Source organism: Coptis chinensis, chromosome 2, assembly GCF_015680905.1.
Source record: "Coptis chinensis isolate HL-2020 chromosome 2, ASM1568090v1, whole genome shotgun sequence".
Taxonomy (NCBI): Eukaryota; Viridiplantae; Streptophyta; class Magnoliopsida; order Ranunculales; family Ranunculaceae; genus Coptis; species Coptis chinensis.
The window spans coordinates 25822697-25894785 of NC_141457.1; the positions used below are offsets into that span (position 1 = coordinate 25822697).

The following is a 72089-nucleotide window of genomic DNA, read 5'->3' on the forward strand; positions in this document are numbered from 1 at the left end:
ACCAGTCGTCTCTTTTCTTCTTCTCTTTCTTCTTATACGCCCTTTCACTCTCCCAAATCTCCCATAATTTGAATTGCTCTCCCTTTAAAAAAAAAATTAAACTGAAAGCCACAAAAAAAAAAAAAAAAACATATATCTTTAATTGATTGTCTCTCTACGGCCGATTCTAACGCCGATTATTGTTAGAAGTAAAGCAAAAAAAAATCTGAGTCAAAAGGTAATATATTCTCCTGTATCTGAGTCAAAAGGTAATATATTTATCCTTTTTTTCAAGAATCGGAGTTTGAAACTTGTGATATATGATGAAATTCTCTGAACATGTTGGCTCTCAAAGGTCAGAGATGAAGATGGTACCACTAGATGGAGGGTTTTCTTGGAAGTCGTACAATGAAGAACATGTTCCGTATGATGACAATTCAAACACAGTGATAGAACTGTTGGAGCAAATAAATATCACAAGAGATGCCTCGAACTATCTGTGGTACTCAACAGAGTGAGTAATTATGACAAACCATTGTCGTCTTTCTGTTTCTGAGACATTAATTGATAAAAGAAAAAGGTCATTTATCTAATATATTATTCTACTTGGATTGTCCTGATTTGAACTCATGGTCTCAAGTTAGACTTGGAAAAACTGAGACCGCCTGTTGAGCGATACATTGTGACACGGATCAAATATCAAATGTAATTTCTGGTTTGGTCACTCCGAAAATAGAGATGTTGGCTCACATTTTTCTAAGAGAATGCAAGTTTGAACTTGATTTGTTATCTTATGTAGCTGTTTTTTTTTTATTGATTCTTTTCTCTCAACATTCAGTGTTAAGATAGATCCAGATGAAGCCTTCTTGAATAATGAACAATATCATGTACTCATGGTGTTGTCAGCAGGTCATGCTTTGCATGTCTTTCTTAATGAACAATTATCAGGTAAGCAAGGTCTGTTTTACCTTTTATGGAAACTAATTACACAAACAAAGAGATCATTACTATAGCTTATATTCTTAATTTTTCATTGCTTTCGGTCTTCTTGGTGAGGCGTGTATGGGAGTTTAGAAAACCACAAACTGACATTCATTAGTAGCTAGAAGCTGGCATTAACAAGATTTCCTTACTTAGTATAGTTGTTGGCCTCCGGTTTGTTCTTACTCTTTCACTGAATTTTCCTTATACTTTGTGAAGCACGTTTGTTGCAAGGAATATTATCGTTGTTGTTGTTGTTGTTTCTTTTTTTTTTTTTTTTTTTTTTTTTTTTTTTTAAAGAATAGTGGTCCACATTTTGAGACATGGAATGCTGGGGTTCTTGGCCCTGTCATGTTAAATGGTCTTAATGAGGGGAGATGAGACTTGTCATGGCAAAAATGGTCTTACAAGGTCTGTCTTGCTATTAGTTCCTTTAAATTTCCATTGTTACCACCAAATAGAGGCTGACTCTTTAGATTTTTACCCAGATTGGTTTAGAAGGAGAAGTGTTGAGTCTTCATTCACTTTCGGTGGAAGTTCCTCTGTTAAGTGGGTACAAGGATCTTTTGTGGCTCAAAAGCAACCGCTAACATGGTAAAAGGTGAGAATTTTCAACATTATTAGTGCCACTTCTTTTTTAAGGATTTCAAAGCCTATATCAACCATCCTTTTCTAATGGCCTGATATGATGTATTTTCCTTTGTTGTGATGCTTTTAGACTACATTCAATTTAACATATGGGAATGATCCCTTGGCTTTAGATATGGGTAGCATGGGTAAAGGTCAGGTATGGATAAATGAGCAGAGCATTGGGCGTTACTGGCCTGCATACTGATAAGTGCTCAAAAAGTGCTATTTAACCCTCGATTATGCCTCTTGTTTAGCCATCTTAGTGGACTAATACTGTTTATAAGTTGTGTTTTAAGATTCTACAGGTGAAAAAGAGAGTTTTGTAGAATATTAGAGAAAATGGGGTAAAACGAAGCAATTCGGAGCATTAAGGATCACATGGGAGGCCCGTGGACAATCATGGAGAAGGCAAAGGAATTGGAGCTGTTAAAGATGCGACTTGGACCTATTTTAAAGTCTATTTGGAAGCCCAAGGCCAAAGAATTCGTTGTTTGGACCAAAGCCCGCAAAAGATGACAGAAGGATAGAAGCGTAAGAGAAAAATCGGCTTATCGTCTGCGGACGATGTATCGGCGCCCAGACGCATTGAGTGCATCTGGGACGCATAAATCGAGCGTCCAGACGCATTGATTAAGTCTGGGACGCATGAATAATGCGTCCAGACGCATGAATCAACACTGTAGCCAATTCCTTTTTAGTTTTGAAGACGAAGTCGGACTCTGGAAGAAGTCTATTTGTATTAGGAAACAAATGATGGTTTGGAATGCTTCTAGAGCTCATTGTAACCCCTATAAATAGAGGACCTAAGTGCCTCATGTAGAGAGCCAATTCACTTATATTCTTGTCTCCAGAACTTGAGGCAGAGAGAGATTAATAATAAAAGATCGGTTTTAACTAGCTGAGTCTTAATAAATTAGTCTTTCTAGTCTTATGTTCTTCGACTCTTCTTCTTCTCGTTCTTCGTGTTCTTCCTTCTATATGGAAGGCTAATCTTCTCCTTCAAGGGAGGAGATGAAGCCCGGTGCTTAAGGTTTAATGATTTTTTCTCGGTTTATGGTGTTCTTCAATCAAAGTTAGTTCTTTATGTTTTTAGTTATTAGTTCCATTGCCCACACCGGGGGATGGAAGTATAGATTAAGGTTTTATTTATTACAATTGAATATCATGCTAGTTTAGGGTTTTATTTATTGCAATTGAATATTTGCTAGTAACATGCTTTTATTTATTGCAATTGAATATAATGCTAGAATAGAGTTTTATTTATTGTAATTGAATATTATACTATTATTCTCTACTTTTCTTCTAATTGTGTAGTGTTTTAGAGTAAGGGAAGTATTCCTTGTGTTTGCCTTAGATGGTGATTCATTGAATAGCTGCCAAGCTCGCATAAAAGGAAAGAAGATACTAGTAATATGAACATAGGAACAACCTTAAGTAGAGTTAATTGTTAACGATGTTTCATCCAAGAGGCATCGGCGACTCACTTGATTGCCCGACAGAGTCTACTTGGAGAACAACATGAAGCAAAAGGTCATGAATCAAAAGCATTGGTGGATTTGAATCTCTTGAATCTATCTCTCTCATATTCTCTCCCTATTTCCAATTCTTAGTTTTTGTATAAGTTTAGTTAGTTAGTTTAGTTTAGTTTAGTTTAACATTAGAATCTACAATATCTATAATAATAGTTTTAATCCCTCAAACCCCCTTTCCAATCATGTCCTTCATATAAACATACACTTAAAAGTGGAACGATACCCTACTCATCCTTTACTTATTGAGGGATAATTAGGTTTTGATACGCTTCTTTTTGTTCAAACGACCATCATCTATCTACATCATCCATATACCACATCATACATACACAAAAAGAGGCTGGTCAAATGGCGCCGCTGCCGTTTTAAGTTGTTTATGTTTAATGTTTTCTTTCAAGATTAGAAGTTTGGATCTTAAGGTAATTTTAGCCGTATCATCCATCTTTTTGAGAAAGAGAGAAGCTTGAAGGACATCTCGAAGACAAGATCTACCATCCAGGTTAGTCGAATCTTCATTCTTTTTATTTCATTCTTAGTTTAGTTGCATCATAATTAGTTTAGTTTTATTACTTTCTAGTATAATTGCATTTAGGATCTTTTCAACAATTGAAGTTGTAAGTCAACACAGTGAAATATCAAACTCTAGTGTTTCTTGTCTGAATCTTGACAAACGGACTATCGTCTGTAGGATGTGGTACTTAAGCAATCAAAGTGATTCACCATAACCCTAGAAGAGACAGCTTTAGACAACGGGCGAGATACTAGCTGCAAAGCCCAACCAAGTTGAAGGAAAGTAGTTTTTCATATTAGTATAATTTATAATAGTTGCATATTAGTTTAAATGCATTCAAGCATAATAGGATAGTTTTCATCATCTTCGCATAGCAAGAATACTAGACAGGATTGATATAATGCACGCACGCAATGATGGAGGTGTTTTGGATACCAATAATCCTGAAGCTATCCCACCCATGCAAGCACAACAGAGGAAGAAGTTAAGCGATTTCTATTCGCCAATCATTGGAGACCCACCCAGCAGTATTGTTTTTCCAGAAACAGAAGCTAACCAGTTTGAGCTTAGAGCATCAGTAATCTCTATGCTTCCAAAGTTCAACGGTTCGCATAATGTTGACTTTTATGTTCACATGAACAAATTTCTATCAGTCCTCAGAACTTTCAAGAACCAGAATATCAGGGATGAGAGTATCAAAATCATTCTGTTCCCACTCTCACTCGAAGGTAAAACATCTGAATGGTTAACTGCACAGCCGATCAATTCAATAGACAACTGGGAGAAGTTGAGAACAAAGTTTATGAACAAGTTCTACCCACCCCAGAAGACAGATGCCATGCAAAGAAACCATCAACAATTTCAAAGGGAAGGTGACTGAAGAATATCATCAAAGCTGGGAGAAATTCAATAATCTGCTAGTCTCATGTCCACATCATGGATACGATAAGAGCACACTTGCTCATTTTTTCTATCGAGGACTCTCGATGATGAACAAGCAGATGATATAGTCAATGCACAAAGGCAAGTTTACATCGATGGATGGAGAGGAAGCTTACAACTTTCTCGAGAATTTAGCTGAAGAAACACAATAGTGGACTACTAGCAGCGAGGATGTCGCTAGCATGGAGGGGGAGCCAAAGCAATTTGGCTACCAAGCACATGAACAATCAAATCAAGAACTGAAGTCTACATTGGCCAGCCTGGCCACCAGCATTGAAACTCGAGTAAGAAATTTAATCGGGTTCTCTATGAATCCCTCCAAGTTCAACAAGTCTCAAGCTAAATCTCTCCCGGTCATGCAAGCTAGCCAATCTGCGAAGTCCGTTTGGGACACTTCTCATGCAACTCTAGAATGTCCTAGTTACTATCAACATGCATTAGTTGGAGCGTACAATATAAACTCATTTCAGAGGCCCAACCAAGGTGGTAATAACTTTCAAGGTAATTATTAGAGACAGAATGCTGGACCCCTAGGTTCTCAAGATCAAAGTTATATTCCACAGACAAGTCAAGTTTCACAGTTGGTCCCTCAACAACAATTATACTCTCAACAAAATTCCAATACAAGTGGAGAGTTAGTGCCTGATCCTAGGAGAAATTATGCCACACCTGCCAACCTGGAGAATGCAATTACTTTGCTATCATAGAAAAATCAGAAGTTTGAAAGTGTTCTAGAGCTTCTTGCACAGTCTCAGCTCAATCTCCAGCAATCTCAGGCAACTAAATGTTCTAGAATGGAGTCTCTAGAGGCTAAGGTCGACCAACTCACCACTGCTTTGTCTGTAAAGACACAAGCCCACTCAACCTAGCTTATTGGAACCAATATTGAAGAGTGAAGATGTATGCCACATTGGGACAACTTCTAGTATTGATCACCTCCATGATCATGTTAGCTCGATTATTACTACTCGGATCGGGGATTGAAGATAGACAACAAGGTTGACTTACCTTCTCATGATGACATTGCTACAGAGCAATCGGTCAAGATTTCAAATGAAGTTCAAAAGGAAGTGGGGGAAATCCTTTCCACTCCCATTTGTCAAGATGACCAAGACAAGATATTCAAGAATGCCAAAGAGAAAGAAGAGCGCACACATCTTTGATGTGTTTGTACCGAAGGCACCTTTTCCTATATTTTTTGCTCAAAGCAAAAAGGACAAGCAATTTTTAGAGATGAAGGAGGCATTTGAGAAAGATAACATCAATATCCCCTTTCTCAAAGTGATCAAGCAGTTGCCATCATATGCCAAATTCTTGAAGGATGCATGCAACATAAAGAGAAGTACTCATGTTCCAAAGCGGCGTTTCTAATTTGGACAAACAACATCTATTATCCATCAACAAGCTCCAGTCAAGCTCAAAGATCCAGGAAGTCCTACAATATCATGCAAGATAGGAGAAAAATTCACGGGTAATGCTCTTTTAGACCTTAGTGTTAATCTCTTGCCTTATCATGTGTACCAAGCGTTGGGCCTGGAAAACCTAAAGCCTACACAAGTCAAATTGAAGTTAGCTGACCGTTCTACCAAGATTCCCAGAGGCATAGTTGAGGATGTTCTTGTTCAAGTAGCCGATTTCTACTATCCAGTGGATTTCATTGTAATAGACACCAAGGAGGCCTTTGATAAAATTCCAATTATTCTAGGCCGACCTTTCCTCGCTACCGCAAAAGCTTTGATAAATTGTCACAATGGTGAAATGAAGATCAACTTTGGTAAGATGTCCATGGACATAAATATCTTTCAATTGCCAGATAAGGATTATGATGAAGTGAAGGTGGAGAGGTGTACTTCCTTGATAGCATGATACAAGAATTCGTCCCATTCGAAGATACAATTGAGAGTGCTCAATCTACGAAAACCTGCGGATGAACCCGGAACCCCACCACGAGGTGTTGCTAGCCATATTCTTAGAATCTCTGCAGAAAATTCAGGATTTAAGTGAGCAGAATGGAAAATTGGCAGAGAAAGTATCATACCTTGAGAAAATGAACTCTACATTTCAGGATGAACAACAGACTTCTGCCTAGAAAAATCAGTTACTAGAGAATCAGCTTTAAAGAAGTTTTTGGAAAACAAATGTAATCTAGAAACCTGAAATGAGTCTTCTAAAGCAGAAAGTGAACCATATTGATAAGGAGAATTGCGCTGTTGAAGCTTCTTCTACACCATCATTGTCTGAACAAGAGAAGTATGTGAACCAGTCTACTACCCACCCTGAACGTAGTCAGTCAAACATCCATTATCATCACTGTGGTGGTAAAGGGCATATCAGATATTATTGTCCTGTTAGAAAGAAAGATTTTCGTCAATCTTCTACACAGAGGAACCACAAGGCCTATCACAAAATCATCAGACCTGAAATAGTTCAAGGTAGAGAAGCAACTTCACCATCAATCTTTCCGACATATCAAGGAGTATTTTTGACAACCCACAAGGTGAGACCTCCTCGTCCTCCAAACATTCGTCAGATTTGGGTAAGAAAATCTGATCTCCTCACTCCAAATTGATAATGCATGATATACTAGTCTTGAGGATCTGACTATAAAGGACTCAAAAGTCTTGAGAATCTGACTTTAAAAGACTCACATTACGTCTTAGGGATCTGACGTAAAAAGACCTAAAAATTCGACATCAATGGTAACATCTTCCCTTTTTCTCATTCATTTCATTTACTTAATTTCTATACATTGAGGACAATGCATATGTTAAGTTGGGGGAGGGTGTACTTGTGAAATGAACTTTGAAAATTAGTTTTCACAAACAAAAATATTTTGTTTCTATATCAAAGATGAGAAAAATGAATTTTAATGATGAGTCTGGGATATATATTCTATACTGCTTAGTGTTGAGTTTGATAGATAGTTGATATTATTGATTTCATTACCGCTTAGACTATTTATTATGCTCGGACATAGTTCTTGTTGATAAAATTCTTTATCAAGGCATCACCATAGTACTTGGTCAGTTTTGTGTACTTTTGCTAGAAGAGAGATTTAAACCCCTAGTAAACTGGAAGTAGAGTTTTTAGACTTAGCCTGTGAGACTTAAGCTTTATACCCATTTTTTGGAGAGTTCTTATGAGAAAAATCCGAGTCTTAGTGACTCAACATCTTTCAGTTCTTTATGTCGTTGTAATATAGTCTCATTATTTTGTTGATTTGGTTAATCACGAAGTGACATCAACTGGGGAGATAGCCATTTAGGTCTTGTAGTCTATTCAAACAGAGTATCATAATCTTGATAAAGTCAAGTAGTAAACCCATTCAGCCTTTATCCCACCTAGTAGGACCATCATGTTAAACCCTTTTGCTTTATAATAAGCCATTTTCTTTCATAAAACCCTCTACCCTTTACCCAACTCGGACAAGGAGTATAGCCAAAATCTTTATCACCCATACCCATATGTTTTCGAGAATACGAGGCACAAGGAGGAAGAAAGAGCACAAAAAAGGAAGATTACAAGGAAATATCATAGAGATACAATGAAGACCATCATTCGTTTCAAAGTGAAAGAAGCTAGTGGAAAACAAGTATATCCAAGATTAATCAAGGATATACCCATCGAAGTCTTAAAAAAAAAAAAAAAAAAAGTTGTTGCGAGAATGGATGGAACGGAAAAAGACAAAGGAAGAATTTTTTCTCTGCAATACGTAATTTAAAGAAATCTTCCAAAGAAAGAAGCAAAACCCTTAGTGTTTTTCTTTAAACAACCTTAGAATCCTTTTACCTTTCCTTCATAAACCAATACCCAAGCCAAGTTACAACCCATGACTTATCACTACAGTATGGTACGAAGTCTAGAATAGGTGAGAAGATGCTAAAGTGAAGGACCCGACACTTCATATGTGATTGACATTCTTTCCATGAGACTACTTTTATTCAGAAGTTTGTTTTTCAAAGTAGTATGTGGGATGTTCATATGCATTATTCTTTTCCCCACATACATGAGGTAAAATAGTAGACCATCTTCTGAGAGATTCTTTTCTGAGAGTATGACCGGTGAGGATTGAAAGTCGAGATTATCTACCTATGGTAAACTAGGGATTCCGTTTCTTGGATAGGAGAGTATAGGAGATTAAGTAAGTACACACATAAGCCTTGATTGAGAATTTTGTCAATTTTTACTATCCCCCATCATAATCTATGAGTCTTTGCAGCAATGTAGTTAGTAATGGAGACTGTCTATTGGAGTAAGCACTAAGTAGGTAAGGAATTTCTCTCTCTGAAAAATATCATCATTCTTGAACATGCTATTGATTGATTTTGTGGGTATATCACCTGAAAACCCTCACGAGACTATAACTCGTCCTTTTTGGGGAACATAAAGGTTTAAAGCCTTGTTGCATATGGTAAATGCAATCGCGATGCCTGCGAAAATGAGTTAGGATTTTATTTTTGTTATTAGGATGTGATTTTGATCACTTATCTATTTTTTATCTTATTTGCTAAGAGACTAGCAAAAGGCTAGTTGGGAGTTGTGATAAGTGCTCAAAAAGTGCTATTTAACCCTCGATTATGCCTCTTGTTTAGCCATCTTAGTGGACTAATACTGTTTATAAGTTGTGTTTTAAGATTCTACAGGTGAAAAAGAGAGTTTTCTAGAATATTAGAGAAAATGGGGTAAAATGAAGCAATTCGGAGCATTAAGGATCACATGGGAGGCCCGTGGACAATCATGGAGAAGGCCAAGGAATTGGAGCTGTTAAAGATGCGACTTGGACCTATTTTAAAGTCTATTTGGAAGCCCAAGGCCAAAGGATTCGTTGTTTGGACCAAAGCCCACAAAAGATGATGAAGGATAGAAGCGTAAGAGAGAAAAATCGGCTTACGCTGTGGGGGACGATGTATCGGGCGCCAGACGCATTGAGTGCATCTGGGACGATAAATCGAAAGGCCCGTCGGACGCATTGATTAAGTTTGGGACACATGAATAATGCGCCCGTGACGCATGAATCGAATCGTAGCCAATTCCTTTTCAGTTTTGAAGACGAAAGCCGGACTCGGAAGAAGTCTATTTGTATTAGGAAACAAATGATGGTTTGGAATGCTTCTAGAGCTCATTGTAACCCCTATAAATAGAGGACCTAAGTGCCTCATGTAGAGAGCCAATTCACTTATATTCTTGTCTCCAGAACTTGAGGCAGAGAGAGATTAATAATAAAAGATCGGTTTTAACTAGCTGAGTCTTAATAAATTAGTCTTTCTAGTCTTATGTTCTTCGACTCTTCTTCTTCTCGTTCTTCGTGTTCTTCCTTCTATATGGAAGGCTAATCTTCTCCTTCAAGGGAGGAGATGAAGCCGGTGCTTAAGGTTTAATGATTTTTCTGGTTTATGGTGTTCTTTATGTTTTTAGTTATTAGTTCCATTGCCCACACCAGGGGATGGAAGTATAGATTAAGGTTTTTATTTATTACAATTGAATATCATGCTAGTTTAGGGTTTTATTTATTGCAATTGAATATTTGCTAGTAACATGCTTTTATTTATTGCAATTGAATATAATGCTAGAATAGAGTTTTATTTATTGTAATTGAATATTATACTATTATTCTCTACTTTTCTTCTAATTGTGTAGTGCTTTAGAGTAAGGGAAGTATTCCTTGTGTTTGCCTTAGATGGTGATTCATTGAATAGCTGCCCAAGTTCGCATAAAAGGAAAGAAGATACTAATAATATGAACATAGGAACAACCTTAAGTAGAGTTAATTGTTAACGATGTTTCATCCAAGAGGGCATCGACACTCGCTTGATTGCCTGGACAGTAGTCTACTTGGAGAACAACATGAAGCAAAAGGTCATTGAATCAAAAGTATTGGTGGATTTGAATCTCTTGAATCTATCTCTCTCATATTCTCTCCCTATTTCCAATTCTTAGTTTTAGTATAAGTTTAGTTAGTTAGTTTAGTTTAGTTTAGTTTAACATTAGAATCTACAATATCTATAATAATAGTTTTAATCCCTCAAACCCCCTTTCCAATCATGTCCTTCATATAAACATACACTTAAAAGTGGAACGATACCCTACTCATCCTTTACTTATTGAGGGATAATTAGGTTTTGATACGCTTCTTTTTGTTCAAACGACCATCATCTATCTACATCATCCATATACCACATCATACATACACAAAAAGAGAAAGTGTCACATACAAAGCATCTAGTACTTGTGGTAGTTGCAGTTATACTGGAACATATGACGAGAAGAAATGCCTAAGCAATTGCGGAGATGCCTCCCAGAGATGGTGAGGCAAAGGTGACCTTTCCTAATTACATAGTTTATGTTAATCAATGTTACCTAATCAATCTTTTATGTTCGATGCAGGTATCATGTCCCCCGCTCATGGCTGAATCCAAGCGGTAACCTTTTAGTCATATTTGAAGAATGGGGCGGTGACCCAAATGGAATTTCTTTGGTTATCCGAACCATTGACAGTGTTTGTGCTGATATATTTGAATTGCAACCGACGTTGTTAAGTTATCAGAGGCAAGTCTCTGGAACAATCAACCAGCCATTAAGGCCCAAAGCTCATTTAAGGTGTTCTTCTGGGCAGAAAATTTCGTCTATAAAGTTTGCTAGCTTTGGAACTCCCCAAGGGGTCTGCGGCAGCTTCAAGGAGGGGAGCTGTCATGCCCATAAGTCATATGATGCTTTTGAAAAGGTAGAAAATTCGCATGAGAATGCCCTACTCACCACTTTTTTTTTTCTTTGTTTGAGTAGTCTATTTTTTTCATGGTTACTTTTTATGTTATAATTGTATGAAAAGCTAATATTTTTGTTTCTTCATCTAGATTATAGTTACTGATTTCATCCCATTGGTTGGAGTTCATTTTATGACGATTCATAGGTAATGGATTCACCATAAAATTACTATTCTCAATATCTCCCCCTATAATTTCTTGAAGTCCTTGGTATCAAATCGATACTTCTCAATTTGTTTGGAGTTCGTCTTCATTCCAGGCGTATGATTTTTGTATTTATGTTGAAACAATTTAAGATGTAATGAAGCATTTTTTTCCTGCTTAATTTATAAAGCGGTAGTATAAATTTATTAAGCACGCTTTACATTAAAATTAAGTATTTTTGTTAATATTAGTGTCATAATTAAATAATTATAATATGAAGGCCTCTAATTAAATATTGATAAGGTTCAAAAATGATCTACAAAAGCTACTATATGAGATGAGAATTTGGTTGTCTCATCTCACAAGTAGTGCTTCTACGGCTAACCTTGTGCATTGAAATTTATAAATTTCTTTTTGTATGGTAGCATGAGTCTGAGGACAATGTAGAAATGACATACCCAAATATTCACTTTGTATTTACTTCCCTTCCTACTTGCTAATTGATTTGTATTAGAAGCTGTTTTTGTTTCAAACATGCCAGGACTAATTAGGGGTATAAGATCTTATGGGAAACATATATTTTATCTGAATGTTGTGAAGTTCTGATATCCTTTCCATCTAAACTTTCTATGTATCTATTGTATATATATGTTGTAGTAAAATCAGGAACTGACATGAAATGCCCCTGTTCTTATTTGTGAGGGAGATACTATGCTTATGCAGAAAGTTTTCCTTGATTAACTTCTTCACTAACAATTTTGCAGGTTGACACAACACTTTTTGTTAATCTGACATTGATATATGATTTTGTATATGCACTTAAACGTTAATAGTATTATTTGACTGTTTGTTTTCTAGTTGATTTAAGCGCATGCGCTGCACATGTTGACAAGTCAAAATGTGTATTCTTGAGTACATTCAAATACCAATAAAAGATTGACCAAATGTAATTTTACACGTTTCCTATGGAGCACAATTAAGAAAATTTTCAGTGATGAAGATGGGAAGACCTTTACCTTGCTGATGACAAGGCTGTAGTACTTCAACTTACACAATGAAGGAGCCTGTAGGACGAACGTAATTGTGGGCTATTAGATAACCTATAGCATAAAATAAACCTTACTGACTAGCCTTCCTGACCATCGTCCTATTTTTTTTGTACTGTTTAAATGTTTCTTTCTGCAACATAATTACTTGGATACATATGCCTCTTCTTTTTGTTGTCACAGTACTTACTCCTATCCTTCTTCATATGGTTAGGTGAAACCTCTTAAGCACTCTTCAGATTTGCCACCTCCAGGAAACAAAAGGTCGTACTTATATTTGCGGTACATGACGATTTTCCTGCGCCCCACTAGTGGAGCCGAAGCAAGTAATGAAGAAGTGGATTGAAGAACTCGTGGTCAGCCATGGTCGGAAAAGCCAAGTCTAACGACCAACCCGCTTTCAACTGGGCTTTGAATAAAACCGTTGGGATGTGTACTCAATTTTTTTTCTCTTGCTATTTTCCCACATTTTATATTTTTGCTGTATAGTGTGTTTGATTTGAATTGGAATGGGAGAAATGTTTGATGGAGTGAGTATACGATAGTTGTCCATTTATTATAAATAAACCATTCTGTTTTTAGGATAACGAAAAGGAAATAACATCTCTTAAAATAGAAATGTTATTCCTCATTCTCGACTGGAGTTCAAGATGAAAAATGATATACTTGAGATGGATCCTTGGGATTGTTCAGTCTGTGTAACCGGTAGCTGATTTACAATTTGAACCACTTTATTTATGAGTTCATGATGCTAGAATTACAAAAGGAAAATGGAGATAAATAACTGGAGAGCAAATTCGGTCCTTATGGCGCTACTATTCATTAGAATGAATAAATAGAGAAGCAAAAATTCTCCCAAACTCATGAGGTGAAAGTGATATACTTAGGTTCATCATTTGGCTGATCGTCAAGAAAGTCAGTCAAATCGGGATGATCTGGATCACATCATTAGCAAACAACTTCTGAAACTGTCACCTTTGTGGCTTTGCCTCATCTGTTTCTCCTTGAATAGTGCGTGATTTTTTATGTTTACTTTTCCGGGTGCCGGGTCGATTCAGTATTTGCTGCCACAAGTGGCATTCCCTTCGAGGAGGGTTGTACTTTAAGAATCGGACATGGGTCCAGAAACCAAGGGGCAGCATGTTATCATCCATAATAATTACATTATTGGTTCCGACAAGAAAATAAAGCATTTTCATGATTTTGGACTCGTTGGTGGATGATCGGCACAAGAATCCCCCTTGGCAGAGTATAGAATGACCTTATTCACCAAACAAAGTACATTTTTTTTTGTCCACTAAGCCAATTGCCGTGTCACCGGGTTTTTGATGTTAAAAGGGTCCAATTTGCATACCTTTGAAAATTCAGTAGATAATAGGCAATTATATTCATCATTGGTCCTGTGGTGTCTTATTTGCTATTTCCTTCCGTGCTTATGAGAGATACAAGGTGTGAATGTTAACCTGGAAGGAATTGAAGCAGCTTTCTCTTGCAGATCAAGTAGGAGTTAGTTCCTTTTTTAACCAGTATATAATTATACTTGCTGGACTTCATTAAAAGAGGCCGTCTATGCCAATGCATCCAAAACCCTTTAACAACTCCATAACCCAATACATCTAGGAATAACACCATGTGAAATGTTTAGAATTGATTCCAATGTTGTAGATTCATTGATTTGGAAGTATGGGGTTATGGAGTTGTTAACTGTATGCCTTGCTTATAAGAATGATATTGAAGGACGAAGCAAGGTCTGAAATCTGAAGTATGGACTGAAACAAAATTTAAATGTCGTAATACGTACTCTTAAGTTTAATTATTATTTAGGTTGACTATTAATTAAGTTTAATAAATATTGAGCTTGCTCTCTTTCTTTCATTGCAGCATTGTGATGGGACGGAGAAAGAAATGGGCTATAGAGTTTCATAGAGACAACAAAGCAAATTTGTAGAGGCACGTATCCTTTGCTACCTTTTTTTTTTTTTTTTTTTTTTTTTTTTTTTTGTAAAAAAAAATAATCTTAAAGAAAAAAAGGTCATCGGGTTAGTTGTAGGCGATTGATTATGCGGTGTAGACATATTACCATAGGTCTAAACTTTTTAATTGGTTTTTCTTTGGAATTTTCCTGCTTTTGGTAAAATCATATCCATTAACACAAAGCCTGTGAGAGGCCTTCATGTATAGGCTTCTTTCATCCAAGCATTTTGAAATATGTGTAATTGCAAGCAAGCTCTTTGTAAATTTAGAAAAACCTTATAAATATGTCAATTCCACTTTTTCCTGGTTTATTTTCATGAGAAATAAATTAACTTTCTTCTTTGTTAACACTTTAGATTGTGTTTGATCGGTGAGAACAAATATATCTGACCGTTTATTTTTAAACATTTCCTCTTCTATAAGCATGAAATGTTGGTAGGCCATTACCATAGGTTTCTTGAGTTGATCCAAGCGCTAACGTAGATCAAGCTCTTTGGGCTATAAAAGCAAGAAAGCGAACAACCGGCAATCGAAAGTGTTACACTTCACCTCATCAAGCTAGCGTCATCATCCCACCATATTCTATCATGTTGAGAGGCGGCTCCTTTATTGCCATATTTATTTTCTCCGAAGTTCAACCCTCTCCATGTTGTGAGAGACGTCGAATTGTTGATACTTTGACCGACAAAGAGGCTCGTCTTCTTAGATCTTGGCTCCTAAGGCAAATTGCCAGAATTTTAGCGTGTTTGTAAAGCGTTAGGACAAGTTCTTGATGTGTATGGGCAATGCAGCCATATCAATTGACTTCACTTGTGAAGGTGGTTACAATGAGCAGATGGTTGTAGCTTCTTCATTTACCAACTAGACAACACCATCATTGTTACTGCATAAGAGAACTCACGCAACATTGTCATTGCTACTGAGACGAGGATGTCAGAGTGACTAACGCATGCACTCATTCTTATTGTTGTAATCTCCTCTGTGAATTCAGTATGACCCTTTGTAATACATAGAAATGTTGCATAGATGCTAATATGCTATTGTAATATATTCTTTGCAGTTTGCATGAATGGTTGACAAACCAACTATATGTAGTGGAGTTTGCATCCTCTTTAATTTGCTTTATTTATTATCCATGTGCAAAGCACGTGCATTTTGGCTAGTTAGTATAATCATACCAAATATTTCTAAACAGTGATCCGAGATACAACAAAAAATATCAAATTCTCATAATCACATCTAACTAGCTCAATTTTGGAGTACTACAGATATGTCAACTATAAAAATTACGTTAAATATTTAAAGAAATAAGGAGATTGAGAAGCGATAATATTTATTAGAGAGATAATATAATAATTTGTATATTTAACTTTCGTTAAGGAAGAAAAAATAAGTAAACTCTTAGCTTTTTGTATTGATTGAGTTCTATTATTATTAATACGGTTTAAGAATCTAATTCGTTAATTTTATGTATTTTTTTGGATGGGAAACCAATATTTTTAATATTTTTTTTTCTTGATTTAGCGAGAAATCGGTCAATTCGGTGATTAAATCGGTTCAGTGAGAAAAATTAAAAAATCGATAAAAATTAATCGGTTTACGAGCGATACGCGATTAATCGGCGATTAATCCGATATTGATAACATAGCTCCATAGCAGAGTACAAAATATTGCAATATTTATCGAGATTATATATAAATATCACAATATATTTAGAAATATATAAGATTGCAAATATTGATGATATTTGTGATATTTAGAGACATATGTTGATATTTGGTTTAGATAACAATTTTATTTAATATTTACCATTGTATTTCAAATAAATATAAATGATGTATCGTGATATATCAAAAAATATATGTGATATTTGTCAATATTTTAAATATACCCACGATATTTTAGATATATCCACGATATTTGCATATGAAACAATGTAAAATATCTTCAAAAAATAGATATATCCACAATACATATCAAAAAATTGAGTATCGATAAATACACATATCCCGATATTTTATATTATGCTCCAAAATACTTTCATCATGTTGATGCCAAAGTAGGACTAAGGTGTGGCCTCTTTTTTTTTTTTCTAAGTTCATTGGTATTGAAATACACTTTGAGGTTAGGGCATGCATCCCAGAGGTTAGTTAGATATTGCAACTTCAAGGATACATCCACTTTGAACAATTCTTAATTTCAAATACATTTAATAGTATGCATAAGAGACTTGAATTTCGAGATGGCCAAAATTTCACACTTGTATGTTCAACTAAAACTAAATGTTCAGACTCAATATTGGCAAAAAAAAAAAAAAATTAAAACAAAAAAATAAATAATAACAATAATGATAATAATAAAAATGCTGGCGTTCAAGTTTGAGAGCAACGTTTTTGTGATTAACTGATAGGTAAGAAGCCTAAAAGGTGTATGGTAGTCCGAGAAATTGGTTCACTGGTTGCCACCTCTTTTCTTCTAGTAGCTTGCTATCCATGCGACCATGCTACAAACCACCAATTTCATTCTCTTTATGCTAATCAGTTAACACAACACTTGAATTGAGTCCTCTTAATTGGTTCAGCCACTCATCTCGAGCTCTAATTTTCTTTTGTCTACTTGTAGCTTTTGAGTCCTCATTGCACCAAATAATGTACACGTGCACCACTATTCACTACCCTCTCCAGTTACTGATCTCGCTTAATTTCAACACTTGTAACACTTTCACGCACGAATATCCATTACTGTAAAGATCAATACAAATGAAATAAGTTAAATCAAACCATTAAAATAAACAGACTAACAAATATAAAATTGACCATAAATATGTATCATTTACGTGTTTATCATTTATCTAACAATAGTTATTAATAAAGAATATATTCTTACTGATTATATTGTTCTAATTGACATATATGAACTGCATTCAAGAAGGATTAATACCTACAAAATATTTTGAAAAAATAATTCAAAATCTTTCAAATGCTAGTGGTGTTAAAATGCATATTGTATATAAATTAGCAAGATGTGCACGGGAGCAAGTCGCTCCAAGAGCTTATAGCGATTAATCGGCGATTAATCGGGGATTAATCGCTTTAGTTAATCTATAATACATATGTCGCATAATCATAATACAACAAAGTGAATAGCTTGTAAACCGTTTAATGTATCAAATATCAGGTTGTTAGGCAAGATAATTTTGTTCAATTTTTTCAATTATCAAATATTTGGAAAAGATTAGTTTGTTGAATTTTTTTCCCCTTCGTTTAGCATACCACTTAATGAATTTATACTGCAATGATAAATATCAGTGGCGGTTTTGATTGTGTTTTCCTCGGTGAGCGAAACGTTTTCAGTATGGATTTGTGGGTTTTTCTGTTTTGGGTTTTTTTGTAGACTTAAATTTAAAAAACAAGCATACAAAACTGGCACAACTATTAAGCGATACTTTTGTTATGCCGATTTATCGGAAATTGGCCGATTAAGCGAAACAAATTGCCCTATTTGTGGCACCCGCTCAGACCTCTAATTTTTTGTTCCGGATCGGTCGAGTGGCGCATAGCTCTTATGCACTGATTAAACGATGATTAATAGGCGTTTAAACTGCCCAGTTAACAAGTGTATTAATTTGCATATCTTAAACTTTCCTTATTGTAAAAGATTTTACTCAGCAAATTATGAAAAAACTCTTTCCGACTAAGGCAAGACCTAATCAAATGAAAGCAGATTATCTAGAACTGTGTCAGAAAGAAATCCAAAATCTATTGGATCGAAAACTAATTACTAAAAGTAAATTACAATGGAGTTGTACATCATTTTATATAAATAAAACAGCTGAAAAGGAAGGAAAGAGGAGTTCCTAGATTGGTTATAAATTACAAACCATTAAATGATGCTTTAAAAATGGATTACGTATCCCATTCCTAACAAGAAAGATCTTTTAGATCGTTTATTTTAGAGGTAATATTTTCTAAATTTGACCTTAAATCAGGATGACGAATGCTAGTGAGCCTGTCAAGTTTGTGATGGGCTTCGAAACATGAGATGCCACAACACAAAAAAAAAAATGATCTCTCTCTCTCTCTCTCATGGCATCAATTGTGGCTCGCACCATCATGGTTTTGCTAACCTAAGAGCTCATCTTCTTCCCCATCTTTCATTCTCACTCCCATTACCAATTCTCTCTTTATCTTTATACCATAGAAAATTAGATACACCAATTGTCATTCTCGACAATTTAGACAACAATCCATCCATATTGTGGTGAACTTCAATCAAGTGAGAATTTCATCAAAAATCAATTACGTGCCACTAAATATCAAATATGGATATATGTTTGAGCGTAAATTTTTTGTATTGGCATGTTGTGTTTCACTTCTTGATATATTATTGTGGGTTGTTTTTCTTCTAATTATATTATCTGCCTTCTAATAATAATTGGAATTAATATTCTTTTAGAGACAGATTTGATACTAGGAAAAACTGAGGGTAAAGAAGAAAATCCAATGCACAGATCTGATCATTAAATTAAAGAAATCTATGACTTTAAATTGAAGCAGAAAAACCAGGTAAAAAGGCAAACTTTACCCATAGCTTATGATTGGAAATTTAGAATAATGTGGGGGAGCAAAATTTGAGATAGTTGGGGTGAAGAAAATTATAAAGGAAGTGAATATAGAAGGAGCTGATGTGGTACGTAATGAAGCTCCGTACTTTGTTTGAGTTGGATTTTGGAAGAGCGGAAAGAAATAAAAGGGGGATGAGAGAGAATAAGGGATTGTGTGTAAAAGATTGAGGCCGGTATTCAGTCTGTTTTGTTTGTCATTTTTTAGAGAGTTTCGGGGCTCGCTAGCATTCCTCAATCAGGATATTGGCAAATACAAAAAATAACATGATAAAATTTAGGATCTCTGTTAGCTTTAATTGGGCATGTGGTATAAGAATTTCAAATAGGAGTAATGACAGAAGAACCTACTTTAGTTAAGGAACTGATGAATCAAAACAGAGTTTCAGTTTTTGAGCTAATTTCACTGGGAAGAAAACACTCAATGACAAGTACAAATTTAATACTTTTATAATAGTTATTTACCAAGTCATTTAATATAATTGTGAGTACTTAGCTTGAATAAAATTATTCTTTCAATAGCAACTAAAATTATTCAAAATACTGCAGCTAAACCACATGAATAACATAGATGTTGACGGAAAAAATTGCGGATCGATGAATGTTGGAATGATGATTAGTCAAAAATTAACTAATGCGTGGAATACAATTGAGCAAAATAGACTTTGTTACTACAGGATAAACAAGAATATTATTTCTTATGAAGACTACAAGGGATTGACAGATAAGGTGAGTTGATGTGTGGTATAAGAATTTCAAATAAGAATTGAGTTATTCTATAAATTATGACTAAAATTGACAAGAAATAATGCAGGTCAATTACATGGAAAGCCTAGATAATGATGGAGACTGTTACGAAAACACAATCATCAATAGTGATTCACCACTACGACATTATTCAATGATACTTGAACAAAAAAAATTGATATATCTGTTAATATAGAGCATAATCGATTGTGCTACATTGACTTCCCAAATCGTTATATTTAGAACAAGAAGAAGAAGGTATTTCGTTTTTTTTTTTGAAAATAATTTTTATCTATAGTTTAATTTTTATTTATAGTTACGTATTAGGAACGGATTTGAAAAGACACAGAGAAGATAAGTAGTTCAACAAAGTATTTTTGTCAACTATCATAGTTTTATTTTTAATTTTATTTATGTATTAGGAATAGATTCAAAAAGAAACAAACAAGATCAGTAGCACTGATTATTCAACGCTGACAATCGAAGATAAAATATTAAAAGAATACATGAATGAAGATATACAAATCACTCAATGGGCATAATGTACAACATACTATACATGTTTTTGCAATTTAGACTATGACTCAATTCTAGTTGATCAATGCTGATGTGGCCATCGTAATACACAACATGTCCGTTCATTTCATAATATTAAAAGAACTGTAGTGCTCTGTACAATTAGTTTTTTTGCACTTTTAGACTATGACTCAATTCTAGTCGATCAATGCTGATGTGGCCACCATAATACACAACGTGTCCGTTCATTTCATTAGGCGGCATTAATAAAGCATGTGAGAAACACATTTTTTTTTCTTAAAAACTGAAAAAAGAAATTAAATACCAAATTCACAACTTCTTATTCTCCACGAAACCAGTTCACATAAACCCTATTGCATAAACGAAACAAACATGACACACAAAAACTAAACATGACACTTGCACAAAAGAAAACAACCATAATAAGTCTTGACTGTTAAATTAAAACATGACACATTTGATGATAAGCACCCAAAATTGTAATATTAAACCCTATTGAGACATATCAATTTGGTTAATTATGTGTTTCATAATCATGAAATAATTATATTTTTGTACTTTTGCAGGTGTTCGTAGTGGACATGAAAATAATGGTTAAACCTACATTAAAGCACGGGAATGATGTATATCTGAAGTCTTCCAAATCAGCCGTGGGAAGCTCAATGAGGACGAGGAAGAAAAGCGTCAACTTTCGAAACTCATATCTCTTGAACCTGGACTCAGATTTCGGCAAGTAAGCTGTCCAGATGATTAGTACGACTAGCTCTATCTCAGGCCAGAATTTATAGAAATCGACATCTAGGCCCACTAATGGACATAGAAAATTAATAGACCTATATTTCGGGCCCACAAGAAGAGATGAGTCATCAATCATGGAGCATGTCAAGACAAAAGTGTCAAATTATTAGCACAAATGGACACCTTGCATGTGGTTAAATGTATGGTTATCCCAAATAGTGATTTTTTTTTGCATGATTTGGTTTAAGATAGGTTTGTAATAAATGTAATAAAGAGGGGGGAGGTGATTTCACGTGGGAGAAAGGAGAGAAAACTTAAGTGTGGGTGGATTTTGGAATTAACTCCTTAGACCACATTTCATGATTCTCTCATTTTTTCACTTTTGAACTTATATTTTTCTTCTCTTTTCTAAGTTTAGTAGTTTTCTTGTAATGGTGAAACACTTGTGTTCTTCCAAATAAATCAACATTTTCCTTAAGGCAAGGTTAGTTTTTTCTTTCATTCTTCATCTTTCACTTTTATAATATCATAAAACATATTATATGATCATTATAATCATATGATCATGAGCTAAACCCTCCGTTTGTGGAGGGTTAATGATGCTCATGTGAGGAATAACTTTTGTAATTGATTCTAGTTAGTTGTTTAGGACCATAAGCTAGGCTTTATATCCTACTCCAAAATGGTAGTTAGTGTAGAGTTTAGTTAGGAATTAAGGTGATGACTTAGAGATAGGTCATTGCTTTGGTTTCTCATGCTAGCAATATGATCGTAGAGATGAGTTATATTGTTAGGGGTCAAAAATATAATATTTATTAAAGTTTGTATAGGAATTTTAAGAAAGATTAAGATGCAATAAACTAGAGTAAAGCAATAGAGGTTTTTCTTAACATGAGTAGATTTACTCCCTCCACACCTTTCCATATATCAATTTTTACTTTGTTTTAGTGTGCATGTTTACGTAACCTTAAGAATCTAAAAATAAGTTAAGTAGTTTTAGTATAACTAAATCATAAAAAGAACTTACTCACTAGTTTCCTAAAGAGCATAATCAAGTTATATGTTGTCCTAGACTTTAGGTGGAACGAATCCCTACTCGAACTAAACACATGAAGACACGTGAGTAAGGAACTTGAATTTTGATACGAAAATGGATATAGAAACCAACCAATTCTAAAGCCCGTAATAGTGGTAAGATCAAATGGCGCCACTGCCATTCTAAAGACCCAAGGACCATTGCATACAAACTGGAATTGCTCCAAGGGGAAACCTCCCACTCTCATTCCTTTCCTTCATTTCATTTTCTTTCGTTTTCATCATTTTTTTTTTGAAATTTCCCGCGTTTCGGTACTGATCCGAGATTTGATTTTTCGTGGCACATACAAGAACCAAAAGTTAGGACCTAGAGCATAATCTATACATTGACACAAGACTTCTATGAAAAAATTGGCCGATTGTACACGATTCTTGCGCGTGCGCGATACCTGACTCGCGTCCGCCAGCTCCACCTCGCGTGTGTTGGTGATTTGTCTATGTTTTTGATCATTTTTCAACGGAAGCACCTCCTGTTCTATCTGGTTCTAGTACTAGGCCTAATTCTCTGCACCTGTTAAAAATACTTTAACTATCTTCTGAATTCAGGACGTTTGCGGGTTGAAACGACAGTTTCATTTCTTTGGCGGATTTGCGGGACACTGTAGGTTCCAAATTTGATAATACGTTTGCATGATTCACATGTATGTAGTTATTATGTCGTAGGTAATAGACTATTATTTGTGTATTAGGTTAGAAATATGCATGAATCATGTGAATACACTGGTTAATAGATATATACGGTTAAGTGATTATGAATTGTATCTAAATGTATATGTACATGTCCGTGGTACTGTTTTGCATGGTTATATCTATATATATATGTATAAGTAACTGTTGTTGCATGCTTAGTATTTATCTACGTATAAGTAAACTGTCTTGTTTAATAATTAAGTCGATTTTGTCATGAAAGAGGAGAACATTCCAACGAGGGTTAACATCTAAGTTGGGTAAGTTGTTTCTAAACCCTGCGGGGCGAAGCTGCTCTTTATATGACATCGCAATCTCAATGAGTATTGATGAAATCGAATTATTATGCAAAACACGAGTAGTATATTAGTATTTGCATAATACGTTGCCTGTTTAGTTTTTACGTATCTGTTACGTCTTTGCCTATTAGTATATATGCGCGTACGTATAGTATCTTCGCATGCTACCGTATCTAGATACATATGAGTAATTACAATTTGCCTGTTAGTGTAGATATACGTATATGTAATATATATCTACCTATTAGCATACATATACGTATTACTGATGTGTATTTGCTTGTACGTAGTATCGAAGTATTTATTGATGATACAACCTTGCCTATTCGTATTTCTATACGTATGAGTAGAGTATCTTCACATGCCGTTGTATCTAGTAATGTATGAGTAGGTTAAAATTGCATGATTGTACTTAAATTCTATTCGTATGAGTTGTATTTGCATAATTGCATGATTGTACTTTATCCCTTGCATAAATTTTAATTAAAAAAAAATAGTAGGATCTTGCATAAATTTTAAATAATAATAATAATAATATTAATCTGTAGTGGCTTTATCCTTTGCATAAAAAAAAATAAAAAATCATCAAATAAATCTTAATTATATTCCAACAGTGTCTAGGAAACTTGAAAGATTGATGTTACTTAATTAGAACCGTGCTTGCACGAAAATCTTCTATCATATCTTTTTTGTGACTTGGCTATTGGTTTATGTACACGTATTCCTAGCTTTACTGCTATGTTAGCAGCAGCTTAGGCCTACGTTGTTCACTTCTAATACTTCAAAAAATAATGAAATTTAAGTAATAATAAGCTCCATCTGTGCATTAGATCTAATTTTATGCTTGCATGAGATTAATGTCTGGTATTAATAAAGAATTTGAACATACCTATCATAGGAGAAAATACGATAAGCAATTACGTAAGTTCTCACCTCAGCAAAGTTCTTCATATGTTAATAAAACTCATAAAGATCCCCTGTCACCATTAACTTCATTCGTTATGGCTGACAAAACTCCACCAGCTGAGAAGCCCCTTTTGGACTTCTATACTGCATTACAGGAAGGACCTTCTTCCTGCATCAAACTCAAGGATATTGCTGGCGATTTTTGAATCCCGCCTAACGTTTTTGGATTGTTACCCGTTTATCACGGTTTAGATCATGAGAAACCGTACAATCACCTCCATAGGATTCAACAAGTAGCCACCACATTTCACCATCCCGCAGTCTCTACCGAACAAATCTTGTTAAGGTTGTTTCCTTTTACTTTAGCTGATAAAGCGTCAGTTTGGCTAGCAGGCCAACCGCCACAATCCATAGACACATGGAATAAACTTGTGCAAGCTTTCATGCTACAATTTTATACTCAGAAGAAAACTATTGAAATGCTTTAGAAAATCCAATTCTTTCGTCAAAATCCTCATGAATCTTTTACGGAAGCATGGAGTCGATTTACTGATCTTCTTTTAGAATATCCTCATCATCAACTCGACACCATTGTCCTTGTTCGTTCATTCTTTAATGGGCTTTCCGATCAGCAAAAATAAACACTTGATATAATGAATGGCGGTTGCTTCATGGACAAAGGAGTGAATGAAGCATATACTTTTCTTGAAAAACAAGCAACAAGAGGTACACATTGGGGTAGCACTGATTCTTCTAGGTCATCTAAGGATACTGCTACAAATGCTACATCTATTTTTGAGGTAAAACCTGATCCCGAAATAAAAACTCTAATAGAATCCCTCACTAAAAAAGTAGATGCCCTCGCAGTTCAAGTAAATGATCAACTCCCAAAACAGGTCATGAACGTTAACACCTCCCAGTGTGTTCTTTGTCTCAGTCCTGACCATCCTGATATTTATTGTCCCTTGTTATATGCTTCCCCTTCCCAACCATTGGAAGAGGCATGTGCATTCAACATTCCTAATGCACCTTGGAGACAACATTGGAATTTCGCTTGGCGCCCGAATACACAACAGATGGCTCCCCCAGGTTTCGCCAATCCACCTGTTCGACCACCTAATAACTTCATTCCATACCGCTAATGAAATAATTAGCAATACCAACAAAGTCAAAATCAGTTTCAAAGTAATTCAAATGCTAACTACCAGAACAATCGCATCCTTGTTCCAGTCAATCCCAATTCTGGCTACTCCAAACCAAGGTGAGGTGCACACAATCACTACTCTTCGACCTGGCAAAACTGTAGACAATCAAATAAAAATGCCAGATGAGCGCCCAAAGGTATCCGAAGGTTCCAATGAATCTGTTCCTGATAATAAACCTCCGATGGAAACACCAAGTCCATCTAAGTCACCGAATCAAAAAGTGGGAAATGAGCAAGCGGATCCTTATGCCAAATTCCGTCCTAAGGCATCGTTTCCTGCCCGTTTGGCAAAGAATAAACCTGACAAAAATTTTGATGAAATTCGAGAAACTTTTAAGAATTTGACAATCAACTTACCTTTTCTAGCTAAATACCTTCAAACTATTGCCAAAACAAGCAAAGTTTCTGAAAGATATGTGCATCACAAAAAGGAGAACCAATGTTCCTAAACAAGCATTCCTCACCGAACAGTTTTCATCCATCACCGAACACAATGGTATAGTCAAATACAAGGACCCCAGTAGACCAACGATAAGTGCTCAAAAAGTGCATTTTAACCCTCGATTATACCTCTTGTTTAGCCATCTTAGTGGACTAATAGTGTTTGTAAGTTATGTTTTATGATTCTACAGGTGAAAAAGAGAGTTTTGTGGAATATTAGAGAAAAAAGGGTAAAACGGCGCAATTCGGAGTATTATGGATCACATGGGAAGCCCATGGACAATCATGGAGAAGGCCAAGGAATTGAAGCTATTGAAGATGCGACTTGGACCTATTTTAAAGCCTATTTGGAAGCCCAAGGCAAAAGGATTCGTTGCTTGGACAAAAGCCTACAAAAGAGAAAAGTAGGATAGAGCAAAAGAGGGAAAACAGACTCTCGCATTTGGGATGCAAGGATCGTGCGTCCAGACGCAACGCTCGCATCTGAGACGCAAGGATCATGCATCCAGATGCAACGCTCGCGTCTAAGACGCAAGGATCGTGCGTCCAGACGCATGAACCGACACTGTAGCCACTTCCTTCTCAGTTTTGGAGACGAAGTTGGACTATAAAAAAAGTTGATTTGTATTAGGAAACAAATGGCGGTTTGGAATGCTTCTAGAACTCATTGTAACCCCTATAAATAGAGGACCTAAGTACCTCATGAAACTTGCCAATTTACTTACATTCTTGTCTCCAAAACTTGAGGCAGAGAAAGATTAATAATAAAAGATTCGGTTTTAACTAGTCGAGTCTTAATAAATTAGTCTTTCTAGTCTTATGTTCTTCGACTCTGCTTCTTCTCGTTCTTCGTGTTCTTCCTTCTTTATGGAAGGCTAATCTTCTTTTTCAAGGGAGAAGATGAAGCCGGTGCTTAAGGTTCGTTGATTCTTTTGGTTCATGGTATTCTCCAATCAGGTTAATTCTTTATGTTTTTAGTTATTAGTTCCATTGCCCAGACCAGGGGATGGAAGTATAGATTAAGGTTTTTATTTATTGTAATCGAATATCATACTAGTTTAGGGTTTTATTTATTGCAATTGAATATTTGCTAGTGACATGCTTTTATTTATTGCAATTGAATATAATGCTAGAATAGGGTTTTATTTATTGTAATTGAATATTATACTATTATTATATACTTTTCTTCTAGTTGTGTAGTGTTTTAGAGTAAGAGAAGTATTCATTTTTTTTTTGGTTGGTAAGGGAAGTATTCCTTGTGTTTGCCTTACTCCAAAATTGATAATGCATGATGTAATATATAGTCTTAGGGATCTGACTTAAAAAGACCAAACTAAAAAAAAAAATCTTGGTAAAAGGAAATGTTCTTATTTTTTGGATTAATTTTGATTTGGACTAATTATACATGATTTTCTCTATTTTTGTGAGCTTAACCTTTATTTGATAGAGAAAGAATCATGTAATGATATTCGGTATCAATGGTAACATCTTCCCTTTTTCTCATTCATTTCATTTACTTAATTTTTATACATTAAGGACAATGCATATGTTAAGTTGGGGGAGGGTGTACTTGATAAATGAATTTCGAAAATTGGTTTTGAAAATAAAAATCTTTTTGTTTTCTTTTATATCATTAGCATGAGAAAAATGATGAGTATGTGATATATATTCTATACTGCTTAGTGTTGAGTTTGATAGATAATTGATATTATTGATTTCATTACCACTTAGACTATTTATTATGCTCATACATAGTTCTTGTTGATAGAATTCTTTATCAAGGCACCACCATAGTACTTGGTCAATTTTGTGTACGTTTGTTAGAAGAGAGATTTAAACCCTAGTAAACTGGAAGTAGATTTTTTAGACTTAGCCCATGAGACTTGAGCTTTATACCCATTCTTTGGAGAGTTCTTACAAAAAATCCGAGTCTGCATGACTCAACCTCTTTCAGTTCTTTATGTCGTTGTAATATAGTCTCATTATTCGTTGATTTGGTTAATCATGAAGTGACATCAACTGGGGATATAGCCATTAGTTCTTGTAGTCTATTCAAAATAGAGTATCATACTGATAAGTCAAGTAGTGAACCCATTCAGCCATTATCCCACCTAGTAAGACCATCATGTTAAACCCTTTTGAGCCTTATAATAAGTCGTTTTCTTTCATAAAACCCTTTACCCTTTACCCAACTCCAGACAAGGAGTATAGCCAAAAACCTTTATCAGCCATACCCATATATTTATGAAGACCATCATTCTGCTCTAAGTGAAAGAAGCTAGTGGAAAACAAGCATATCCAGTACTAATTAAGGATATACCACCGAGCTAAAGAAAAAAAAAAGAAAAAAGAAAAAAAAAAGAATAAGTTGAACAGAATATATGGAAAAGCCAAGACAAAGGAAGAATTTTCTTTGCAATATAGAATTTGAAGAAATCTTCCAAAGAAAGAAGCAAAACCCTTAGTGTTTTCAGAAACAACCTTTGAATCATTTTTATCTTTCCTTCATAAACCAATACCCAAGCCAAGTTATAACCCATGACTTATCACTACAGTATGGTACGAAGTCTAGAATAGGTGAGAGGATGCTAAAGTGATGGACCCGACACTTCATATGTGATTGAAATTCTTTCCATGAGACTACTGTCATCTAGAAGTTCGTTTTTCAAGGTAGTATGTGGGATGTTCGTATTTATTATTCTTTTCCCCACATACATGAGGTAAATTAGTAGACCATCTTATGAGAGATTCTTTTATGAGAGTATGACCGATGAGGATTGAAAGTCGAGATTATCTGTCTAAAGGTAAACTAGGATAGGAGAGTATATGAGATTGACTAAGTACACACATAAGCCTTGATTGAGAATTTTATCAATTTTTACTATCTCTTATCATAATCTATGAGTCTTTGCAGCAATGTAGTTAGCAATGGAGACCGTCTATTGGAATAAGCACTAAGTGGGTAAGGAATTTCTCTCTCTGAAAAATATTATCATTCTTGAACATGATATTGATTGATTTTGTGGGTATATCACCTGAAAACCCTCACGAGACTATAACTCATCCTTTTTGGGGAACTTAAAGGTTTAAAGCCTAGTTGCATATGGTAAATGAAATCGCGATACCTGCGAAAGTGAGTTAGGATTTTATTTTTGTTATTAGGATGTGATTTTGATCACTTATCTATTTTTTATCTTATTTGCTAAGAGACTAGCAAAAGGCTAGTTGGGGGTTGTGATAAGTGCTCAAAAAGTGCATTTTAACTTTCGATTATACCTCTTGTTTAGCCATCTTAGTGGACTAATAGTGTTTGTAAGTTATGTTTTATGATTCTATAGGTGAAAAAGAGAATTTTGTGGAATATTAGAGAAAAAAGGGTAAAACGGAGCAATTCGGAGTATTATGGATCACATGGGAAGCCCGTGGACAACCATGGAGAAAGCCAAGGAATTGAAGCTATTGAAGATGCGACTTGGACCTATTTTAAAGTCTATTTGGAAACCCAATACAAAAAGATTCATTGCTTGGACAAAAGCCCGCAAAAGAGGAAAGAAGGATAGAGCAAAAGAGGGAAAACAGACTCTCGTGTCTGGGATGCAAGGATCATGCGTCCAGATGCAACGCTCGTGTCTGCGACGCAAGGATCGTGCGTCCAGACGCATGAACCGACACTGTAGCCATATCCTTCTCAGTTTTGGAGACGAAGTTGGACTCTGAAAGAAGTTGATTTGTATTAGGAAACAAATGGCGGTTTGGAATGCTTATAGAACTCATTGTAATCCCTATAAATAGAGGACCTAAGTGCCTCATGAAACTTGCCAATTTACTTACATTCTTGTCTCCAGAACTTGAGGCAAAGAGAGATTAATAATAAAAGATTTGGTTTTAACTAGTCGAGTCTTAATAAATTAGTCTTTTTAGTCTTATGTTCTTCGACTCTTATTCTTCTCGTTCTTCGTGTTCTTCCTTCTTTATGGAAGGCTAATCTTTTTCTTCAAGAGAGAATATAGCCGATGCTTAGGGTTCGTTGATTCTTTTGGTTCATGGTATTCTCCAATCAAGTTAGTTCTTTATGTTTTTAGTTATTAATTCCATTGCCCATACCAGGGGATGAAAGTATAGATTAAGATTTTTATTTATTGCAATCGAATATCATGCTAGTTTAGGGTTTTATTTATTGCAATTGAATATTTGCTAGTGACATGCTTTTATTTATTACAATTGAATATAATGCTAGAATAGGGTTTTATTTATTGTAATTGAATATTATACTATTATTCTCTACTTTTCTTCTAGTTGTGTAGTGTTTTAGAGTAAAAAAAGTATTCCTTATGTTTGCCTTAAATGGTGATTCATTGAATAGCTGCCCAAGCTTACATAAAAAGAATGAATATATTAGTAACATAAACTTAGGAACAACCTTGAGTAGAGTTAATTGTTAACGATATTTCATCCAAGAAGGCATCGGCACTCACTTGATTGCCTAATTGTAGTCTACTAGTGAGAACAACCATGAAGCAGAAAGTCATAGATCTAAGGTATCGGTGGATTCTAATATCTTGAATTCCCTCTCTTATAAATTCTTAATAGTTTAGTTAGTTTAGTTTAGTTTAGCATTAGAATCTAAAATCTCTACAATCATAGTTTTTAATCCCTCAAACCCCCTTTCCAGTCCTGTCCTTCACGTAACATACACTTAAAAGTGGAACGATACCCTACTCATCCTTTACTTATTGAGGGATAATTAGGTTTTGATACGCTTCTGTTTTATTTAACGACCATCATCCATCATTCATCTACACATTCCATATAACATCCTATTCATCTCATACACACAAAAAGGCTACGTGTCAACCAACATACAGTTCCATGCACCTTAGGTGACAAATATACGACTACTGCGCTACTAGACCTTGGAGGTAGTGTGAACATACTTCCATATTACTTGTTCAAACAACTAGGTCTTCATGAGCTTAAATCTACCACCACGACTCTGCAGTTAGCTGATCGTTCCATTAATTATCTGATAAGAGCCCAAAACTATAGTTTTAACTCAACAATAATACTTTTAGACCAATTATGCGAGTAATAAATAAGAGTTAATGCTAATTACTTGATTTTATATATTTCAGGCATTGAAGTCAATTATGTGCAGAAATGGGCCACTTTGGCGATATAAAGGAGTAAGGGTTGGTTGCTAAGAAGTTATGTGATTAAAGGCCAAGACGGGCAGAAACAACACATAAAAGTTAGCAGAACTTCCGAAGATCGTATCTTTGGACTCAGGCCTCGGAATTGGGCATACCTTATGTCAAAACGAATGGCTTGGAAAGAGCTTTCCAATAGTCTAACCCTTGACCTAATCAGAGGAGCAAAAGTGGATGAAAATCCTATTGATGTCAAAGCTAGCTGAAAAAGGCCCTGTGGATTGAAGAAATTGGGCTTTGGGCTCGATTTTTCGGCCCAAAACATGGACTCTCAGCTCATGCACGAAAATGTGGATCTGGTCTCCTCCATTTCAACACACAAGACTTAGCTCTAAAATATCAATTAGCGGAGGATAAAGAGTAGCCATTAGATTAGCCATTAAACCTTAGTTCTAGATCTAGTTTTTCAATTAATTAATTAGTTGTTATTCTTGTTTTAATTTCAGTTTTGAATGATTGTTATTTAGTTGTTAGATCAATAAAGTATTTAGTTCTTGATAATCTAATTTTGTTTTCCATTAATTATTAGTTTCAATTCTTAGATTTACTTATTTGTCATTATTAGTTTAAATCAATTATTGCATGAGTAGTTTCCATTTGAGTTTAAATAAGCAAAGTTCCACTCTTTTTATGATGTCTAGTGTTAAATCATATGAAAATAATAGTTTGATGAATCAAGGCTAAACCTCCATTAGAGGGGTTTAATGAAAACTTGATTGTGTAGTGCAGAATCGTTGTAAGAGTCTATTCCACTCTAGAAGGTCGTTGATTCGCCATGAGAATGGGTGGACGTCCTCACATACTAGTTATGAATTGGTAGAGATGCCATGTATAATTAGGGATTAGAACGATCCAATTCTTATCGTAAGAACGTGAGAATTGGATTACAACAATCTATGCTAGTCTATTAAGTTGGATTCAGGGTGGATTCAATTCCCCCTTAATTCTTATTCTAGATTCAAACCTTAGTATCCCGTAGCATTTCGTAGTTGAATCATTATAGTTAGTATCTTGTTCTTAGAATTCACTTCGTAAAACTCTCGTTAGACTTTGGATAGATTCGCAATTATAGAAAACTTTAATGCTAAAGAACTAGGAGTGGAACGAATCTTCTATTCCAACTCTACTTCAATAGTATCGAGAGTAGAAATCTTTGATAATCACGAGTATAGTACAGTTTTAGTTTTACTTGCGTTTAGAGTTTCATCGCTTTATTCATTAGTAAAACTATATCAATTTTACGTTTATCAAATGGTGTCGCTGCCATCTTAGTTCCCTTTAGTATTGTTTTCTTTAGAATTTATAGTTTTCCAAAGTCCCATAACCCACCCACCCTTGTTTGATTCTCACTGTGGTTGTCCGTTTCAGCACTAAAAAATTTTCTTCGAAGAATTACATGGAGCGACCCACAGGCAAGCTAAATTGAGCTACACCGCGCCCAAGCTGGAACTCAACTTTTTGGCTGAGCGCGACCCGTGCCTTGCCAAGGCAAAATACGAGCCCCCCCGCGCTGAAGCGCCTGGACCTCGAGGTTTTCCTTGAGCGCGACCCGCACCCTACCAAGGCTTAATTGGAGCGCGACCTGCTCCCAAATGCCTGGAACTCCAGCTTGAACCTGAGCGCTACCTGCGCCCTACCTAGGCCTATTATGAGCGCGACCTGCGCCCTCTGCTGAAACTGCCCGATTTCCATAGGTTTGTTTCAAATTTCCATTTCTTCATAGTTTTCAGTGTTTTAACTTGTTATACACACTGAGCACGCATAAACAAGACGCTATTCATAAGCGAAGCAAGGAGGCATTCAGGTACTCTTCTCTTCCACACCTCGCATCTTCTGTTAGAGGTTCATACTAGTATATCAGGATTATTTGGAGTGTTGTTGTGTTTCGTTAAAATTGACTTAGCCTTGCATGAGATTAAGGTCAGGCCGAAGAAAAACGCCTAACGTAATCAACTGGCAACGTCAACAAACACGCCTTTCTAGTATACCATTCACTACACCTCTAGCTAATATACCACACACACCACCAGAAGTAATGGCTGAAGAAAGAGAGTCTCCTCTCTCTGACTTTTACAAAGCCTTGAACGATAGCCCTAAATCTTGCATTGTTCTATCAGACCCAGTGGGGGATTTCCGAATCCCCCCAAATATATTTAATTTGTTACCCGTTTTTCATGGGTTAGGCCATGAAAAGCCTTATCAGCACATACATAGGATTGACCAAGTCCTTACTACATTCCACCATCCTACGGTTGGTGCTGAACAAATTAAACTAAGGGTATTTCCTTTCACTTTAGCCGATAAGGCGGCGTCTTGGTTAATTGCCTAAGCGCCTAATTTTGTGGACTCGTGGGCTAAACTTGTTCAACTATTTATAGAACATTTTTACCCACCATTTCGACAGAATTCTCATGAATCATTTTCAGAGGCTTGGAATTGTTTCACCGATCTTCTTATAGAGTGTCCACACCATAACCTCGCGAAAGACACGCTAGTTCGTGCCTTTTCAAAGGAATTCTACACCACCATAAAGAAGTCATTGACATAATGAATGGGGGTAGTTTCCTAAGTAAGGGAGCCTCAGAGGCTTATAAATTTTTAGAAGATCAAACTAAGCGTAATAATAACTGGGGGGGGGGGGGGGGAGGTAGTGACGATTTCTCCCGTTCCGCTAGTTTTTCTACAATAGTTAAAGCCGCCGGTATGTTTGAGATGAAACCCGATCTGGAACTTAAAAATTTAATCGAATCTCTAACTAAAAAGGTAGAGGCTATTTCTGTTTAACAAATGCCTATCCCCGTCATGAATGTCAACTCCAATCCATGTAATTTCTGTTTGAGTCTAGAGCATCCTGACTCCTATTGTCCTCTCGCCTATGAACAACAACAGTCACAATATGATAATGTTTGCTCGATTAATAGTTTTCCTATTCCTAACGCCCCTTGGAGCCAACATCCTAACTTCAGTTGGAGAAATAATCAACAAGTAACACCTCTAGGGTTTAATAATCAAAATGTTAGGCCAACAAACAATTATAACTAAGGCCCACCACGACAAGGTCAATGACAAGGTCAGGGTAATTATAATTATAGCAACCAAGCTCAACCACGACAAGGACAAGGTCAGGGTAATTATAGTAATTTTAACAATAATAATTATAATACTAATAGAGGTATCGTTCCGGTCAATAATAACTATCAAAATCCACCAATTAATAATAAACGTGACATAGTTCCTATCACACAACTTATAGCTAACACTCCGCCACAACTGGATCGTTTCGATACCTTTATGCAATCTCAACAACAGATTTTACAAGCCATCCAACTTTCCTTACAGCAGTTAGCTCAAGAGAAAGTACAACCTAAAGGTGTGTTTCCAGGTCCAGCGATAGCTAATCTTAAAACAACAAACACAGCCTTTGAGGTAAATGGCAATACTAATACGGAAAATGAAAACATAGGTGAGCTAAATGCCATCTCCACTCTCCGTTCTGGGAGAGTGGTTGATACCAAAGTAACTATGCTTATAGTTACCCCACCAGTTATCCCTACACTGGAGATTGTACTAGATACCGTAATAGAAACTGAATAGCCTACCCCTGTAGAGGTACCAGTTAAACCACAACCTAAGAAACCGAAAGCAAAGGTTAGACATCCAGTTGATCCATACACTAAATATAGAGAGAAACCACCGTTTCCCCATAAATTAGCTATGTTAAACAGGGATACAAACTTCGACGAGATTAGGGAAGTTTTAAAAAATCTAACGATAAACTTACCTTTTCTGGACGTAATTAAAAAATTACCTCACCATGCTAAGTTTCTCAAAGAGTTGTGCACTAAAAGGTGTAAGACAAATATTCCTAAAGACGCCTTTTTAACTGAACAGTTTCCAACTTTAACGGAACACAATGGAATCGTTAAGTACAAGGACCCTGGTTGTCCTACTGTACAATGCACCTTAGGAGATTCCCACACGACGACCGCTTTATTAGACCTGGGGGCAAGTGTTAACTTACTCTCGTATTATATATACAGACAAATAGGTCTACAAGAGATGCAACCTACTAAAATGACGTTGCAATTAGCGGATCGATCTATTAAGTACCCTAAGGGTGTGGTTGAAAACGTGCTTGTTAAGGTCTAGGATTTCTACTATCCTGCTGATTTTGTTATCCTCGATACAGAAGTCGCTAACGACTCTGTTCCAATCATCTTAGGGCGTCCTTTCTTGGCGACTGCCAACGCGCTTATAAACTGCCGTGATGGTTCGATGTCCTTGTCTTTTGGCCATCTTTTGGTTGAGGTAAATGTTTTTAAAATGATGAAACAGTTACCAGATTTGTCTATAGATGGAGAGGTTAGCATGATCGAGAGCTTAGCTCAAGATTACTTTAATAACACGTTTCCAGAAAAACCATATGCATAAATTCCTTTCTTTTGGAAGTTCAGATTTTGTCGATGACTCCTACGTAGAGGAAGCCAACACCATCTTCGAGTCTACACAAATCGTAGACCCTTCGATTGCTCCATATACAGAGTTTGAAGACTTGCTGCCTAAGCAAATATTCATTACTCAAGATGAGGACCCTCCAGAAGCATTTATCGATATTCTTTTCACCCCGGTGCTTAAACCTCTTCCTCCTGAGTTAAAGTATATTCAACTTGATCCGGATGGTAGTCATCCGGTAATTATATCTTCTCTATTATCTAAGAAGGAAGAGACACGGTTGATCAGGGTGATTAGGGAACATCGTTCTGCGATTGGTTGGTCCCTAGCCGACATTAAGGGAATTGACCCTAATTGTGCACTCATCGTATCCATTTAGAGGATAACGCAATGAATTCTCGTGAACCTCAGCGTCGTTTAAACCCTGCTATGAAAGAAGTGGTCAGGGAAGAGGTCTTACAGTTACTCGATGCGGGTATCATACACCCAATCTCTGATAGCGAATGGGTAAGTCCCATTCATGTAGTTCCAAAGAAATTAGGGATTACCATGGCACGTAATGCCAAAGGTGAATATGTTGCCACGCATGGTCCTATGAAACGGAGGATCTGTATTGATTACAGACGTTTAAATGCCATGACACGAAAGGATCATTTTCCTTTACCCTTTATAGATTAGATGCTTGAACGTCTAGCTGGTCATGTTTTTTATTGTTTTTTGGATGGCTACTCTGGCTATTTCCAAATTATTATTGATATTGATGACCAAGAAAATACTGCCTTCACATGTTCTTTTGGAACATACGCCTATAAACGAATGCCTTTTGGCCTTTGTAATGCTCCTGGTACCTTCCAGCGGTGTATGCTTCATATATTTAGTGACATAGTAGAGCGTTTCATGGTAGTGTTCATGGATGATTTTTCTATCTATGGAGACTCTTTCACTGAATGCCTGTCTAACCTGTCTAAAGTTTTAACACGATGTGAAGAGAAGAGTCTCGTTTTAAATTGGGAAAAATGTCACTTCATAGTGAAAAAAGGCATAGTACTAGGCCACATCGTATTTAGTGATGGCATCGAAGTAGATAAGGCCAAACTAGATAAGATAGCGACTCTACCTATACCACAGACTGTTCGTGATATTAGAGCCTTTCTAGGTCATGCAGGTTTTTATAGGCGCTTTATCAAAGAGTTTTCGAAAATAGCTAGGCCTTTAACTAATCTACTTTCAAAGGATGCCATCTTTGAATTTAATTTTAACTGTAAATAGGCTTTTGAAACTTTAAAAGCTGCCTTAACTTCTGCACCCATTATACAGCCTCCCGATTGGTCTAAACCTTTCGAACTCATGTGTGATGCTAGTGATTATGCAGTTGGTCTTTGTCTTTGGGACGTAAACTAGATAATAAATCCTTTGTTATTTATTATGCTAGTAAAACTCTAAACGATGCTCAAAGGAATTATACAACTACTGAAAAAGAATTCTTAGCTATCGTTTATGCTTTAGATAAGTTTCGTCCTTATTTGGTTAGTTCTAAGACTCTAGTTTACACGAACCATGCAGCCCTTAGGTACCTTCTCGCAAAGAAGGATGCTAAGCAGAGACTAATCCAATGGATTCTTCTCCTACAAGAATTCACATTAGAAATAAAGGACAAATGAGGGGTCAAAAACGTAGTTGTCGACTACTTATCTAGACTTACAAACGACGATGATAGTGATTCTGACTCCATACCGGACTCTTTTCCGGATGAGCATCTGTATGCTATTTTTTCTGCACTATGGTATGCTGACATTGTAAATTATTTAGCATCTGATGTTATTCCTTATGATTGGTCAAGAAATGAACGTAAGAAATTCTTGGCCAGAGTTAAGCTATACTATTGAGATGAGCCCTACCTTTTCAAGTATAGTGCGGATCAGATTATTCGTCGTTGTATTCCCCAATGAGAATATAATGAGGTTCTCTCATTCTGCCATGACAAAGAGTGTGGTGGCCATTTTAGTGGTATGAAAACAGTTGCTAAAATTCTTCAATGTGGGTTTTATTGGCCTACTCTCTTTAAAGATGCCCAAGTGCATTGCAAGATGTGCATTCGTTGCCAACAACTTGCTCGAATCACGAAGCGTAATATGATGCCATTGAATCCAATCATGGTGGTAGACATTTTTGACTTATGGGGCATTGATTTCATGGGTCCCTTTCCAGTTTCCCATGGTTTCATTTATATTCTAGTCACCATGGACTACGTGTCTAAATAGATAGAAGTCATGACTTGCCGTAGCAATGACCATAAGACAGTTGTGTTTTTTGTTAAAGAATATATTTTTTGTCGATTTGGCATTCCCAAATCCATCATTAGTGATGCTGGAACACATTTTTGCAACAGAGTTGTTGCATATCTAGTGAAAAAGTATGGAGTTACATATAAAGTAGCAACTCCGTATCATCCACAAACTAGCGGACAAGTAGAAGTTTATAATAGGAAATCAAAAAAAAGAAATTAGAAACTGTGAAATCGATAGGAGGGGTCAAAGCGTCTATCTGATGCCTTATGGGCATATAGGACGGCTTTCAAAACTCCTATAGGTATGTCTCCCTTTAGACTTGTATTTGGGAAACCTCGTCATTTGCCCGTTGAATTGGAGCACCATGCTATGTGGGCTATAAAAAGCCTTAACTTCAATGTTGATGAGGCGGGTGTCAAGCACAAGTTGCAATTGAATGAGCTTGAAAAAATCCGTAGCGATTCTTATGATCTCGCGAAGGATTATAAAGCTAACATGAAATGTGTTCATGATAAGCAAATCTTGCGCAAAGAGTTTGTGGTAGGTCAAAAAGTCTTACTTTACAACTCCCGTCTACATATTTTTCCAGGGAAATTAAAAACCCGTTGGTCTGGTCCTTTTAAGTTCTTGAAGTCACCCCTCATGGGGCAATCACCTTGGTAAATCCCAAGGACAACAATACCTTTCAAGTCAATGGCCAACGGTTGAAACATTTTCATGAGCTATTGTCCCCTGATGTAGAGGAAGTCCTTTTACAGGACCCTATCTATGAGGACTGACCTTTTTCATTAGTGTACTTCCTTTCATTTCCATATATTGGTAAGTGCACCATTCAGGTAACTGGGCCCTCCTTATGGAGTGTGTGGATGTAAGTACTGGATCCTAAGTTCACGTTAAACATAATTCACGTTTTCCACTCTTGCATATTTTCTCGGATTTTGAGTCATGTTCTTCTATGGTGTGAATTATGCATTTATTGCTTTATTGTTTTTCTTATATTAAATCTTATTCATAAAAAATAAAAATTGTTAAAATCATAAAAATAGTAATTTAGGAAGTCTCGGGAATCTGACTTTAAAAGACCCATTTTTAAAACAAATTTTCTAAACTTCGTTGCCAAAAATTTGTTTGGGGGTGGGGTGTTCATTTATGTACTGGATTGTTCAACTTTCCATTTGTGTTACTTAGGCCGTTTAATTATATTTTGATTCGGGTTGACATTATCTATGAAATTAGAGTTCATTCGTTCGCATAACTTACGTCATGCACGTACTTCAAGGCATTTTCTACCTTCTTATATGTCATCCATGGTCAGAATAGAATGTTTTATGGATAATTAGATTGGAAATTCTCTTCTGATCATTTCCATAGCTCATTCATAAAAATCGGACCGCTAATGAAGCAACAAATTTAGTTTGAAGTTGTGCGAAAAATCGAAAAATCAAATTGGGCTTGGCCCCAATCTCGCGCACACGTGCAACGCACGTGCGTCTCCATCTTCAACATAACAGTCGCGATTTCACCTTCCAAAACCGCCATTAACAACCATTAAGCTTAAAAACCTAACCTAAAAAAAAAGAAAAGAAAAGAAACCTAACTACACCCACGCCAAACATTTAAATCAATCCTAATTCCTCTCCAAATCATTCCCCCATCAATTGCCACCACCAAAACATTAGAAAAAACAAAAAAAATTTGAGGAATTTGAACTGCCGCACCACCACCAACATTTGGTTAGTGAGGTTGTCTCAAACTCCATCCCCACATTCCATTTAAACCCCCAAATCGTTCCAAAGTCTCAATGGCTCAAAGACATCGGATTTTGCCAGAGCACGCATTTACTGCCGACCACTTTGCGCCGTTTTACGGTGACGAGATGGTTAGGAGAGATTGGAGTGGTTTGTGGTACTCGACAGACGATTTTTACCATGAAGATTTGGTCCTACAGTTTTATAGGACGAGGGAGTTGGATGGAAATATGATTTTTGTTAAGGTGGCTGGGAGGAGGAGAGAAGTATCTAATGGGTTGTTAGCTGAGATTTTAGGCATTCTGCCTAGACGCCATCTCGATGCCACATTATAGGATTCCCAATTTACTGGGGTCGAGCCTTTGATGAATGTGACTGTTTCGGAAGGGAACTACAATGTGAGCTCGCATTGTGTTCACCAGTCGTCTCTCAGAACCAACCAGCTGGCTGTAGCTCAGTGGATTGGTAGGAATGTCATAGGGAAGGAGAAAGTCAGTGACATCGGTCTGAACTGCCTTCACATTCTATGGATACTCCAGGAGCAGAAGTATGAGTTCTGTATTTTGGAGTTTTTGAGTAACATGATTAGGGGAGTTGGGAAGAGTATTGCACCTTTCCCTGTTTTGATAACGAAGATTATGATGACCTTGAGAGCGACTCCGACGTCTGATAGGATTTGCCTGAAAGAGCACCGAAATCTTCATATTTATACGGAGTGTATCCAAAGAGTTTGGAGGTTGCCTGAAGAGAGGGTAGTCGAAGAGGATGACTCGGAGGATGAGGAGGACACCACATGTTTTGATGCTGATGCCTTGGAGAGGTGTAGGTCGGATGCAGAACGCATGGCTGTGATTCATCGTGGCATGCGTTCTCTCAATACTATTTGCGTAGACCTCCGGACTCGGCAGGCTACCATGCATCATAACCGAGACTTCGTGCCAGTAGCGAGGATGAGTGGGGAATGCAGACGAGGGCGAGATGGAAGCTTCGGTATGAAATTTCGAGACGATATGCTTGCACGTTTTCCACCCTAGGGGGGTGCTTTTTCTGAGGAGCAGTCTGTGAGGCACGAGCGTCATCGCCGCAGGACGGATGACTCTGGCCCATCAGGAGCTCAGGAGCCATCACCTTCCATGTCCCTTCTACTACCAGCAAAGACTGGTTTAGGAATATTATGAGTTGATGTTGTTTTGTATTTGCTTTTTATTTAGTTTGGATGTTAATTTATAAATTTCGTATTTAAATTTGAATTTGGTTGTTAAATGTTGTTTGAATTTCAGTTTTAATATAATATGGTTCTTTTCAAATTATGCATTGTTTTTATCGTTAATCCCACCTTCCTGAATTGTTTGGGGGTGGTATTATTTACTCTAGCATGATTTTTGGTATGATCCTCCAGTTTAGAATTTGTGTTGGAGTGAGGGTTGAGAATATTGTCGATATGGGCATGGCTATGAAAAGATATTGTGGTAGGATGCAATCTCGGTGAGTTAGGCAGTTTTTATCCTAAGTTCACTCTAAACGATATTAGAGTTGTTTTAGAATCAATAATATGAGTTGTTTCCATTTTCGGTTTTGGAATTTTTTTGTTTTTGGCAATTGCCTTAAAACTTTTTGGCAACTTCCCGATTCATTTTAGCAACTTAAAACCTATAAAAACTTCATTCATTCTACACTCAAAACCCACACTACACCTCACTTTCATCTCTCACCTTTCACTCCCACGGTTCCCATATTTCTTATCAATTTTGGATACTCAGCAGCTCGAAGTGCGCCTGCGCCCTAGTGGAGCGCTACCTGTGCTTTAGGCACTGTTTGACAGAATTTCATCAGAGCGCGACTCGCGCCCTACCAAGCCCTGAGCTGAGCGCGATCTACACCCACAACACTGGAATTCCAGTTTTCATCCTTAGCACGACCCGCGCCCATCCTAAGCACAAAGTGAGCGCGCCCTACACCCAAGTGCCTGAAACTCAAAAATCACCAAGGCGCACCCCGATCCCTACCCAGGCATAGGTGGAGGGCACCCCGCGCCCAGAACCCTGTGGCCGAGAAAAATTTCAATTTTTTGTGGGTTATTCCAGGATCGTTGCAGCTGTTCTAGAGAGTAGTTTTGTGATGACTTCTCCTATAGTAATACCGGAGCAGTCTTTCAAACACTTGTTGGGGAGCGAGTCTTATGGACATTGGTTCCGCGAGAGGATCATGCAGTTCGGATGGAGGCATCTTCTGGTAAGTGAAGACGACTCGTATTCACCTAAGCTTACTGAATTTATTTACAATAATGTTAAGTTCTATTGTAACCAGGATGGAGAACAAGAATTCTCCATCACGATTGATGACACACCCCTAGAATTCAATAAGTATGTGGTATCATTACTTTCGGGAATACCAATACCTGATCCTATTCACACGTGGGGATATATGACTGATAATGCATACCTCTATGACTATACATATTTCCATGAGTATTATGGGGGAGGGGTATTTCGTATAATGGACCAAGGGCGTTACAACATAGCCCTTGGTAGCCTGTCCCTAAATGTAGGCACCACTATGTTATTCATCTTGATGAATATTTTAGGGGATTGGCAATTTACCTCTGCAAATAGTACCACTGGTAATGTTTTCCTTGCTTTAGCTGAGGGATGTTGCTGATATGACATTCCCCGAGTATTAATGGCTAGTCTTAAGAGAGCCCAAAGCATGCGACATAAGTATCTTCTTATGCCTATTTTGGTTTGCCGCATCATGCTCAGTTGTCTACCTAAATTCTATACCCAGTTCACGGATTGGAAAAGGGTTCAAGTCATGAGACCCACCAATTGGGTGATTCGCTCATTTCGAGTAATGACTTGGCCGGGATGGCAGGATGCGAAGGAACCTCCTCTCTTTGGAAAGGGAAATGAGGAAAATGCTTAAACGGGAGTTAAGGTTAGTTTTAATTTCTGTTAGTGTCTGCTTATGTCCCAAGCAATTTGTTTCCAATTAACCCCATTACGGGTGGAACTCTTATAGAGTTGCGTCAGTTTTTCTTTTCTATATTAGTATGTTTAACCTTATTTTGCAGATGTTCCAGAATTTCACGCGTTTCAATGGTATTTCTCTAACCTATTTATTTAAATACTTTGAGGACAAAGCATGCTTCTTGTTTGGGGGCATAGAAAACACGTGTAATTAAGGTATCTGTTAGGATATAGATATGTATAATATGCACTTGTTTTCTAGTTAAAAAAAATAATAATAATTCAAATTTTTTAAAAATATAAATAAAAAGTATGCTATATACTTAGGAATATTGGTATTGTTTTCTTTCTCTATGCTCTCAATAATCTAGAAGTCTCACGTAGCTTTCGCATTAGAATAGTTTTTAGAAACTTAGGCTAATATGTAGGTAATAATCCTTGCATCTATCTATAAATATGTTACATAAGTATCTATGATTTTTGGCAGTAAGTTTATGAAATCTAGGCTAGAGTACTTATTCTACAAATCCTGTGAGAATATAGCCTGAAGCCTTATATGAGTGAACATTTGAGAAATGACACAAGGGAGAAGTAAACTCCGGATAGAGAAATCACATGTCCACTTGCTTGATTACTATACCATATCCTAAGCGAGAATTTAGGCCCTCTTTGGATCGATATAGCTAGAAATTCAAACCTATGAATTATTTTCTTCTAGTCGCCCCTCTGAGCCTTTCATAAACCGCAAATCCTTTACCTTGTTACAAAACAAAACAAAATTAAAAATCAACCTACCCATTCATTGAATAAATCTGAGAATAGAGATGAAGAATAGAAAAGAGAACGACCTTTGAAATCAAGAATTTGTTAGTCGCTTCAGATAAGGAAAGGAAGTTTCCATCCAAATAAATAAATAAATAAATAAAAGAAAATAAAGAGTTAGAACTCCAAAAATAGAATCAAGGAGTCAAAAGCCAAAGAAAAAAAAAATGGCTTAGGATGGAAACAAAGTGTAGAAGCAAAAGTAAAAAACAAGGGTTTCTCTAGTTGCATAATATGAAGCCTCTATTATCTCAGACTTGTCCTTTTTGAATATCCATTTTCTTCCTTCTTAAACCATCTCCTAATCCCCACAACACGTAATAAAGACCTCTAGCTCAATTAGGAATAGGTTAGTGTGATAGTAAGTGGCAGATGTGTTTGATCGACTCCGGCTTTCTTGTGTGTCATTGAGATTGTAAGGTAAAGTGTGCCCACTACACACTGGAGTAGCGAAACTTGAGCGGAAAAATCTTATGTGAGGACCTACTTAAGGACGCTAATCCGAGTTTCAGAAATGGACCTGCTAGTACATCTCATAGTATTACTCATTATATATATGTTATTCATAGATGATCGATTATTATGCATATATTAGCTTAGGTTTCGACTTGATTATTCTGTATTCATTGCTAGTGAGATGTATAGATAATTGAGACATAGATAGGGAAACAATAGTTTTATTTCTGAGTCGTTGTAGTATAGATGAAGTTTGTGAGTACCTTCACTAGAAAATTCTCACGAGGCTACAACTCGTCCACTAGGGAATTCTTAGTGGTTTAAGGCCTTGTTGCATATGGTCAATGTAATCACACTCGGCGAAACGAGATTAGTTAGGACTTCATTTTTTGTCACTTATGCTAATTTCTCATATTTGCTTGAGGACAAGCAAAATGCTGTTTGGGGGTGGTTTGATAAGAGCCCAAAACTATAGTTTTAACCCCTTAACAATAATACTTTTAGACCAATTATGCGAGTAATAAATAAGAGTTAATGCTAATTACGTGCTTTTATGTATTTCAGGCATTGAAGTCAATTATGTGCAGAAATGTCCCACTTTGGTGATATAAAGGAGTAAGGGTTGGTTGCTAAGAAGTTCTGTGATTAAAGGCCAAAACGGGAAGAAACAATATACAAAAGTCAGCAGAACTTTTGAAGATCGTATCTTTGGACTCAGGCCTCGGAATTGGGCGTATCTTATGTTAAAACGACTAACTCATAAAGAGCTTTCCAATGGTTCAAACCTTGACCCAATCAAAGGAGCAAAAGTGGACAAAAAACCTGTTGAAGTCAAAGCCAGCTGAAAAGGGCCCTGTGGACTGAAGAAATTGGGCTTTGGGCTCGATTTTCCGACCCAAAATATGGACCCTCAGCCCATGCACGAAAATGTGGATCTGGTCTCCTCCATTTCCACACACAAGACTTAGCTCTAAAATATCAATTAGCGAAGGATAGAGAGTAGCCATTAAAGCTTAGTTCTAGATCTAGTTTTTCAATTAATTAATTAGTTGTTATTCTTGTTTTAATTTTAGTATTGAATGATTGTTATTTAGTTGTTAGATCAATAAAATATTTAGTTCTTGATAATCTAATTTCGTTTTCCATTAATTATTAGTTTCAATTCTTAGATTTACTTATTTGTCATCATTAGTTTAAATCAATTATTGCATGAGTAGTTTCCATTTGAGTTTAAATAAGCAAAGTTCCAATCTTTTTATAATGTCTAGTGTTAATTCATATGGAAATGATAGTTTGATGAATCAAGGCTAAACCTCCATTAGAGGGGTTTGATGAAACCTTGATGAAAACTTGATTGTGTAGTGTAGAATCGTTGTAAGAGTCTATTCCACTCTAGAAGGTCGTTGATTTGTCATTAGAATGGGAGGACGTCCTCACATGCTAGTTATGAATTAGTAGAGATGCCATGTATAATTAGGGATTAGAACGATCCAATTCTTACCGTAAGAATGTGAGAATTGGATTACAACAATCTATACTAGTTTATTAAGTTGGATTAAGGGTGGATTCAATTCCCCCCTAATTCTTATTCTAGATTCAAACCTTAGTATCCCATAGCATTTCGTAGTTGAATCATTATAGTTAGTATCTTGTTCTTAGAATTCCCTTCGTAAAACTCTCGTTAGACTTTGGATAGATTCGCAATTATAGAAAACTTTAATGCTAAAGAACTAGGAGTGAAACGAATCTTCTATTCCAACTCTACTTCAATAGTATCGAGAGTAGAAATCTTTGATAATCATGAGTATAGTTCAGTTTTAGTTTTACTTGCGTTTAGAGTTTCATCGCTTTATTCATTAGTAAAACTATATCAATTTTACGTTTATCAGTATCCAAAAGGCATTGTGGAAAACGTCTTTGTAAAAGTCCAAGACTTTTACTATCCCATCGATTTTGTCATTTTGGATACAGAAGTTGCCTATAACTCCATTCCTATCATCTTAGGGCATCCATTCTTAGCAACTGCTAATGCTCTCATAAACTGTAGTGATGGTTCCATGACCATGTCCTTCGGTAATCTTTTGGTCGAGGTGAATGTGTTCAAGTTGATGAAACAAATTCCAGAGGCTAACATTGATGGTGAGGTTAACATGGTTGACAGCCTTGTGTAAGAATATTTAACAAACTCTTTTCCTGACGAGAAAGTACACTAATTTATTTCCTTTGGCGATTCTGAATTTGATGTCGATGATTATACACAGGAAGTAAACGCGTTATTAGAGTCAATACCACTATTTGACCCTATTACTGTGTTGTCCAGCGACTTGGATGAACATCAATATGCTTTCTCCATGGAAGACGACTTCCCTCAAGAATCTTTAATACCCACTCTTCTCACCCCTGACTTAAAGCCTCTTCCTTTGGATTTAAAATACGTACATCTTGATCCAGATGGTAGTCACCCAATTATCATATCATCACAATTGACTGACGATCAGGAATCTCGTTTAATCAATGTCATGCAAAAACACCATTGTGCTATTGGATGGTCTCTCGATGACATTAAAGGTATTGACCCTAGTGTGTGCACCCATCACATATATCTTGAAGAAAATGCAAAGACGTCGCGTGAACTGCAACGTCGTCTAAACCCAACCATGAAGGATATGGTACGGGAGGAAATTTTAAGGTTACTCGATGTGGGTATTATTTACCATATCTCTGATAATGTTTGGCTGAGTCCAGTACACATTGTTCCCAAAAAGTCTGGCATTACAGTTGTGCGAAATGACAAAGATGAATGCATCTCTGCTCGTATTCCAGTGAAATGGCGAATATGCATTGACTATCGCAAACTTAACACAGTCACTCGTAAGGATCACTTCCCACTTCCCTTCATTGACCAGATGCTTGAACGGTTAGCGGGTCATGCATATTACTGTTTTCATGATGGTTATTCAGGATATTTTCAAATAGTCATAGATCTTGCTGATCAAGAAAAAACAACGTTCACCTGTCCATTTGGTACATTTGCGTATAAACGAATGCCTTTCGGCCTTTGCAATGCCCCTGGCACATTCCAATGCTATATGCTTTACATTTTCAGTGATATGGTTGAACATTTTATGGATGTCTTCATGGACGATTTCTCAATATATGGTGAATTTTTCGATAGCTGTCTATCAAATCTTGAAAAGGTTTTTACAAGTTGTGAAGAGAAAAATCTCGTTCGTAATTGGGAAAAATGTCATTTCATGGTTACAAAAGGAATAGTTCTAGGGCATATTGTTTCAAAGGACAGAATCGAAGTCGATAAAGCTAAGATTGAAAAGATTGCTTCCCTTCCTATACCAAAAATAGTTCACGACATTTGTGCATTTTTAGGACACACAGGGTTTTATAGGAGATTTATTCAAGATTTCTTAAAAGTTGCTCGACCTTTAACCAATCTCCTACTTAAAGATGTCGTATTTGACTTCACTTTCAATTGCAAACAAGCTTTTGAGACCTTAAAATCCACCCTAACTACTGCTCCTATAATTTAACCACCTGATTGGTCTAAACTTTTTGAATTAATATGTGACGCGAGTGACTACGTTATTGGAGCTTTCCTAGGGAAACGCTGAGAGGATAAGCCAATTGTCATTTACTACGCTAGTAAAACTCTCAATGAAGCTCAACGTAACTATACCACCACTGAGAAAGAGTTTCTCGCTGTGGTATATGCCTTGGATAAGTTTCGTCCTTACTTAGTTGGTTCTTCCACAATAGTCTATACTGACTATGCGGCGCTTCGTTACCTATTAGTGAAAAAAGATGCAAAATAGCGGTTGATCCGATGGACTCTCCTCTTGCAAGAGTTTACTCTAGAAATTAGAGATAAAAAAGGTTACGAGAATGTGGTTGCGGACCATTTATCGCGACTCGTTAGTGATGTCGATAATGATACCGAACCCATCTATGATTCCTTTCCAGATGAACACTTGTATTCCTTATTTTCGTCCCCTTGGTATGCTGATATAGTAAATTACCTAGTTACCGAGGAAGTCCCTTCATCTTGGTCTTGTAATGACAGAAAAAAGTTCTTATCCACTGCGAAATTTTATTTTTGGGATGATCCCTACCTTCAAGTATTGTTCCAACCAACTAATCCGCCGTTGCATTCCCGACTGGGAACACAATGACATGTTATCCTTTTACCATGAACAATCTTGCGGTGGTCATTTCAGTGGTAAGAAAACTATGGCCAAGGTTTTACAATGTGGGTTTTATCGGCCAACACTATTTAGAGATGCACATGAACATTGCAAAGCATGCACCCGCTGCCAGCAGCTAGGACGCATTACTCAACGCAATATGATGCCCTTAAATCTAATTTTGATTGTAGAAATTTTTGATGTGTGGGGCATTGATTTCATGGGTCCCTTTCCAAATTCTCATGGCTTTCTCTACATACTGGTAGCTGTTAACTACGTGTCAAAATGGATTGAGGCAATGGCATGCCGTGCGAATGATCATAAGACTATCATGTTGTTCGTAAAAGAAAATATTTTCTCTCGTTTTGGTGTTCCCAAAGCTATCATTAGTGATGTGGGAAAACATTTTTGTAATAAAATATTTGAGTTGTTAGTAAAGAAATATGGAGTCACTCACAAGGTGGCCACTCCGTATCATCCTCATACCAGTGACCAAGTAGAACTCTCTAATAGAGAGATTAAATCCATCTATTAGAACGGCCTTGTGGGCTTATAGTTAATCCATCTAGGAAAGACTAGTCTCTCCGATTATCTGATGCCTTGTGGGCTTATAGAACGGCCTTTAAGACACCTATAGGCATGTCTCCTTACCGCCTCATTTTTGGAAAACCTTGTCACCTACCGGTTGAACTAGAGCATCATGCTTTATGGGCCATCAAAAGCCTAAATTATAATACCAATGCGGCCGGCGAGAAGCAAAAATTGCAGTTAAATGAGCTTGAGGAGATTTGGAGTGATGCCTATGATCTCTCGAAATCCTATAAAGCCAACATGAAAAGAGTGCATGATAAGCACATATTGAGAAAAGATTTCAAAATTGGTCAAAAAGTTTTGTTGTACAACTTAAGATTACACATTTTTCTAGAAAAATAAAAAAACTCGATGGTCTGGTCCTTTCATTGTCTCTGTTGTTACCCCTTATGGGGTTATCTCTTTGAAACATTTAAATGATAACATCGAATTTCAAGTAAATGGCCAACACCTTAAACATTATTATGAGTTGCTCTCTCAAGATGTCGAAAAGTCTCTTCTCCAAGATCCAGTCTACAGAGACTAATAGATTCGCTGGTGTACTTTCTTCCATGTGTTTAAAACAGAGGACATACGCCATTAGGGTAGCCGGGCCCTCTTATATTTTCTTCTCTCAAATCTCATAGAGTGTGTGGTTGCAAGCACCGGAACCTTAGTCCACAAAAACTCTATTTCATAAATGAGTATAAATGTCTTCTGATAATCGAGCAAACGTGTCTTCTGGTAAACAATGGGTACCAAAAATTTCCCCTAGTCTCCTTCCTTTTCTTTTCTTTTCTATTCTCTTCCTCACGAACTTCAGCTCATCATTTGGTGTAAATCTCACCCATCTCGAATAGGTAATGGTCGTAGTACTTTTGCTCGTAAGTGACGTGCGTGAAGGATGGGATGGTGTATGCATTGTCAAACACCCTTCTATTCGGGTCTTAAATTTCTATCCGATAATTGTCAGTATAAGGCATATTTTTGTCTGACACCAGCTGAGCAGGATAAACTTTGTCGTTGCCCCGTTGCTCCCACAGGTTGGGATTCATCTTGAGGATCTAACGTTAAAAGACTCACATTCGTCTTGAGGATTTGATGTTAAAAGACTCACATTCGTCTTGAGGATCTGATGTTAAAAGACTCACATTCGTCTTGAGGATCTGACGTTAAAAGACTCAACATGTATATACTCGTGTCTTTTATTTTTCCCTTTGCACTAAGCATTGTGCACAAAGAGAGTCGTGATATGCAACATCGGATGTTCTCTAATTCGTACGGGCAATGGATTTCACCAAACCAACCCCTAGCAGTTTTCTATTTTACTGCATTACGGGGTAGTTTGAGGCTATACCATATGTACTAAGGGTAATATCATTACTAGACCATTGCACATTGGTCAGGGATGGTACCGTCCTAAACTTTAGGCCCCCAAAACATAAAGGTTAAGCCACAGTCTGGTTAGATTGGGTTCGCTCCAGAGTCGACATGATAGTTGCCTGATTTTACTGTTTGTGGTGATTCTTCTAGACTTCCGGTGTTGTTGACACGTTCATCTCCCCTTGTACATTTATATATATATAAGGGTTGTGTTATGTTTTTACAATGCTCAACCCCCAAAATAAAAAAAAAAAAAAAAAAGGTTCGAATGTGCCTTTTCCATATTCCATTGGATGACATTTTTAATGCCGATCGTTTTGGCACCTCATTCGTTCTATTTGGAGTTGAAACAAATCGAGATTTCAATTTGGAAATTTCAGGACATAAGGGGAATTTCCGGATTTCATATGGGCTTGGGCCAAAAATTCCAAACCGACCCAAGTCACGTGCCCAGCACATAAAGCCTTCACGCGAGACACACCATGCGCCAGCCCCTCACATTTCTTCCTCCTTCAAATCCGGATCTTGCTCCCCTCACAAAACCTCGCGCACGTGGCACCTGTAGCCTGAATTTGACTCGCACACGCTATCGATTCTACACCAAATCAAAAGCTTCTCCTACACCCTCTTCCCCTCACTTCATGCAACCCTTATAAACCCTCAGAAACTCATTTCGATCTCTCTATGGCCGGAAATCGAAGAATCACAGCCGAGAGAAATTTCAAAAATCTCTATGATTCCGGCATGTTTCACCCATTTTTTGATGGGGTAATTGCAAGTAGGGAGTGGGAATATATGTTGCGCCTAATCCAGGAATACTACTCCGAAGATTTAGTTTTAAAGTTCTACAACAATGGTGGTTTCCGGGGAAATGAATTTTGGATTACGACGGATGGGATGGAACGTGAACTCACGTTGGAGTTGGTGTCCATTATCACAAATATTCTGATCAACTCTGATAGTCCGACACTGCTGATATCGGAGTATCCGAATACAATGGAATTGATATTCGACCCGTTACTCGAGGGATAATACAACGATGGCTCGAGATGCGTGTACCAACACTCCCTCAGAAGGAACCAACTGGCGGTCACTCAATGGTTGGCCTACAATGTGATTGGTACATCGAAGACATCCGACGTCAACAAGACGTTCTTGCATTTGCTGTGGATCCTCCAAGAAAAGAAGGATACATTATGTATGGTCCATTTCCTTGGCCATGTCCTTATGACTGCTTCTTACAGGTCAGCCCCTCTAGATGTACTTGTTACACATATTATGATTAATTTAGGGTTCCAGTTTGCTACTCCATTAATTCAAACAAGGTCCTTCGAAAATTTTGGGATTTTGGAGACTTGTGTCATGGATCACTGGGAACCTATAACAAGAGATAATGTTGAGCATGATAATGTGCCTCCTCATCCTCCTTCACCTCCCAATTGTTTTAATGAGGATACCATGCGTCAAATCAGCACTCCCATGGAAGCTTTGAGACAAATGAACACTGGCATGCGTTGCATGTTAATTTGCCAGGAAGAGATGCGTACTTCCATGGGTGAATTTTAGCAAGAGATGCGTACTTCCATGGGTGGATTTCAGCAAGAGATGTGTAATCATCAGGGCCGTTTCTAGCACATGATGATGGCTAATCAGCAGCAATTTTAGGACCAAATGGTTCAGTCCATAGGCAACATTCAGGACCAGTTATCTCACTCAGGAGTTCGCAGTGCCCATCATCGTCAGAACCCTGGTTCATCTTCAGCTAACCCTGAAGATTCACAATAGCAGCTTTCTTCTCTAAGTTTGAAAATGACTATGTCATTTCTTTCCCTTATGTATTGCACTTTATTTTCTAGTGATGTAAAATGGTATAACGATTAATTTCTCATAATTTTGTATCTCCAGATAGATTAAATGAGAAATTATTTATGTTATGAGATTATTGTCTTCCTAATATATTAGTTTGTTCCTTTATGCATTGGGCCTACTCTTTAGGCCTAACGGACTGATTTAAATAGCAACTCCATCAGATTTATTCACTATACCCAACGATCAGATATCCAAACGGTCATATTTTTGCCTATAAAATCTGACACTCCTCATCAAACTTCACTCATCTTATTCTCTCACTCTCCACAACTTAATATTCACAAATTCTCATTTTCTTCAACATAATAGATCCGATCGAGAAATTCGAAAAGGAGCAATGTGATGGGGCATTCACAGTCATCCTGATAACAGTATATATCGTTGTGATACTGTTAATCATGCATAACATCATTCAGAGTATCTAGATCTATGTAACCTACATCTCTCTTTTCCTTTGTCGTTTTATATATTAGTATGATGTGTTAAATAATTCTCAAACATTTGTACGGGTTGCGTATTAAATGGAGAAGTTTCATATTTAATATCTGTGTGTATTAGTTGTATTTTTACCTTATCATAAACTTAAAAAAATTATCAAACCCATAACAAAGAAGCAAAATCAATAACTCACAAAAATAATTCAATCTCAACTCATTGTGTTCTTAGAAGATCGTGCACGCTACACGGTACGCCTAAACCTTGTCGCACACTCAGCTCGATTATTCTATCCATTTTCTATTATTGAAGTATGATCATCAATTCAGAAATTACCCGTAGGTCTAACTGCCATGTGAAACCTTCATCCGTATTTTCTACCATTGGAACACCTCATTAATTGTTTTTGGAAATCTGACATGAAAAGACATACTATGGATACCCATAGTTGCTGTTACATAATTATGTGAAACAACATCACATGGTTCACTTGTGTTTTCACAGTTTAATTCTGGATCTAACTGCACTTGGCATCCTAATTCGTACAAACTCATATATTGGCTATAAATCACTTCTTTTCATCCATTTTCATTTCACGCATTCTTCACTATCCTTCCCTCACCTATACTTTCAAATGGATCAATCAAGAAAGATAATGCCCGAGAAAAACTACCTGATTTTTTTTTATGATGACCGGTTTTCTCCTTATTTTGACACAGAAATTGAATGTCGAGGATGGATACATCTTCTATATCATTCAGAAGTTGTTTATTCCTGAGAATTGGTTTTGATGTTCTACCAATTTAGCAGACCTGAAAATGGAAAATTCTATTTCAATGCCTATGGACAACGATTTGAATTAACTAGGGAAATTATCTTCGACATACTTCAAATTCCAATGAATAACCCGGAGTTCCATCTTCCAGAGTCAACATTTGATTCCGTCAAAACTTTACTATGGGCCACCGTTTCTCGTGGCGAAGTGGGAAATAGACATCACGTTGTTCTTCAATGCTGTTTGAAACAGAATCAACGAGCTGTGCTCCACTGGTTGGGACACAATGTGGTAGGCACATCACAACAATCTGAAGTGACAAAGCCTCAACTCCACCTACTTTGGATTATGCAGAATCAAAAGGATGATTTTTGCATAATCTAACACCTCTGGAACGCGATCACCAGGCCTAAAAAAAGGTTAGCACCTCTGCCTACTTTAGTCACGAAAATTATGATGCGTTGGGGTTATCCAGCCATTTCTCCAGAAATACCTCTTCAAAGAGCGGCCATTACTGTACTTCACATAGACTGCGCCGCTAGTTTTTGGACTCCAAATACTCTGACAGATGAACAAGACAACCAAAGCTCAAACTCTGAGCATTTCTTTGATGAAAATGTCATGCAGAACATTTTTAATCCCATAGAAGGCATTCAATTTTTCATCAAGGCATGTGGGAACTACACGCACGTCAGGAAATCATCATCAAAACTCTTATGGATTTTCAAGAACATCAAGCAATGCACGATGTTGAACAAGAGGCAATCTTAGAAAATCACTCTCAGTCATTGGAAAATCACGCTCTCCTAATGGAAAATCAAACTACGCTCTCTGCCAGCCAGGGGGCCATTCAATTTCAATCAACTCAGCAAACAAATTGATGAACTAAACAGTGTTGTGCAAGATATGCATCCCCATCACCATCACCATCATAATCATGATCCATGATTTTGTTTTGCGCTTAAAAAAATAAAAATAAAAGAAAAGAAAAAATTATTAATTAAGTTTTCGTCATGTGCTCTAATAATTAAAAATTGTTGTTATCTTTGTGTCTTCTTTTGTAAGCTAGGCCTACTAGGATTGTCATAATTCAAGTTGTTATTATCCAATAATCAAAGTTTAACCTGTTATTTTAAATTTGATTACAGGAGGGGTCTATCTTCTGCCATACTCTGTCATCCATCCAATCATACTTTATTGGACTCTTTTCTTCATACATATCCTGATCCATCAGGCGTGGGCGACATACTTGATTTCCTCCTGATAGGACTCTCACGTTGCTATATGCAACATGGCTACTTCATTTTAGACGTTTCCTCACATATACTGATTGATAGTATGCAGGAATCTTTGCCTTACACATCGCTCTAATCCATCACACATGGCATCTTCATCAAGCATGGCATCTCCGAAAATAATTCCTGACTAATCCTTCCTGGCTATGATGGATTCCAATGCTTATGGCCTTCATTTCCGTGATTACATCACTAACATCGGGTGGTCTTCCCTTGTTCTTCACCCTGACCAAACTTATTCTCCAAGTTTTGCGGCCTACTTTTATGCCAATATGGGAGAAACACCTGCATTCAACCATGCTCACGACTTTTTCTTAGACGGTTTCACAATCCAAGTTGGTGGCACACACTATATCTTTTCTGAGCCAACGTTTGCCCTAACTTTGGATCTTCTATATCACGAGTCGGCAGCAACATGGCCATACATCTTTCACAACTATACTCGTTCTTTTTCATGGCCTGCTTTTCGCGCAGCATACGGTGATCGTCTTGAAATGAAAGAAGAAGGAGCTAAACTTGGCAGATGGCCAGACATCACCATTCCCTTAGCCAGCATGACCATGAACGTGGGGAATGCAATGTTGTTTGTCCTTTTGAACATCATGGGAGATTGACATTTTTCGACTGCCAATGATGCTGCCTATGTAATATTCAATGCGCTTGCTCAAGGTCATACATTCTTTGATATCTTAAACTGTGTTATCTCTAATCTGAAAAAAACTTGCACAGTTCGGCATCAGTATATACTTTTACCTGTAACCGCTTGCCGAATTATGAAGACACATTTCCCACAGTTTTCAACTACTTTTCATGACTGGGTCAAGGTAGATTCGATGTGTCCAGCAAACAAAATCATTCATTCATTAATGTTTAGGTAATGGAGACGTCCTGCATGGTACTTGAGCCATGTTCGTTGTTATCCGAACGATGAAAAAATGTTAGAACATTTGAACGAATCTGGTGAACAAAAATGGGCCACCATTTGGCAAACCATTATCTTTTGGCGCGATGCTAAGGAAATGCATTTCACTCATGAAGTCGCTAGACCATCACAACATCCTGGATGGTAAATTTGGGTAGGGCATTGTACATATATCTAACTGTAAATAGTTATGTTTCATGTGCTATTATTTTTCGTTGTTTTTCTCTGTATAATATATTATGTTCTCACAACTTTCTGTTCCTGCAATCCAGCCCTAATTTTGCTCACGGTTCTCAGGTAATTTCTTTCTTTATCTATTGATACTTCGAGGACTAAGCATCATTCAATTTGGGGGTGCTTTAAACCTTTAGCAAAAATTAGGCAACTTGTAGGCTGTATATAGTTTTTACTTTTTTGTTGTTAGTGAATGTACTTAGTGACAAAGTCTTGTTTCCTTTTTCAATGATGAAAATTGTCTAGAAATCTCACATTAGTATTCGAATTAGGATTTGCATGTTTTTAAGAAACTTAAGATAATACGTACGCAATAGTTTTTACATATTTTCATGAGTATTCATACACTGAGTATCATTGATGGTACATATCATCGATGGTACATAGCAGTAAGTTTCTGGAACCCACGGTTAGTTTACTTAAACTATCAATCCTGTGAGAATCTAACTAAAAAGCCTCAATATGTGTGATATATGAGTAATGACACAGAGGAATAGTTGTTCTGAGTAGAGAAAATCACGCGTCTACTTACTTAATCACCACCCGAACCCTAGGTGAGAATTTAGGCAATCTTTGGATCGACATAGCCAAAAATTCATACCTGTTACAAATTATATACCGCTAGTCACTCCACTGAACTTTTCATCAAACCTTTCATTTTCACCAAAAATTCCTTACCCATCTATTGACCCCAAATAAAATAAACCTACCTAAATTATGAGTATGAGAAGTAGGATGAAATGTAGAAAAATAAAGAGAAAGACTTGTCCCAAATAAAAGTCAGTTACTTGCTTCAGGAAAGAAAAATAGAATCATGTTCATAAGCCTTTAAAAAAATATATATTAAAATTAAAAAAAATAAAAATCAAAATCAAAGTCCAAAGGCTTAAGAGCAAAGTAGGAAAACTCAGGTAGAAGCAGGAAAAGAAAACAATGATTTCTCTAGTGTAAATAGCTTGAAGACCCTATTATCTCATACTTGTCATTTTTTATTTTCCATTTCCATTTTCTTCTGCACCACCACCTAAGCCATACGATACCTAATAAAGACCTCTAGCTCAATTAGGAGTAGGATGATGTGATTTTAAGTAGTAGATGTGATCGATCGACCTCGGCTCCTATGTTGTCATCGAGTATGTGAGGAAAAGTGTGCCCACTGCACACTGGAGTTAGCAAAACCTGAGTGGAAAAATTATGAGTGAATTTGTGTTTCAACACATACTTGTGAGAACCCATTTAGGGATGCTCTCCAAATGATTCAGAAACGGCCCTGCTTGTACATTTCAATATAAAGTTCACTATATGCATGTTCATATGTAGATGTTTTAATTATTGTATGCATATTAACTTGAGTTTCAAAGGAATTAATTCTCGTTCCCTGCTAAGGAGATGTATAGATATTTGAGATTAATTTAGGAAACAAGCTTTTGTTACCGAGTCATTGTAGTATAGATAAAGTTTGTGAGTATCTTCTCTGGAAAACTCTCACGAGGCTCTAACTCGTCCACTAGGGAATTCCTAGTGGTTTAAAGCCTTGTTGCATACGGTCAATGCAACCGTACTCTGCGAAATGAGAATTAGTTAGGATTACACATTTTTGTCCACTTATCTGTTTTAATGTCTCTTCTTTGCTTGAGGACAAGCAAATTGTTGTTTGGAGGTAGTGTGATAAGCACCCAAAACTGTAATATTAAACCCCATTGAGACATATCAATTTGGTTAATTATGTGTTTAATAATCATGAAATAATTATATTTTTGTACTTTTGCAGGTATTCGCAGTAAACATGAAAATATTGGTTAAACCTGCGTTAAAGCACGGGAACGATGTATATCTGAACTCCTCCAAATCAGCTGTGGGAAGCTCAATGAAGATGGGAAGAAAAGCGTCAACTTTCGAAACTCATATCTCTTGAACCTGGACTCCGGTTTCAGCAAGTAAGCTGTCCAGATGATCAGTACGACTAGCTCTATCTCAGGCAAGAATTTGCAGAAATCGACATCCAGGCCCACCAATGGACATAGCAAATGGACCTACCTTCAGGCGCACAAGAAAAGATGAGTCATCAATCATGGAGCATGTCAAGACAAAAGTGCCAAATTATTGACACAAATGGACACCTTGCATGTGGTTAAATGCATGGTTATCCAAAATAGTGAATTTTTTTGCATGATTTGGTTTAAGATAGGTTTGTAATAAATAGGGGGGAGGTGATTTCACATGGGAGAAAGGAGAGAATGTAGGAACTATTATTTAAGAATGTAAATTTCTACAAACCGCGAAAACCCAAGCGCAGCGGAATTAATGGGGTTCACGGTTTTGGAATGGAAAACATACCTTTTAGAATCAACTAAGATGTAATCTCTGAGAATCCAATAGCTATATGAAATCCGAAATCAACCCCTTGATCTTCTGTTGTATTCCTTTCAATAGATTGGACGTTGTGTGGGCAACAATCTACCAACCCCTTTCTTTCTCACAAAGCTAGAACCGATTTGGATCTATCTTTCCTTGCCTCTCTTTTCTATCAAGATAAATTGTGAATTTTGGCCAAGAAGAAAGGATTCTATTTATAGGCTACAACAGGGATCATGAGGAGAAATTATGGTTGGGCCTCCTGACGGGCTTGGGCTTCCCATGTTCGCCCAGAACACACCGTCCAAGTCTGCCAACAAATGATTTATTCTACTAAAGGCCATTGTTGCACTACCGCCCTAATCCCAAATTACGTGTCAGCGTTTATGGGCTCCATATTATATGCTTGTGGATCTCCCTGTGTTTAAGATATCGAATGTCCATTGATTAAGTCAAGTTACTGACAACTACATTAATCAAGTTCTTATGTCCTTGAGTAGTACCACTAAACCTCATTGTCATGTCGGATCAAATCCACCTGCAGGATTTACATGACAATCCTTATGAGCTCCTCAAGGGGACATCATCAGCCCGACTTCTTGCGGGACACGGATTCCTTCTATAATCAACATCACACCTTACATACAATGTCATTACCCAATCCACCGAGTTTGTTGATTCACAAATGAATCTCACTCAATGATGATTTAAAGCAATGTACAATGCACATAAGTGCTTGTTATTATATCCGGATTAGGAGGACAAGCATTTATAATAACAGAGGCGTTTGTTCTCTTATATAGTCAGTATAAAGAGAAACAACCTCACTTAGTCCTGTTCAATGCACACAAAGTGTACTAGTGTAATCCTATAGTCAAGATAGACTAATACCAGATTATACTACAACCGTACCAATGGTTTGTCCAAATCCATCTAGGTTGTGAACGATTACTTATACTTTATAAGGTACTGATGATATGATCTTCTGTGTGTTCACACCATATCATCTACAACATAAAGTATTAGACACATGCATATAACTAATAACATATATAATATACATAATATTTGCCCATATGATTCTCATTCAAAATATAAAGAATTAGAGTTAATACAAAAGTAATGCTTGTAGTATATAACTATATCAGAGAAAGCTTAAGTGTGGGTGGATTTTGGAATTAACTTTTTAGATCACATTTCATGATTCTCTTATTTTTTCACTTTTGAATTTATATTTTTCTTTTCTTTTCTAAGCTTAGTAGTTTTCTTGTAATGGTGAAACACTTGTGTTCTTCCAAACAAATCAACATTTTCCTTAAGGCAAAGTTAGTTTCTTCTTTCACTTTTATAATATCATAAAACATATTATATGATCATTGTAATCCTATGATCATGAGCTAAACCCTCCCTTTGTGGAGGGTTAATGATGTTCATGTGAGATATAACTTTTGTAATTGATTCTAGTTAGTTGTTTAGGACCATAAGCTATGCTTTATATCCTACCCCAAAATGGTAGTTAGTGTAGAGTTTAGTTTGGAATTAAGGTGATGACTTAGAGATAGATCATTGTTTTGGTTTCTCATGCTAGCAATATGATCTTAGAGATGAGTTATATTGTTAGGGATAAAAAATAAAATCTTTATTAAAATTTGTATAGGAATTTTAAGAAAGATTAAGATGCAATAAACTAGAGTCATGCAATAGAGGTTTTTCTTAACATTAGTGGATTTACTCCCTCCACACCTTTCCATATATCGATTTCTACTTTGTTTTAGTGTGCCTGTTTACGTAGCCTTAAGAATCTAAAAATAAGCTAAGTAGTTTTAGTGTAACTAAATCATAAAAAGAACTTACTCACTAGTTTCCTAAAGAGCATAATCAAGTTATATGTTGTCCTAGACTTTAGGTAGAACGGATCCCTACTCGAACTAAACGCACGAAGACACATGAGTAAGGAACTTGAATTTTGGTACGAAAACGGATATAGAAACCAACCGATTCTAAAGCTCGTAATAGTGCTAAGATCACTTGACTGTGAAATTAAAACAAACTTAACACACAAAAACTAAACCTAGAACACCAGCAAACACCACAACAACACTTCAATCAACACAACCTCTTCTTCGTCATGCTCGTCATGCATACACTAACAACATTTAGAACCAACACAACCTCTTTAACTTGCTACCTAGATGGCCCTGCTGCTGTTGGTGTTGGTGTTGGTGTTGCTAATTGTGTTGTTGATGATACTGCTGCTGCTTTTGCTAGCCTGGGTAATCTTCTAAGGCATCTCTCAAATCCTGGTGGAACTTATGGACTTGGTTCTAGTTCTCTTCGAGCTTCACTTCCCTCTCCATTCTCCTCCATCATTTCAATACAACAAATTCTACCACAGTCAGTACAAACTCTCAAACATATCTCATCATCTTCCGTCGCAATCCCCATAAATATCCTCATACCATTATTTGTTTGCATCATTTTTTGAACTACTTCAACTGATTTCTCAAATTGTTTATTGTCTCCCTGAATTTCAAATACCTTTCCCTTCACCATTATTTGTTTTCACTAAATAAACCTAACTATAGTCTGTTTGAGTTCTTACCCAGCAAAAAAAAAGTCTGTTTGAGTTTTTATAGCAATTTAAGCTAATAAATACATCTAACTGATTAATCCGTTTCTCAATCCTCACACATAGTCAAATTTCAAATAATTTCAATTTACAAAACAACATTTATGCATGGTTTATTAGGTGTTGATACTTGTTAGTTGATGTTTTTTCAGCCATACCCATTTTTAATTTTCAAACAAGGTTAAATGGGCGAGAAAAAATGGGAAAGGAGAGTAAAATGGGTTCCGTGCCTTTCATGTGTTGTTTTCAGCTGTTGTGGCATATCAAACAGTGATATGACACTACAATAGCAAAAAAAATGACATGTTAGCATTTTTTTACCGGAATTTGGCCCATAGTTGTTACCTAAAAGAAAAACCATTGTACAAAGTACTGCAGTGCAAAAAAAAAAGAGTAAAGTATCTAAATTGCAAGAAGATGTAAAGTACATTGTACAGTATGCCCATTGAGTGATATACAAATTGAGATTATCAGAGGTGCAAAGAGATACACACTACGAAAAGTTATGAGATTTTGTTTACAAACATTGTCCTGCATATCTAGATTTAATTTATTTTATTTCTTATGAAAAAGCCAATCTTAAGCATCGCAGTGTATGGTATAGATTTCACTATGTACCTTAACTAATTAACTTTCTCATTTTGATTCCTATGCATTTGTTTATATATCTACCTTAGCTAGCTTGTTATATATCTCTTTGATTATTTGTTGCATAAATATCATAAGGACAACAAGAAGAAATAATTAATGTTCGATAGACATACCTGTGAAAAGTCAACTCCACGATTTATGTGACTTCGTACTATTCTCAAACTCCACATAAAGTTTTTCTATTAATGAACAAGTGAAGTAAATTACCCCTGACATATTTGAAAAAATAATAGAAGATCAGGGAGAACGTTCAGGAAAAAGAAAAAAGAAAAATACTTTATAAGAAGAATATAGAAATAAGAATATGAAATATTGCAGGCATACTTACCAGTAAATTAGACCATAACAAAGTAAAGTACACTATATTTGTCACCAATCCATTCCTGCGACGTCCGGTTCTCATCCTAGATACAAACAATATAGTCAACACAAAATTTCTAATATTGATATATTTAATTGAATATATGATGGTTAAATGGGATAATGTCCAAAAATATGCATGGGATTTGTACAAAAATGTCAAATAAAATTAATATGAATTAAAAGGAAATTGGGCTTATATAATAGCCAATAAATAAGTCTATAACTTAAGTCTTTTAATACTCGAAAGATAACTTCTAATTAAAAATATTACTAATTTAAATCTATGTAAGTTTCCAAATATTCATGTCTACAATACAACTTCTAAATATACTAAACTTCTTAAAATAAACAGACAAAAAAATCTATAAATAAAACACAACCATAACCAACCAATATGTTCTCTACACTCATAAAGAAACAAAAAAACTCTACCATTCAACAATAAAAGGCACGTTATTATTTTTCCTTTTAAATTGACTTGGGAATCAGTTTAAACACTGTATTACATAACAGAGAAACTCACAAGACATTCAATACACATGAATTAAATTAGTTTATATGAAGATTTTACTTTGCATCTTTGGGTTTTTTTTCATAAATTTTATTCGTCTAACTTTTGTTTATCACTTACACAGATCCTCCATACACAAAACACTGAACAAAGGTATGTAATTAAGTCACTAGAAAGATTCTAACTTTATATGCATCAAGAATCGACTAGGAACACTCTTTATATCGTTACCTCTTTGAAGGGTTGTGTTCCAAAGACCGATCCCCATAGTCTTCCAATACACCTCTTATTCAAGTTGGTAATAGAAACCCGACTAATTAAACTAATACAGACGTCACCCAAAAAGCTATGGCAAGTCGATTCCTAAGAAAGTATAAATCGGTGAATCCGAATCAACATATTTTAAACTCACCCAAAACTGTTTTCCCCTTCTAAACTTTATCAGCAACAAATAAGAAACGCCGCCAATATATACTGTAATAAGGCAATTATTTATGAACTTTCACATCTAAAACAAATTATAACAAGGACGTACAAGGAAAAATCTAAACTTTAACAATTTGTAATGTTCATATAAATATATGTTATGACACTAACTCTTGATTAAGTCATTTTTTTGTTACTTTTTTATATGATCTAACGTAGATTCTACCATAAACATTAGATATCCAATATAATTCTAAACTAATACATACTGCTAATTTATTTGAAATGTAGTGAACTAACATTAAAGAAGAATAATTATCGGAAAATTGGTTCATTTTCATTTATTTTAGATAAGAGTTGTACAACTGCATTGAACTAATAACTTCAAAGAATAATTAATTGGAAATTCAGAGGATTCAAATGCATTGAACTACCCTCGAAGAATAATTAATTGAAAATCTGAAAGTAGATGCAAATGTATTGAACTAACTTGAAAGAATAATTTACGGAAAATTAAAAACTTGATGCAAATGTATTGAAGTAACCTCAAAGAATAATTAACGGGAAATCGGAAACTGGATGAAAATGCATTGAACTAATCTCAAAACATAGTTGTATTATATGTAAACTCGACAAGTATAGTTTGCATTTAAAATGAAATTCATCACATCTCTTTTCGTATGATTGAGAATGTCTTGCTATTCAAGTAACTTCAATATAATCTTTACTTCATTGGGTATTCTCACATAACTTCGATCAAACTTTTATTATTAAACAACAAAAATATGTCGAATGGTTTTATCAAAGTCGGGTTATTTCTTTTTATGGAGAGTGAGTAATCAGTATAATATTCATATCTCATAACTATGCATAGTTGTTAACATATTTAAAAATAATTTAATATAAAGCGAAAACAAGTTATGCTACTAGAGAAAACAATGAGGATTGCTGTCAGGTTATCAATTGATGAAAACTATTGCTCAAAGAGATTGGGTCCGAAAGGTGATTTAATTGGGCACTCATCAAATTGGATTGGACAACACCACCAAAAAAAAAAGAAATTTTACAAGTTTGTCATCAAAGCCCAGGCCCAACAACCAATTCAACCGGTCTCGCCATAATGAAACCTCCGGGTCGTTTGAGTGTACACTCAAATAGTTTCACCATGTCGTTTGAGCATACACTCGAACGGCTTGAACATATCGTTTTGTATCACATACAAGCGGTATGACTGGGTCGTTTGGGGCTACTATGGGGCAACCTGTGTGAGTCGTTTGGACTAAAATAATTGATTAGCCCGATTAACCAAGGAGATTCCTGATTAACCAATGATTAACCCGATTAACCAATAAAAATTAATTACATAAACACTACTTACACTTTTCTTATACATAAACACCGAACACTTTTCTTATAATACAAAATCATTAATCGATCATAATTGTACAATAATTTATTTAAATAATGATCTGCAAATTTGAATTAGTAATAATCAATTATCAACACATCCTAATTGAATTAGCAAAATTGAGATCTGATTTAAAAAATTGGGTTAGGAACAACACAATTAGTTGCACCAACACAATTACATGTACTCATCACTCTTTATCTGTTATGACATAGTATCTATATAACCAAGTTAAAACATGTAATCAAACATGCCAAAATCTAAAATAATGTAATCAAACATGCTAAAATCTAAAATAATAATTTGTTTTATATCTAAACTTGTTATTTTTCATTTTTTTTCAATTGTGAATTATAAACTAGTTTGGGGTTTGGGTTTGGGGTTTAGGGTTTAGGGTTCATGGTTTACAAATTTCGTACCAACATATTTCACTTAATTATTCGAAATAATAATTTGTTTTATATCTAAACTTGTTATTTTTTATTTTCTTTTTCAAATTGTGAATCATAAACTAGTTTAGGGGTTTGGGGTTTAGGGTTTAGGGTTTACAAATTTCGTACCGACATAAAAAAATTTTAATTTCAAACATATTTCACTCAATTATCCAAATCTAAAATAATAATTTGTTTTATATCTAAACTTATTATTTTCCATCTTTTTTTCAATTGTGAATAATAAACTAGTTTGGGGTTTAGGGTTTACAAACATATTTCACTCAATTATTCGAAATATATCAAAATTTCAAATATCTCCTAATAGAATACTCAAGTTTCTCATTTACTCCTTACTCATTTTTTCATCAAAATCGTTACTCCTTACATAGAATACTCAAGTTTCTCTACATAGAATACCCAATCAAAATCTTAAATGGAACACGAAGATGAAAATAAGCATTTGAGGTAATGCTTGAGGTGCAACAACAAATTAGAGAAGGAGAAAATAGAAGAAATGTTGAAAGTGAAGAAGTGGCACAAAATGTTGAAGGTGAAGGTGAAGAAGTTGAAGAAATAGAAGATGCGACTAGTCGAGCAAATGAGATGCCGAGAAATCATCGACGACAAAGGCAAGCAAACCTAAATAATTAGGTATACCTTGATTAGAATGAATACAAAACACTTGATTGATTGAATTAATGAATGAATGAATCTACAAGAGAGCATTGATTAGAATGAATGCAAAACACTTGATTGATTGAATGAATGAATGAATGCAAAACACTTGAATGAATGAATCAACAACATTTAGAACCCAAGCCTAAACGACACCTCTGGGTCGTTTGGGGACTCGATGGAACTACATGGCTGGCTCGTTTGGGGACTCTATAGAACTACATGGCTGGGTCATTTGGGGACCCTATGGAACTACATGGATGGGTCATTTGGACCCTCTATAGAACTACATGGCTGGGTCGTTTGGACCCTCTATAGAACTACATGGTTGGGTCGTTTGGACCCTCTATAGAACTACATGGTTTGGTCGTTTGGACTAAATTTAGTGAGAAGTTCATTTTGTTTTGTGACTTTGAAATCTCTCATTACACAAATTATTTTAGACTCTTGTTTTATTCTATATGTAGGATTTTTTGCCGCTATCCGAGAACTGATTCTCTGTAAACTCAAATAACGTGGATTGTCAACCGATTTTAAGTGATACAACAGAACTTTTTACTACGGAAGAGGTATGATTGAGTAGGCATTGATTTCATTTTTTAAAAAAAAATTCTAAATGTAATTTTATTAGTGTATTAATAATAGTTGTTGTTTTTTATGTGTTTAGGTCTTTCATACACGTAGCGATGCAATTAGTTGGGCAACCGCTAGAGGAAAACAAGTTAATGTGGTTGTGGTCATTGAAAAGTCAAAGTATGCTAAGGGAAATCGAGTAGCAAGATTGAATTTGGCTTGCGAGTGCTAGGGTGTGTATCGGTCACACAAGAAGGAAGGTGAAGGGAGGGCTAATAAGAGAAGGTCGGGAACCAAGAAATCGGGATGTCCATTTAAGTCAAAAGGTGTTTTTCAACGCGGCACTGTCGATAGTTGAAAAATAGAAATTAGAAATGGTATTCACAACCATGTATTGGCGAAGACCCTTGGAGGACATGCATTTGCTACTCGTCTGACCGTTCCAGAGTTCGAGTACTTGTCAGAGATGAGTAAGTGCCGAATAAATCTTAAACAAATTTTGGATTCTATCAAGAATAGGTATCATGAAAACATATCTAATATATCCTAAGTCTACACTACAAGGCAGAAGGTGAGGATATTGGATATGAATGGTCTCACACAATTACAGAGATTGCGTGAGTTGTTAGAAAAAGAATATTATTTTGAGGAGTTGAGAGAGGATGAGAATACCGAGGAAATAACGAGGTTGTTATGGGCCCATCTAGAAGGTGTTAAGTTGGCTCGGACTTTTCCAATATTTTTCATGTTAGACGCTACCTTCAAAACTAACAGGTCCTGTTTTAGTCTAAAACAACAGTTGACTATGAGTAGGCCCTGCGTTAGTTTAGTGGCATGCTTTGTGACATAAGCCCATCTGTGATCGTGTCTGACAAGGACTTGGCCCTGATGAGTGCCGCTAACAAAGTTTTCTCTAACGCACACAAGTATCTATGTAGATGGCATATCGCTACGTGCGTCCTTTCAAACTGTTACGATATTTTTCCAACCACAGAACTTGTAGAGAAGGCCCAGTTTTCGCGGAACACTGTAGTCAAATCAAAGACAGAGGTTATTTTTCAGTGTAGATGGGATGCTTTGGAAAAATATTACAGGGTTGAGTACTCTAATTTTGTTAGTTATTTGCGAGAGACTTGGTTTCCTCACAGAGATCGATTCGTATGTTGTTGGACTGACCAACACATTCACTTTGAGAGTACAACGACCAATAGAGTTGAAGGGTCTCATGTTCAGGTGAAGCGTGTACTAGGAAATGCAAACTATCATGATTTTTTGAGTATGCTTAGCTTAATCCCCCCCAATTCTAGAGATCTAGATGTCCGAGATTAGAGCTACCTTCGAGAGGAGTATGATTGTAACTCAACACCACCACTAAATTCCTTTGTTTCATGAACTCAGAGGCCTTGTCTCACGCAAGTGTTTGGACTTGCTATTTGAAGATAGATACCCGCGTAAAACATGTTAAAGATGGAGAGATCAGGTGTTGGTGTTATTTGCGCACGAACCATGGACTGCCATGTGCTCATGAATTAATTGAGTTTGAAGAGAAAAAGCGGTCTATCCCTTTGACTGTTGTCGACCCCTTTTGGAAAACATTGTCTACTTCTCCCAATGTGTCAGTGGGTGTTGGTCCCGATATTACACCTTCGATAGACTTGTTCATGAAAAGGTTTGCAATGGTTTTTGAAGAAGAGCAGAGGGTTATGAATAGGAAGTTTATGGAGATTGCCGTACCAGAAAGTACATGGTTAGTATCGCCTCGTGAGAAAGCAAAAACCAAAGGTCGGCCGAAAGGTAGCTGTAGGAGAAAGCTTCCAACTGGAGATGAGAACTCTTCAAAGCAAGATCCATCTCATTTTGAACATTCTCAACGTGACCATGAAGAGTGGGTCTCGTCACAACCAAACACTAGTACTACGCCCACCCAAAACACCCACACCACACCAAGAAAGAAGCCTTCTCCAAAAACACCAACTGAAAACACCCACACCACACTAAGAAATAAGGCTTCTCCAAAAACACTAAAAACAACCATACCAAGAAAGAAGTCTTCTCCAAAAATACCAAAAACAACCACACCAAGAAATAAGGCTTCTCCAAAAACAGCCACACCACAAAATGTGAAAGATGGGGTAGACTTTGGAAAGACGAGGGGTCCTAAGGATTATGGGTTAGATATTCCTGAAGAAATGCACAAATACATTGTTAGAGTCGATGACCCTGTTAGTGATGGCAACTGCGGTTATAGAGCTTTGTGCATTGCATTAGGAAGAAGTTAAGAAGATTGGCTGCAGATGAGAAAGAACTTGTACCAAGAGCTTATTGACCACCTCCCCCTTTATTGTACTTTGTACACTCAAATGAGGTTGTTTATGTGATGAAAACAATCCTACATGAAGAAGGTTACGCACCCTTAAATAAGTGGATGAGCATACCCTTTGTTGGATACATATTTGCTTCAAGATTTAATGTTGTCCTCCTGCATTTAGGAGCTCGTCGGTGCTTCCTTATCATGCCGCTGAGAACCCAGGCAAATCCTGAGAGAGTGAAAAAAGTGTTGGGTAGCGCACATGTTGGTGGAAATTATTTTGTCAATGTTGAACTTGTTGAAGATTGTTCGATTCCTCTAGTAATGCGCCAATGGCTTAGAGCTCGATATGATATTGCTGAAAGTTGGAATTTGGCAGTCACAGTAAGGCAATTGCAAATTATGGTATTGAACATTCCCAATCTAATATGGAAAGACGAGCCCGTTGAAAACCTAACAATACATGTTATCGACTAAGTTGTTCGTATGTTGTCGATATGATATTTTGATGTAATTTGTAAATTCATTTTGACATATTATTTTGATGTAATTTGGAATAAGTGTAATTTGATTTTATTTTTATATTATTTGGAAATAATGTTAGGGCTTTTATTTGATTTGATTTGGAAATCGAGTGATCAACTAAGTTGATTCAGACGGCAATCGAGTGATTTAGAATAAGTGTAATTTGATTTGATTTGATTTGATTTTACTTGATTTTATCCCAAACGACATGGTCAATTCGTTTTACCTTTGAACCAAACGATGTGGGCTGGTCGTTTGACCTTTAAACCAAACGGTCTGAGTTGGTCGTTTGAGAAAAGTTGTCTATTTTTTTAGCCAAATGATCTGAGATGGTCGTTTGACCTTTATACCAAATAATGTGGCTGGGTCATTTGACATTTGAGCCAAACGGTTGATAAAAGGTAAAAAGATAGTTTTACCTACGAATACAATTATGAATAGGTAAGTAAAACTAAAACTAATTTCTGCTTAATTATCAAAATTCTCTACTCTCGATGCTAATGCAATATAATTGGAATAGAAAGTTCGTTCCACTCCTAGTTCTTTAGAATTTACGTTAATTAACTTAGATTATCAGTTCTATCAAAGTCAATGAGAGTATGGATTATATAATTATGCTAACAACGATGGTAATTCAACTAATCAAGACACGATAATTCAACTACGGAAATACTAAATTGATAATATGATAATAAATTAAGGGGATTTGATTCCACCTTAATTTGACTTAATTAACTTGCGAGGAATTGTCGTAATCCGAATTGTAATGCTTCCGCATAACAATTGGGTGTATCTAATCCCTAATTGTTCATGGTAATCTCTACCAACTAACAACTAGCATGTGAAGCATTCAAACCCATTCTCATGGTGAACTAATTACTTTCTAGAATGGAATAGAATATTATGACTATTCTACCCTAAAAACAATCAAGTTTTCATCAGGGCTTCTTCAAACCCCTCTAATGGAGGTTTTAGCCTTGATTCATTAACTATCATTTATATATAAACAATAACAAGACATGATAAAAGAATGTAAATTTACTTATTTTATTTAAAATGAAAGTCTAATCATGCAAGAATGAATTAAAACTAGTAATGATTATTAACTAAATCTACGAATTAATGCTACAATGATTTAATGAAATGAAAATAGAATTATCAATAGCTAACTAACTTTATTGATCTAATGAATAATAACAATAAACTGATTCAAAACTGAATTCAAAACAAGGTAATAAAACTAATTAATGGAGTCTAAAACTAATTTTTCTAATCTAGATCTAGTTATCTATTGGAATGGAAAAACAAATTCTATGAAGTAAAAACTAGATCTAAAACAAATTATTGGATAATCGCTAAGTAAAAAAAAACTAGATGCTTAAGAGCCAAGTCTTGTGTCCTCAAATGGAGGAGACAAGATCCAAAATTTCGTGCATGGGCTGAGGAGCCATGTTTTGGGCTGGAAAATCGAGCCCAAAACCTTATTACTTCAGTTCACAAAGGGCTTTTCAGTTGGATTTAACTTCAATAGCCTCTTCATCCACTTCTGCTCCTCTGATTGGGTTAAGGCTTGGACAATTGAAAATCTCTTTCCAAGTCGGTCGTTTTGACATAAGGTAGGCCCAATTCTGAGGTCTAAGTCCAAATATACAGCTTTCGGAAGTTCTGTTGACTTTTGTGCGCTATTTCTGCTCGCGTTGACTTTGACTTTTCAGCTTTGACCGGGCTTTAAAAATGCTTTTTCTCCTTGAATCTTGGCCTTTTATCATAGAACTTCTTAACAACCAACATTTGCTTCTTTATCTCGCAAAAGGGACGCATTTTTGCACATATTCGACTCCAATGCCTGAAATACATAAGAACACGATAACAGTACTAACTCTTACTTATTAATCACATAATTGGTCAAAAGTGAGATTGTTAAAGGGGTTAAAACTAAAGTTTTGGGCTCTTATCAATCCAACCCAAAACAACATTTTGCTTGTCCTCAAGTAAATATAAGAAATTAGAATAAGTGACCAAAAATGGAGTTTTAACTAATCTCGTTTCGCTGAGTGCAATTGCATTGACCATATGCAACAAGGCCTTAAACCACTAGGAATTCCCTAGTGGACGAGTTATAGCCTCGTGAGAGTTTTCCAGTGAAGGTACTCACACACTTCATCTATACTACAACGACTAAGAAATAAAACTAGTGTTTCCTTATTTATGTCTTAATTATCTATATATATTCATCTCACTAGCGATGAATACAAAATAATCAAGTCAAAACCTAAGCTAATACATACATAATAATCAATCATCTATGAAGAAACATATATACAATGAGTGATACTATGAAACTTTGGAATAACGTCCTTAAGTAGGTCCTCACATAAATGTCAAGACAAAAACACTCTGATTTTTCCGCTCAAGTTTCACTACTCCAGTGTTCAGTTGGCACACTTTACCTTACAATCTCAATGACACACAAGGAAGCTGAAGTCGATCAAACACATCTGCGACTTACTATCACACTAACCTATTCCTAATTGAGCTAGATGTCTTTATTAGGTATTGTGGGGATTAGGTGATGGTTTAAGAATGAAGGAAATGAATATTCAAAAAGAACCAGTCTGAGATAATAGAATCTTCATATTCTGTAAGGCTTAAATAGAGAAATATGCAACGTACTTAGGTCCTATTAACACTTGTATCAACATAGAATTTTTTTTTTCACAAACGTATCAATGTACTATGCTCGATTTAACAAAAATAGCAATCCGTTAGGTTCCGTCAGTTAAGTGATGATGTGTCATTATTTTTTCAATTTCGTTTTATTTGTATTTTCCACTTGGCATGCCACATCAGCATTTTTTACCAACTCAACATTTCCACCTCAGCATTGCCAACTCAGCACTACCAACTCAGCATTTTCGTTTTTTTTAAGTGACTGAAAAATAAATTAATAAATTTTTTTGAATTAATAAATATATAAAAAAGAATAAATTAATAATTATATAATAACAATAAAATAATTATATAAAAAATAAAGAAATATATAAATAATATATTATTTTATTTATTATATATATTTGAAAATTATAAAAAAAACTACAAATAATAATAAAAAAGATTATAATATAAAATATATATTATTTTATAATAAAAAAATATATAAAAATATATTATTTTATTTATTATATATATTTGAAAATTATAAAAAAACTATAAATTATAAAATTATAAAAAAAAAAAAAGATTATAATATAAAAAAAGAAATAAAAAAAAAATATATATAAGTAAAGAAATATATAAAAATATATTATTTTATTTATTATATATATTTGAAAATTATAAAAAACTATAAATAATAAAAAAATTATATTATAATATAATATAATATAATATAATATATATATATATATATATATATATATATATATATATATATATATATAATAAAAATATATTATTTATATATTTCTTTATTTTTTATATAATTATTTTATTATTATTATATAATTATTAATTTATTTTTTTATATATATTTATTAATTCAAAAAAAAAATTTAATTTATTTTTCAATCACTTAAAAAAAACGAAAATGCTGAGTTGGCAGTGCTGAGTTGGCAATGCTGAGGTGGAAATGCTTAGTTGGTAAAAAAAAAATGCTGATGTGGCATGCCAAGTGGAAAATACAAATAAAACGAAATTGAAAAAATAATGACACATCATCACTTAACTGACGGAACTTAACGAATTACTATTTTTGTTAAATCGGGCATAGTACATTGATACGTTTGTGAAAAAAAATTCTATGTTGATACAAGTGTTAATTGGACCTAAGTACGTTGCA

General features: G+C 35.9%; 2 pseudogenes; both read left to right on the top strand.

Annotated features, from left to right (window-relative positions):
- Positions 1-302: 302 nt before the first annotated feature.
- LOC147515541 (beta-galactosidase-like) lies at positions 303-11389 on the top strand (annotated as a pseudogene).
- Positions 11390-12684: 1295 nt separating this feature from the next.
- Positions 12685-13749, top strand: LOC147515542 (UDP-D-xylose:L-fucose alpha-1,3-D-xylosyltransferase MGP4 pseudogene; annotated as a pseudogene).
- The last annotated feature ends 58340 nt before the right edge of the window (positions 13750-72089 follow it).